The sequence below is a fragment of the Nicotiana tomentosiformis genome, chromosome 5 (assembly GCF_000390325.3).
Source record: "Nicotiana tomentosiformis chromosome 5, ASM39032v3, whole genome shotgun sequence".
NCBI classification, from domain to species: domain Eukaryota; kingdom Viridiplantae; phylum Streptophyta; class Magnoliopsida; order Solanales; family Solanaceae; genus Nicotiana; species Nicotiana tomentosiformis.
This window is the reverse complement of record NC_090816.1, coordinates 3,334,905-3,406,655: the sequence shown is the minus strand read 5'-3', so window position 1 is coordinate 3,406,655 and position 71,751 is coordinate 3,334,905. Positions and strand designations below refer to the sequence as shown.

At 36.7% G+C, this 71,751-nt stretch overlaps 5 protein-coding genes and 1 pseudogene across 12 annotated transcripts; 5 read left to right on the top strand and 1 right to left on the bottom strand.

Moving 5' to 3' along the window:
- Positions 1-142: 142 nt before the first annotated feature.
- On the top strand, positions 143-778 carry LOC104103440 (large ribosomal subunit protein eL27). Its single transcript, XM_009611344.4, has one exon. The coding sequence runs from the start codon at positions 209-211 to the stop codon at positions 614-616; it is 408 nt and encodes a 135-aa protein (XP_009609639.1). The 5' UTR covers positions 143-208; the 3' UTR covers positions 617-778.
- A 10,999-nt stretch (positions 779-11,777) lies between these two features.
- LOC138891734 (uncharacterized) lies at positions 11,778-12,359 on the top strand. Its single transcript, XM_070175487.1, has one exon. The coding sequence runs from the start codon at positions 11,778-11,780 to the stop codon at positions 12,357-12,359; it is 582 nt and encodes a 193-aa protein (XP_070031588.1).
- Positions 12,360-46,041: 33,682 nt separating this feature from the next.
- On the top strand, positions 46,042-52,958 carry LOC104092312 (uncharacterized). 5 transcript variants are annotated; one of them, XM_018769529.3, is made up of 8 exons: positions 46,049-46,173; positions 47,820-47,955; positions 48,519-48,686; positions 48,905-49,603; positions 50,851-50,888; positions 50,982-51,138; positions 51,418-51,504; positions 51,934-52,945. In XM_018769529.3, exons 2-7 carry the CDS (start codon positions 47,953-47,955, stop codon positions 51,418-51,420), a joined length of 1,068 nt encoding a protein of 355 aa, XP_018625045.1. In that variant the 5' UTR covers positions 46,049-46,173; positions 47,820-47,952; the 3' UTR covers positions 51,421-51,504; positions 51,934-52,945. The 5 variants fall into 5 exon arrangements, with proteins under 5 accessions (XP_018625046.1, XP_018625045.1, XP_033511025.1 ...); XM_018769530.3 differs by lacking the exon at positions 47,820-47,955 and having other exon boundaries at positions 46,042-46,173; positions 51,934-52,944; XM_009597879.4 differs by lacking the exons at positions 46,049-46,173; positions 47,820-47,955 and adding an exon at positions 48,177-48,304 and having other exon boundaries at positions 51,934-52,946.
- On the top strand, positions 46,721-58,069 carry LOC117275816 (nicotine N-demethylase CYP82E3-like; annotated as a pseudogene).
- Positions 58,070-58,415: 346 nt separating this feature from the next.
- On the bottom strand, positions 58,416-61,386 carry LOC104092313 (uncharacterized). The gene is made up of 4 exons (XM_009597883.4): positions 60,844-61,386; positions 59,706-59,864; positions 59,496-59,604; positions 58,416-58,930 (listed from the first exon to the last, which is right to left on the bottom strand). Exons 1-4 carry the CDS (start codon positions 61,162-61,164, stop codon positions 58,755-58,757), a joined length of 765 nt encoding a protein of 254 aa, XP_009596178.1. The 5' UTR covers positions 61,165-61,386; the 3' UTR covers positions 58,416-58,754.
- A 3,048-nt stretch (positions 61,387-64,434) lies between these two features.
- Positions 64,435-70,146, top strand: LOC104092314 (dnaJ protein homolog). 4 transcript variants are annotated; one of them, XM_009597887.4, is made up of 9 exons: positions 64,456-64,589; positions 66,028-66,066; positions 66,187-66,360; positions 66,514-66,688; positions 66,837-66,978; positions 68,660-68,793; positions 68,893-69,035; positions 69,332-69,530; positions 69,631-70,146. In XM_009597887.4, exons 3-9 carry the CDS (start codon positions 66,211-66,213, stop codon positions 69,951-69,953), a joined length of 1,266 nt encoding a protein of 421 aa, XP_009596182.1. In that variant the 5' UTR covers positions 64,456-64,589; positions 66,028-66,066; positions 66,187-66,210; the 3' UTR covers positions 69,954-70,146. The 4 variants fall into 4 exon arrangements, with proteins under 4 accessions (XP_009596179.1, XP_009596182.1, XP_009596180.1 ...); XM_009597885.4 differs by having other exon boundaries at positions 66,182-66,360; XM_009597884.4 differs by lacking the exon at positions 66,028-66,066 and having other exon boundaries at positions 64,435-64,589; positions 66,182-66,360.
- The last annotated feature ends 1,605 nt before the right edge of the window (positions 70,147-71,751 follow it).

Sequence of the window (71,751 nt, the reverse complement as noted above, 5' to 3'; positions counted from 1 at the left end):
CGCGTTTGTAGTTTGTCAAATATGGCTAGACGTTAAATAATTGTTTAAATAGTTTGATTAATAAGGCAAAGGTCAAGCCCAACGTTCTGGGCCCAAAGTCCATTTCTAGGACTTTAAACTCTGCATATATACATCATTTCTACAGCAGCACAACAACCAGCGAATTCAGCTCCTCTTCATTTGCATTCATCGGCGGCGGCGAGAGAAGATGGTGAAGTTCCTAAAGCCAAACAAAGCCATAATCATTCTCCAGGGCAAATACGCCGGCCGAAAAGCAGTAATCATTCGCGCATTCGATGAAGGAACAAGAGACAGACCGTACGGCCATTGTTTAGTTGCAGGTATAAGCAAATACCCGAAAAAAGTAATTCGAAAAGATTCAGCCAAAAAACAAGCGAAGAAATCACGAGTTAAAGCTTTTATTAAGCTCGTTAATTACAATCACATTATGCCGACTCGTTATACACTCGATGTAGATCTGAAGGATGTTGTTAATGCTGATGTTCTTCAGTCTCGTGATAAAAAGGTTACTGCTGCTAAGGAAGCTAAAGCTCGGCTTGAGGAAAGGTTTAAGACTGGGAAAAATCGTTGGTTTTTTACTAAGCTTAGGTTCTGATCTCTTAATTTTTGCTTTAAAATTGAGGTTTTGTCTCTGTTGTTGAAGAGATTAACGGGCTGATACTGTTATTATTATCTAATATCTAATAGAAGTAGTTAATGTGAGTCTGTTTTGTCTTTGAACAATTTCCTAAACTGAAGAATATTCAGATTTGCTTTACATTTCTTCATTAATTTTCTGGCAATTTGATTAATGATTGTTAGTTGGATGGTTTAGTGTTCATTTTTTTTTTTCTAATTTTCATATCTATGGACTGTTAGATGTATTTTCTAGCAATTTGATTAGTGATTATATTGTTAATTGGAAGTCTTTTGGACTGTAAACTGTGTTGTGTGCGGTGTTATTTTTAACACCATGACGTCAAACAATGACACACAAAGTAAAAGGAGTTGTATTAATATGCAGAAAATAGTCATTTTAATTGCAGTTTTTCATTTATAGTAATAGCACTAAATTATTAGATGTTTGCTATTTTTTTGTGCGTGTGAATTGTGCGTTTCAAAATAGCTTACAGCAACAACAGCATACAAATGTAATCCTACAACTGAAGTCCGGGAATTATTCCCATTGAATAATGAAAATTGCTCTGTAATTTTAGCTTAGTTTTCCATTTCTGGACGGGTAATGTACTAAGATGAAAACAAAGGAGGCTTCTCTAATTGTAGGATTAGAGCTTGCAATGCATCGTCATTAACCAACTGGCTTTAATGGAATCGACAGTTTTATCTGCAGATAATAACTATGTAAGGAACAATTTGACCACATTCTTATACTCACTCATTATTAAAATCAAAAGCTTTCAGTTTAATTATGAACACAAAACTAGGCATCCTTGGGCAATGCTTAAGGCATAACTTATGTGCAACAACAAATCCTGCCTCGAAAAAAGGGCATAACTTAAGTGTCCTTGGGCCAATTTTGAAAGTGAAATAATATACAGGAAAGGTACTGAAATTACATTATATAGGGTGATAACCCCCCCCCCCCCCCCCCCCAACCTCCACACACACACAAAAAAAAAAAACATAAAATTACTCAAAATTTAGATGAATGATATTAGTCCCGTTATATAAAATTTTGATTCCCTTTTTATCAAAATGCACACAACTATTTTAAGTCAAAACTCGTTGACTGAAGCTACTTTTGCAAAATTTACGGAATAATCTTAAGATATCCTCTTTCTTCTTACAAGCATAGAAATTGAGCAAACCAATACCTTACATTATTCATGATACAATAATCTACGATTGGCGGTACAAGTATTTTATACAGAGATTGGTCAATAATTGGTCAAGTCCCTGTGTTAAGCACCCATCAACAAAGGAACTTCATGGGTGCTTTGGTTTGAGTTTGGAGAAAGTTCGGTTTGAACTAAAATGTTATGAGATCGAATCTTTCAACGTACGTTTATTTTCATTTCAACTCATGCTTTATTTCTCAATTTGCTCTTCCTTTTTTACTTCTTTTCTTCCTCTAGTTGGTTTCAACAATTTGATTTTTTCCTCAAAATAATTCTCCTTTCTCTTTTCGTTTTCTCAATATGACCTTTGTGACTGAAGTCAATTTGATATAGTTTAATTTAACTTTTGAAATTTTTATTTTTGTTCATTTGTATAAAAAAGAGACTTTTCAATTCATATTGACCTAGACCAATGCTGCACTGAATTTGATGTTGGAAATTTAGTGTAACTAATAATGCTATTATTCATCGTTTTCTATGAAAACACCGTAGACAAATGTGAATATACTAATATTTTGATGATATATAGTGTGTGTGTTTACCCTCAAAATCGGATAACAATTGAATTTGTTAGTGATTTAAAGGATATGCGGATTAACTTGATACAAAGCGATAAATTAGATTCCAATTGAAATAAATAACGATAGATTAACCGTAAACCACGTGAGTTGGATGATTTCGGCTTAGGAAAGCAGACCACCCTTGAATTGAATGCATTTTATTTGACACCAAAATATCCAAGAGTAAGAACTTAGAGAATGTATTGCTTATTAGTGTATGTTACAATGTCTCTTGTGATTTGTCAAGTCCCATTTATATATTAAGCGATAAATTAGAATTGAATTTGTTAGTGATTTAAAGGATATGCGGATTAACTTGATACAAAGCGATAAATTAGATTCCAATTGAAATAAATAACGATAGATTAACCGTAAACCACGTGAGTTGGATGATTTCGGCTTAGGAAAGCAGACCACCCTTGAATTGAATGCATTTTATTTGACACCAAAATATCCAAGAGTAAGAACTTAGAGAATGTATTGCTTATTAGTGTATGTTACAATGTCTCTTGTGATTTGTCAAGTCCCATTTATATATTAGGGGAGATCTACCTTTTAAGGTATTATTTTATTGTTCTATAAAAGGCAAAAGTCCTTGATTTTCTTACCGTTGGTTCCCTTTTTGAGTCGTTCCGTGATTTCTGCCATAATGATTGGTTAATGGCGAGAATTACGGGCCCTTGTCGGATGAGTTGGCAAACCTTTTTTCGAGACCGCTAGAAACGGGGCCGGTTATGCCTTTGGTTAACTTGAGGGCAAATTCGATGGTCTCGATGGCTAATTTCGACAATGCTTTGGGTTCGATCTCAATCACCATATTTCGATCTTGGCTGATTGTATCGAACGTTAGATCGATTTTCGAGCTCGACCTTATCCGATCACTTTTGTGATGATGCAGCTGTTGCCCAGATGCCGGATGCGGTTCCTCGACTCAAGGAGTGGGTCGAGGGTATCGTAACACAGAGATCTTATTCCGAGCACTCACGACGTGATCTCTCTAAGAGTAGATGAGAGGACCATTCTCATGGTGAGATGTTACTATATTCAGCCTTATATTTACTTTTCATGTCGTTGATTTCTGAATTGCTTTACTTTCCCTTTGCAGGTTTATCAAAAGATGTCGAAATGAGGCCTTCATCCGCTGATGATGATATTTACACCGAGGATCCTGCTCCGAAGCAGGACAAAGAGAAGAAAAGGAAAAAGGCTCTAAGTTCTCGGTCCCTGAGAAGAAGAGGCCAAAAAAAGATTGGCGCGTAAGCCCAAGGGAAATGCTAGTGGTCAATCATTGTCCCCGAACATATTCTATCGATTGAGAGATGAGTCTGAGGAGGAAGGAGAAGCTTTTGAACTGGTGGCCAGTATGCCTTAACAGCTCGAAGGGCAAGGGGCCTCCGAACCAAGGATAAGCGAGGCCGATTTTCATCATGTCGGAGAGACCGAGGGGGAGGCAGGAGCTGAGGATTCCCGTGATGCGGGAAAAGCACCGCATAAAGCACTTGATCCGATAGAGATTATCGAGTCACCCTCGTTTATAGAGTCGATGTTTAACGAGGCCTAAGTAGCAAAAGAACGCCCTATCGACGAAGCCCATAGATCGAAAGACCCTTTTCGCAGTTTTTTCGATGGTGTGGATTCGACGGACACGGAGGATACTATTGGATTTGGCGATTTAGAGATTTCAAGGAAGAGCTCTCCCTATGAAGAAAGTGGGCCTTCCTCGAGCCCGAAATTGGTCGATCGATTCCCTGCCCCGAGTGCATATCCTGATCGGAAATGCATCGTTGTCTTTTTCCTTCATGAGGATGCCCGGTTTCTTTCTGCCCCGATGGGAATTACCAGTTATCTTCGGTGCTTGGTGACCGAAGAGTGTGAACACCTAATTTTTGACCGCACCCAAATTCGATACTATTTTAGTGTAAATATTTTTTTTAGGTCTAATCTTAATATTTTAAACTTTTATCTTACTCTTAATAGGTTTTATTTGAAAAATAATATATATATATATATATATATATATATATATATATATATATATATATATATATATATATATATATATATATATATATATATATATATATTAAAAACTACAAAAAATATTCACATTCTTAGGGTATAAGTTTATTTCTATTTACAAGAGAAAAGAAAATTTACAAAAAATACTTGGTTTCTTTTAATTTGAATTCAAATAAGTAAGCTATGGTATCTTTTCTTAGTAGTATTTAAATTATATGTAAATATTTATTTTGTTTCAAATATATTTTCTTAGTCTGAAAGAAGTGGGTTCATATTTTTATTATGTATTTTACTTTATTTTTTAGAAGTAAATAAAATAACATAAATAAATAAAAAAATCCTAGCTAAACCTGCATATAAAGAAGATCCTAGCTAAACCTACAGCCCTTACCCCCTAAGAATTCCTTTCCGCATGATCTGCTCATTTCCCTAATTCCCACACTCCCTCACGTCCCCTCTCTCCACTCACAGCACACACCTCACAATCCCCCACGTTTTCACTCTTCTTCTCCATCAACACATACAATGTTACACATTCTCTATATAAGTCGTACATTTTAGATTAGTAGAAGGGGAGATTTTTTAAAAGGCAACGAAACTGAGAGGAAACAGAAGGAAAATAACGTTGAAAAAGAGGAAAGAAAAGACTTTTCAAAAGAAAGAGAAAAGATTATTTTAAAAAGAAAAATTCTAGTGAGATTAAGAAAAGGATTTCTCCGTTTGTGGCTTTTGGTTCGAGGTTGGGGTTACTTTGTATGGTCACATTTAGCGATATTGGATTTGAGCTGTAGCGAATTTTCTTTCTTGTATTACTGGAGCACTTTTACTAAGGTCCCAATTCTATCCTCCTTCATTGTTATTTCTTATATTTCTTCCATAAATTCAGAGCATGATGATTGGTTCCCTTATTAGTTTTTTTTGCCTTAATCTATTGTTTTTATTTCTGAGCATGTGTCTTTGAGTTATCGTTACTATCTTTGAGTTTGTTCAGTGAAAGATTTCTAAGAAAAAAAAATTAATATGGCATTAAAGTTAAAAATGGTAATGAAGATATATATGAAAGTTTTGGGCCTAGTTTCCTTGGCTAGTTAAGTTTGGACAAAATTATGCTATATTATTCCTAAGTCATAAATGGGTTAACTTTTTCTAATCATTCTTGTGAATAGGCCATGAAATATAATAAAGTTTTTCTTTATAAGATTGTAGTAAGTTGTTTTTATATAAAGAAATTTATTTTTCAAACCTGAGTATACGTTTACAATTGTTAACTACGTAGCCATGAAAACTGAAAACTTTCAAGTGTTAATTTAGTAGGAATATGTTTTTTTTTAAAAAGGGGGAAAGAAAGATTATGCGCCGAGGAAAGATTATGTGCTTAAGATATATAGTATGTAAGTTAGTGTCCATTTTTCATGTTATGTAACTTATTTGGGGTTTTATTTTAATACTGAAAGATTTTAAAGTTTCATTCTTTTTATTGTTTTGCTCAGTTTTCTGTGTTAGAAAATTCTGTTGCTTTGTATGGTGAAATATTTTTATTTTCTGTTAACTTTGTTCTTAAGAATGTAAGTACTTAATTCTGATTTTGAATCCTAAAATGCAAGAATGAAGAATGCTCACTGTTTTGCCGTGAAAATCCTTTTTGTTTGGTTTATGTCGTGTTTGTGTAAACCATTGCAAGAAAATAAAAGAGTGGTAAAAGAAATTGTGAGGGAGCGAGATGAGTTAGGAACTAATTCAAGACTCGTTGTAATAAGTAAAATATTAGTATAAATAAATGTTTTGGATCTAAAAATAATAATAATTGAAATACTCCAAATATGCTAGAAAGTTTTAGACGCACTTTAAATATTAGCTCATGTGTTCATACCCTGTCACGACCCAAAACCTAGCCCGTCGTAATGGCGCCTATCTCAATAATAGGCAAGTCAACAATGTCAATAAACCACATATCTTTTAAATACGAAAACATAATGACTAATTTCAGCGGAAGAAAATCTCACAAGTACAAATATAAATACTCCCAAAATCCGGTGTTACTGAGTACATGAGCATCTAATATAAATACAAGTCTGAAAAATACGGTCTATAATAATCTGAGACCAAATACAGTAAACAAGGAGATAGAGAAGGAGAGGCAAGGTCCACGAAACACGACATCTACCTCTGAATCTCCGAAAAAACCAACTGTGTGAAAGAATCAACACCCGCTAAGTTTGGGAATACCCGAATCTTCACACGAAGTGCAGGGTATAGTAAGAGTATAACCAACTCAGCAAGTAATAATAATAAATAAGGCACTGAAGATAGTGACGAGCTACACAGTTATAGTTTATTTTCAGTGATTTAGCAAAGAATAGACATGCTTTCAAATCTGGCAGTTTAAGTCAAATCAATTTTTATACAGTTCAAGTTCATGTAATCCGGATATAAAAATCTTTAAGAGATTTCACAACAATGACAGATAGCAACTAAGTGCAAAAATAAATGAAAAACAAGTACAACCTCTCAGGGCAACAATCACTCAATTTATCACAACAACTCAATCACTCGGCTCTTAGCCCTCAGTACTCACACGCAATAGGTATCTGCGCTTACTGGGGGTGTACAGACTCCGGAGGGGAACCTACAGCCCAAGCGCTATAATCTGCACGGACAACTCACATGCTACACGGATAACTCACATGCTATAGTATCAATATCTGAATCCGCACGGATAACTCACGTGCTATAGTATAATATCTGGATCCGCACGGACAACTCACGTGCTGCACAGACAACTCACGTGCTATAGTATAATATCTAGACCCGCACGGACAACTCACGTGCTGCACGGACAACTCACATGCTATAGTATAATATCTCACAATCAGGCCCTCGGCCTCACTCGGTCATAATTCTCTCCAGTCTCTCGTGCTCTCAATAATCATGGTAATCAGCCAAAACAATAATAATATGATGCATCAATAATGAACAATAGAGACTGAGATAAAATAAACAAGTAAACTGTGACTGAGTACAAAACAATAATTTAGCAGATAACTCAACATGTACACGACCTCTGTGGTCTTCATAACACCAATACATAGCCTAAGCATGATTCACTATCAAATTTCTATAGCACAGAAAGGTCACACAGCTAACAACAAGCTTATTCAAATTTCCAGTTTCACGGAATGGACCAAGTACCAATTCCCACGGTGCACGCCCACACGCCCATCACCTAGCATGTGCGTCACCTCTAAAATACTCACATAATACAATAGTCTGGGGTTTCATACCCTCATGACCAAATTTAAAACTGTTACTTACCTCAAACCGTGAAATTCTTATTCAACTAAGCCTTTGCCTTGTGAATTGACCTACAAATGCCTCGAATCTAGCCACAAATAATTCGATTCAGTCGATAAAATTTATTAGAATTAATTCCATAAGAAATTAAAAATTGTTCATAAAAATCCGAAATTTAACTCAAAAATCGCTCGCAGGGCCCACGTCTCAGAATCTGATGAAACTCACAAAATCCGACAACTCATTCAATTACGAGTCCACCCATACCAATTTTATCAAATTCTGATAATAACTCGACCTCCAAATCTAAAAATTTTGTTCTTGAAAAGTTTTGCAAAAATCTTGATTTCTTTCATTTAAATCCGAAATAAATGATAAATATAACCATGGATTTATGAAAAATAATCACTTTTGGATATAGGACACTTACCCAAGTTGAAGTCTTGAAGAAATCCTCAAAATCGCCCAAGAACCATGCTCCAAAAATCCAAAACGAAATGAAAGAAATGACCGTTTTTGGTCCTTAAGTTTCTGCCCAAAAAATACTATTCTGGTCGCTAAAAGTCCAATCCCGACGCTAAAAGTATCAAATATGGTCGCTAAAGGTGCGCACCAGAACTGTTTACACCAGCAATTTTGTGTTCACTAAAAGTACTCTAACTCCATCATACGAACTCGGAATTCAACAATTATTATTTCTATGAGTCACAAATAATAATATGAACCTACTCGTTCAATCGAAACTCAATTCGGAGCTCATTTGATCAATGCAATACCAATTTTGCTCGTTAAACAATTAACTCATATTTCGCGCTAAAAACTTAATCGCGACTTGATGAAATTAGACCAAACTTTTCAGATCACTCCTATAATTCATTATCAAAATTTTGGAAGTCTCAAAATCGAAGTTTAATCTCTAGAACTAAAAATAGACCTTTGGATCATTACATGCTTATGCTGAAAACATCAAACTTTTCCCCGATAACTTGTAGTGTATCAATCATAACTTCTTGTACTCAACTCCAACTGCCAAACAGTTTACATTTCTGCAAACTAGATACAAAGGGCTACAACTGTCATGTTTTAATAATTTTCAGATTCCTTATAGATTTCGAGATATAAGCTTCCAAAGTCAGCTCTGCGATTGCACCAGTTGCTGTCCAAAAACAGCTTCTGCAGCAGAAAATTTCCAGCAGCTCCTTTTATTCGAAATCCATTCCGTTAACCTTCCGAAATCCACCTGAGGCCCTCGGGACCTTAACCAAATATACCAACATGTCCCAAAATACAATACGAACTTAGTTTAGGCTTCAAACCATGCCAAACAACGCCGAAATTATGAATCGCGCATCGAATCGAATTATGAGTTTTCAAATCTTTCAACTTCTATATTTTGCGCCGGAACGTATCAAATCAATTCCGATTGACCTCAAATTTTGCACACAAGTCATAAATGACATAACAGATCTATGAAAAATTTCAGAACTGAATTCCGACTCCGATATCAAAAAGTCAATTCCCCGGTCAAACTTCCCAAAAATTCAACTTTCGCCATTTCAAGCCTCATTCCTCTACCGACCTCCAAATAATTTTTTGGGCACGCTCCTAAGTCCAAAATCACCATACAGAGCTATTGGAATCATCAAAATTCTATTCTGGGGTTATTTACACATAAATCAAACTCCAGTTAACAGTTCTGAGTTAAGCTTCCAACATAAAATTCGTTCTTCCGAACTAATCTCGAAACACCTGAAAATCAATATCAACAAATTCACACACATCATAATATATCATATGAAGTTATTCAAGACTTTAAATAGTTGAAAGGAGCGTAAATTCTCAAAACGACCGGTCGAGTAGTTACATACCCGAACCTTGGATTGATATGCTTGAGTAATAAAAGGATCATGTACGCATTCCCACGTTTTGATACCTTTAAATTTATAATAATTATGTTTAACCATGTGTACATTTCGTACCTTGGTTTAACATCTAGTTTCAAAGAAGTAACTTGTGTGCGTACCGCATCTAGGTCAAAATAATTAATAAAATACAATAATTAATTAAGCGATAATAGACACATCACAACCAGTAATATACAAGCATAGCCAAGAATTGATTTAAGCCTTACATTAGTCAATAAAAGCGGTCATGCTAGAACCACGGGACTCGAGGGACACCTTACACCTTCCCCTCGGTCAACAAAATTCCTTACTCAGACTTCTGTTTTCGTAGACCATAAATAAAGAGTCAAAGCTTCCGTTTGATAAGGGATTCAAATAAAAGGTGAATTGGAACACCAAAACTTAATTCCAAGTGGCAACTCCAAATAATAAATAATCCTTTTTCAAAACGTCACTTTAATTGGAAAAATTCTTCTAACTCAACCTCGTAACAAGGTTGCGTGGAAAAAAAGAGAGGTGTGACAGCTCTGGCGACTCTGCTGGGGACAATTATTGAGAATTCGAGCTTTATACATTGATTCTTGTTTGGCTTTTATCATGTTTTGGATATTATTGTGTTTCGGAGCCTAATGTACTATTTGTCGCTTATTTACCGCTTTAATATTTATTTGAATTGTGATGTAAATTGTATCCCCTCTCGCACCCCTCTGAGTCTTTTGATAGGTAGTTATGTTGTGTTTGCCTACCAGCATCGCAAAATTTCTGTCTTGAGATAAAGCCAGTTAGCCTACCAGCTTCTGGTGAAGGATTTAGTCACACATGTTTAGGCGGGAGAGTCGTTAGCTAGGCAGTGTTGTTCTACTACTGGTGACGCTTGACGCTCCTCGGCTCGGGTTATCCGCCCGGGTAAGCCAGGTCTAGATACCATCTCCTTTAGGATTTGAAAACTTACAAGAACAAGCCACAAGAAATGAATATCCCTAGTAGGTTATTTTTTATTTGCATCATGTGCATTGGACTTAGTAGGACTCGGCACAGGAGTCGGGCCTATATGTAACATTATTTGGTAGGCTATATGTAATATTATTTGGTAGGCTTTACTAAATTATTTGCCAGCTTTAGGATAGATTAATTGAACAGTATTAAGTGTAGAATTTTAATAATGATCCAATATCTATAAAAGAAGTTTTGACTAATGTTGTAATTTATATATTCAGGTAAAGCAAGCATTATCAAAAAGGAATGAAGATCCACTCCATGTTTATGTATCTTGGACCATTGCCTTATATGTGACTCACTTACAAATACAAAATAACAGATTTTGTATGAAGGAAGATTTAAAATATAAAGGGAACAAAATGTAGTGTGAGACAACTTGAAGTGATGCTCCTCTACCCAATAAGGCACGGAGCATGAAAAGCACTCCATGGACAAAACTAATCCAGCCCATCAACTGCTCCCTGTCTTCTTCGACAAAGCATGGAGAAAGGAAGAAACTCCCTAGATCTCGACTTAGGAACACTTCCTGGATTATTTAATCCATCATATCCTTGTTGAAGAAAATAAAGACATGGGTCATGAATCAGGTATAAAAACAATAGTGCGTGCACCGATCAGAACAATGGACAATTATTCTCAAATCTGTCTATAAGAAGACTAGCATGTATTTAAGGATAGCTGCGCAACTACACAAACTTATTCTAAACCTTTCTAATTTTTAGTACAAACACTGTATTCTTGAGTGTACAAGTGTCATAAAAGATAGGAGGAGATAGAACTCAAAAAGAGAGTTGTGTCAACTTTACAAAAGCAATTATCACTGAATATTGTGGATGGTGAGCAAACCAAAACCATCATCATTGTAACCTATTATCAAAGATCTAAGAAGTCCCTTGTGACCCAAGGGAAACTGGATGTAAGTACCTCATGGGTACTGAACTAGTATAAAATTGGTGTGTCCCTTTATACTTCAGTTTGCTTGGTTTACTTCTCTTTATCTATTCACTGTGCAGAATCTAGTCGATTAAACTCAAATTCAGTCGACTAAGTTTTAATCGACAACAATTCACCCCCCCTCTTTTTATTTCAATTGGTATCAAAGCGAGTCTCACAAACCTTGCTTAACAGCTAGTGAGAAAAATATCATGGGATCAAACACAGTCATCGGTGCACTATTTCAAGAGGGAACCTCTCAGATACGACCTCCATATTTCAACGGGCAATACTTCTCTCACTGGAAAGTTCGGATGGAAACATACACTATGTCATATGACATCAAAGTATGGCGTGTGATCAAAAAGGAAAATTTTCTAGTTCCATCAAAGAATGATGAGGATGGTCGAGGCATAGTATCAACTGACCCACTTGATTTAGATGACTACATTGATGAACAGGTTGTTGTCATAACCGTGAATGCCAAAGCAAAAAATCTTATGTACAATGCTATCAGTGGAGAAGAGTGTGAAAAAATTTCGAGCTGTGAAACTGCCAAGGAAATGTGGGATAAATTGGAAGTAACATATGAAGGAACTAATAAGGTAAAAGAAACAAGGATCAATCTTCTAGTTTGTGACTATGAACTATTCCAAATGAAAGATGGAGAATCAGTGGAGGAAATGTTCTCCAGGTTCAGCCAAATCCTTGGAGATCTAAAGTCTCTTGGTAGACCAATCAAAAGTGGAGAACAAGTCAGAAAAATCCTTAGAAGTCTACCCACAATTTGGTAGCCCAAAGTTATTGCCCTAGAGTCAGGACCTTGACAAAATGTCCTACGATGAACTTAGAGGTGATCTAATTGCCTTTGAGAAAACTCACTTGGACATGCAAATTCAACAAGAAAAGAAGAAAACGGTTGCCTTTAAAGCAACTGTTGCTGAATCAGAAAATGAAGAAGAGGAGGAAGAACATGATGAAAATATAGCCATGCTCTCCCAAGTTGTCACAAGCATGATGAGGAAAAACAGATATAGCCGAAGAGGTAGATCAAACTTCAGAAAAGGAAGGGCGAGCAATGAAAATGATAGAAGATACTGTGAATGTGGAAAATACGGACACATTCAAGCTGATTGTCTAGAACTGAAGAAAAAACTAAGCATGAACTTTCAAAAGAAGAAGTCATTTGGAGCCTGGAGCGATGAAGAAGAATCTGACCATGAAGAAATTGCAAGTATGTGTTTCATGATCATAAAAGAAGATAGCAATAAAGACTTAGATGAGCTTGAGCTCATGGCAGAAAATAAAGCAGACGAGGAAGAAGACTCCGGCGAACTTTGTCTTATGGCAGACGAAGGAACCAATGAGGTACGTCTTCCTCCGTGTCCCAACTATTTTGAACTTCAAGAATTTGTGGATATTGCTCTTACAGATATCGAAAAAGTTTTAGGAGAACTCAGAAAAATCCAAAGAGAAAAGAAAGATTGGGCCCTAAAGTTGGAAGAATGTGAAATTGAGAGTGACATGCTTCAAGATGAAGTTAATGAACTTAAAATTCAACTGAATGGATTACTAAAATCCACAAGTCATAGCTCTGTCAAATCAAATCAAACTGCTCCTCATACATATTTGATTAGAACTAGAAACTCTCAGGGATGCTCTTATTATGGTAAAAATGGTCACAATACTAACCAGTGCAGGAACAAAATCAGTGCAGAAAGGGAGTCTAAAAATTAAAAAAAAATCATTTTGTTTTTACTGTGGAAAACGTGGTCACATTTTTTATCATTTTAGGATCAAAGACAACAAGAGATGGGTTTGGCGACCTAAATCCATCAGTCAAGCTAACTCTCAGAAGTCTAACCATTCAGGACCCAAGCAGGCTTGGGTACCTAAAAACAAGTAAATTTATTTTGCAAGAACACCGCAAGAAGAATCAAAAAGGAAAATAGTATCTTGACAGCACGTGTTCCAGACATATGACTGGTGACAAACAATTATTCAAAATTACCACTAGACTAGATGGAGGAACAGTTATATTTGGAGACAAATCAAAAGGAAATGTAATTGGCGTTGGAAAAGTTCCTCTTAGCTCAACATGCGTTATAGATGAAGTGTATCTGGTTGAAGAACTTGGGTACAATCTTCTCAGCATTAGTCAACTATGTAATAATGACTACGAGGTTCGGTTCAAAAAACATGGTTGGTTCATTAAAGATAAATTAGGTAAAGTTATTCTCTCAGGAAATAGGGATAAAAATATTTATACTATCAGCAACCTGGAAAATTCTAGTAATCAGATTTGTCTATCTTCCATTCTTGATGACCCCTGGGTATGGCATAGAAAACTTGGTCATGCTAGCATGCATACTATTCATAATCTTTCTAAAAATGATCTTGTCATTGTAACGACCCAACCGGTCGTTTCGACTTTTAGAAACCCGTTCTCCTAAATAAAACTCCTCGAATGTGTTTTTAATAATTTATGACTTGCGGGGATGGTTGGTTTGGGATTTGGAAGTGTTTGGATTGAAATCAGAACACTTGGTTCTTTAAGTTAGCCTTAAAAGGGCAAATTTAACTTCGGTCAACACTTTGAGAAAATGACCCCGGAATCGAGATTTTAAGGTTCCAGCAGGTTCGTATGTTAATAAGTGAACAAGTCATATTATAAGTGATGTAGGGTCTAAGGAGAGCCCTAAGTCTTAATCAAGTTGGAAATTACATGATAGACTAAAGTTCCAAATAAGTACACACAAAAATCTAAATTTGGACGAGGATGCCTATATATATATATATATATAAGGATTTATATGGTGGACAACCTATCAAATTAAAGATCTTCGAGTCTAGTTTCTAACGCTTTCGACTGTTCGTCATTTGGATATTTTTACAAGGACTTATGGACGTTTTAGTAAATGGTGTCCATCAGGGATAAACTTGTAATACGAGGTACAACCTGCACAGCGCAAGGTACAACATGCTGAAGCACCTGTGCCTTTATAAGGCAGTCACGGGCAACAGCCATTTTTGGGGATTTAGGGATTGGTTCTTTCATGGTGGATTCGACCTTGGGGACTACTTAAGAATACAAGGTGAGTTTTTTTGGATATTTTAAGTTAATAACATCCTATTAACACTAGTATTAACATCCTTCAATCTTTAAAATCTCTATAAATCTTTCAAGTTGTTCAAGAACACCAAATTTTCCAAACATTGAAATTTCAAGGAAAAGCTTCAAGAAGGTAATACTGATGCTTCAAGCTCATTTCTTATGAGTCGGTGAGAGTAATTCTAATAGTTGTTTCAAGTTGTTATGGTTGGATAATTGATTTCATAAACTCTAGTTCATGGCATGAATAGTGTTCTTGAGAAAATGAGAAAAAGATAAATAGTGTTCTTAGAAATTAAATTAAAGGATGCAATGAACCTATGAAATCATATTCTAGCTTAGTTGAAAGTATTCAACTAAGTAATCACCAAATTGAATGTTTTGGAAATGTTGGTTAAGGAAGACGTTGAATAGTAATTTGGCGGTGTTGGAGAATTAATGTAGTATCATTGATGACTTCAAATGGGTATTGAATGATAAGAGTGGAGTTGAATGTGCTAGTAAGTGAACCTATTAAACGATTTGAGCTGGAGGCTTGTAGCCAACTTGAGAGCCATAAATGGATATTGATAAATATTTTTGAGTCATATTTTGATTGTAATTGGGATTGTAATTATAGATATCAATTTGTTGGTGGCGTATGAGTATTTTACTCAATGTTACGATGTCAGAGGAGGATTAAAAGCTTGTGAATGTTAATAAAGCGAAAGCGAGTTTTGGAGCGTTGAGCATCGGTCGAGTTATTTGAAAGGCTTGGGAGCCGGCTATGGAACTTCATAGCGAGGTAAGTCTCTTGTCTAATCTTGTGAGGGAAAAATTATCCCATAGGTGATAAATTAATAATGGTTGTTAATTGTGGGGGCTACGTACGCACGAGGTGACGAGAGTCCGTGCGTAGCTACTATTAATGCTAAAGTTCGGATAGTTTAGGACATAAAGCATGAATTACTTGTATAAATTGTATTCTTTATTTAATTGAATTATTTGATATATAAATTGTGAATTGTTAGGAAATATAATAAAGATGAAAATTTCATATGCTTAATTTTCTGTTTAAATTAATTAATTATTTAAAGAAATTGTTCATCCTCCTGAATTTATCTTATAATGAATATACTCTCCTTCCGAAGGTACATAAGAAAATGTCCTCCTTTCTTGTGGAGCGGGCCGAACGCCTTGGCAGGATAGATGTATCTCTGGATCGTGCCGCACGTCCCTCGGCAGTGTACACGAAATTCTAGATCGGGCCGTACGACCTCGGCAGAAATCGTGCTTAATAATAATAATAATAATTACACGATACTTGGACAGTTTATTACAGCTTGTAAAGCTATTTGAAAAATTAGAAATTTATTGAAATTGAATTGCAGCTTGTAAAGCTATTTGATAAATTGGAAATTTATTGAAAGTGAATTGCAGCTTGTAAAGCTATTTGATAAATTAGAATTTTTATTAAAATTTAAGGATTTAATTAATAGATTAGTAATTATTTGAATTGAAGGAATTTAATTAATATATTGAGAATTATTGGAATCGAAGGAATTTAATTACCTCTGCTGGTACAATAAAATTATTGTTAACTCTGTGAATCACGTTGATATAAATATTTCTATTTTCATGATTATTTAATATTATTGACCCATAGTGAGTGTCATAGTCGGCCATCTCGTCTCTACCTCTTCGAGATTAGGCTTGATACTTACTGGGTACACGTTGTTTTCGTACTCATACTGCACTTGCTGCATATTTTATTGTGCAGGTACATATATGTATAGCAGCCTTGTGGGCGCAGAGGTATGGTTAATAATTGTGGGGACATAGGTGAGTTGCATTCTATATTATGATTCGCAGCTAATAGAGTCTCCTTCAGAGTTATTATATTTTCCTGTGTAATTTGTATTCTAGACAGATGCTGTATTTTATTTTAATTCCCTAGTAAATGCTCATGCACTTGTGACACCGGGTTTTGGGATGATTATGGGTTGCACTGTATTGAAACTTTTTAAAGATATTAGTACGTATTTGGTAAATGTCATCTTCTGCTATTTAATTGAGGGGAACAACTATGACTTCAAAAATATTAAAATGAGAATTTATTTAGTATTTATTGTTGGCTTGTCTGACAGCGGTGTCCGACGCCATCACGACCTATAAGTGAAATTGAGTCATGACAACATGGTATCAGAGCACTAGGTTCACGTAGGTCTCACAAGTCATGAGCAAGTCTAGTAGAGTCTTGCGGATCGGTACAGAGACGTCTGTACTTATCTTCGAGAGGCTACAAGACTGTTAGGAATACTTCCCTTTTTTGATTCCTCATCGTGCGATTCAATTCCTTTGATGCTTATGCCTTCATTTCCTTCCTACTCAATCTTATGCTATGTGAAGTGCTTGTTATAAATTGGGGATCGAGGAAATTTTTAATGGTACTACAGATGTAGTACAAGATACTTCTCTTTATGTAATTAATACGGCTATTGTCATCGCCTTACGAAAGGCCGCTCTGTCATTTCAAATTAAGTATCAGTACTACTTAAGGTTTTGAGATTTGACATTGATTGTTATGACGATTCGTGCGTTGTTATCGCACAGTGTTTATGAAATGGAAAAAAAAATGTCCTTCTATGTGTCGGGACAGTAAACGACTTGAAAGAAGGTTTTCTCAGTACATGATTCAGAGGTTCCATGTTTTAATTCCAGCGGAGAAAAGGCAATCGGACTATGAATGTTCAGGTTTGGGGTTGATGGAGTAACGAAGCTTGATATTTTCGAGTGTGGTAGAGTTCTCAATTTTGTTGTAAAATGCGTTAAGGTTCGCCAGTGTTATGATTTTCTTCAACTCGCCTTCACGACGGGGTGTTAGGAATTGGTATAGAGGAAGCAGTCATTAGAGATCGCGGTGTGAAGTGATTCAGGATCGAAGCAGCATTTCTAGTATTGATGTCTCGAGAAGGATGATCGTCAGAAAGGTTTAAAGCTGGTAACGATCTATTGGTTCAAGTGCTTCAGAGACAGATTTTGAGTTAAGGCAACAACTTGGCAGTGAAGGATGAGGAAGGACATGTGGAAGGTGCCTTGCGGTGGTTAGGTTCCGAAAATGCCAAGTGTAAGAAAACAAAAGCAGAGTAGTTGCTTAAAGGAGATGGTTGACCAAAGTGGGAGAGTGGCAAGGTAGCACATGGGTTACGTAGTAGGATGATTACATATCTTGAGGAACGTTTAGAGTGATTTGGGATGTAAAATGGACAGTGACTAGGTGTATGGACTTAAGTTGTAATATTAACTACTATATTGAGGAAGATTGGATACGAGGTATAACTTGCACAGCGCAAGGTACAACTCACTGAAGCACCTGTGCCTTTATAAGGCAGTCACGGGCAGCAGCCATTTTTGGGGATTTTTTTGAGCTAGGGATTGGTTCTTTCATGGTGGATTTGACCTTGGTGACTACTTAAGAATACAAGGTGAGTTTTTTTGGATATTTTAAGTTAATAACATCCTATTAACACTAGTATTAACATCCTTCAATCTTTAAAATTCCTAGAAATCTTTCAAGTTGTTCAAGAACACCAAATTTTCCAAATATTGGAATTTCAAGAAAAAGCTTCAAGAAGGTAATACTAATGCTTCAAGCTCATTTCTTATGAGTCGGTGAGAGTAATTCTAATAGTTGTTTCAAGTTGTTATGGTTGGATAATTGATTTTATAAACTCTAGTTCATGGCATGAATAGTGTTCTTGAGAAAATGAGGGAAAGATAAATAGTGTTCTTAGAAATGAAATTAAAGGATGCAATGAACCTATGGAATCATATTCTAGCTTAGTTGAAAGTATTCAACTAAGTAATCACCAAATTGAATGTTTTGAAAATGTTGGTTAAGGAAGACGATGAATAGTAATTTGGCGGTGTTGGAGAATTAATAAAGTATCATTGATGACTTCAAATGGGTATTGAATGATAAGAGTGGAGTTGAATGTGCTAGTAAGTGAACCTATTAGACGATTTGAGCTGGAGGCTTGTAGCCAACTTGAGAACCATAAATGGATATTGATAAATATTTTTGAGTCATATTTTGATTGTAATTGGGATTGTAATTGTAGATATCAATTTGTTGGTGGCGTATGAGTATTTTACTCAATGTTACGATGTCGGAGGAGGAGTAAAAGCTTGTGAATGTTAATAAAGCGAAAGCGAGTTTTGGAGCGTTGGGCATCGGTCGAGTTATTTGAAAGGCTTGGGAGCCGGCTATGGAACTTCGGAGCGAGGTAAGTCTCTTGTCTAATCTTGTGAGGGGGAAATTATCCCATAGGTGATTAAATTAATAATGCTTGTTAATTATGGGGGCTACGTACGCACGAGGTGACGAGAGTCTGTGCTTAGCTACTATTAAAGCTAAAGTCCGGGTAGTTTAGGACACAAAGCATGAATTACTTGTGTAAATTGTATTCTTTATTTAATTAAATTATTTTATATATAAATTGTGAATTATTAGGAAATATAATAAAGATAAAAATTTTATATGCTTAATTTTCTGTTTAAATTAATTAATTATTTAAAGAAATTATTCATCCTCCCGAATTTATCTTATAATGAACATACTCTCCTCCGGAGGTACATAAGAAAATGTCCTCCTTTTTTGTGGAGCGGGCCGAATGCCTCGGCAGGATAGATGCATCTATGGATCGTGCCGCACGTCTCTCGGCAGTGTATACGAAATTCTGGATCGGGCCGTACGACCTCGGCAGAAATCGTGTTTAATAATAATAATAATAGTTACACGATAATTGGACAGTTTATTACAGCTTGTAACTCTATTTGAAAAATTGGAAATTTATTGAAATTGAATTGCAGCTTGTAAAGCTATTTGATAAATTGGAATTTTTATTAAAATTGAAGGATTTAATTAATAGATTAGTAATTATTTGAATTGAAGGAATTTAATTAATATATTGAGAATTATTGGAATCGAAGGAATTTAATTACCTCTGCTAGTACAATAAAATTATTGTTAACTCTGTGAATCACGTTGATATAAATATTTCTATTTTCATGTTTATTTAATATTATTGACCCACAGTGAGTGTCATAGTCGGCCATCTCGTCTCTACCTCTTCAAGATTAGGCTTTATACTTACTGGGTACACGTTATTTTCGTACTCATACTGCACTTGCTGCACATTTTATTGTGTAGGTACATATATGTATAGCAGCCTTATGGGCGCAGATGTGTGGTTAATAATTGTGGGGATATAGTTGAGCTGCATTCTATATTACGATCAGCAGCTAATAGAGTCTCCTTCAGAGTTATTATATTTTTCTGTCTAATTTGTATTCTAGACAGATACTGTATTTTATTTTAATTCCCTAGTAAATGCTCATGCACTTGTGATATCGGATTTTGGGATGATTATGGGTTGCACTGTATTGGAAATTTTTAAATATATTAGTACGTATTTGGTAAGTGTCATTTTCTGCTATTTAATTGAGGGAAACAACTATGATTTCAAAAATATTAAAATGAGAATTTATTTAGTATTTATTGTTGGCTTGTCTGACAGTGGTGTCCGACGCCATCACGACCTATAGGTGAAATTGGGTCGTTACAGTCATCGGTCTTCCAAAACTAGATTTTTCGAAAGATCAAATTTGTGATGCATGCCAATTAGGAAAACAAACCAAATCCTTTTTAAAAGTCAAAAATATTGTCTCCACTTCAAAACCTCTTCAATTATTGCATATGGATCTCTTTGGACCTACTAGAACTTCTAGCATAGGTGGTAAAAAGTATGCCTTTGTTATAGTAGATGATTTTTCCTGATTCACCTGGGTTATTTTTCTGAGCCATAAAGATGAAGCTCTACAAAACTTTGAAGTCTTTTGCAAGAAAATACAACGTGAAAAAGGTTACTGCATTTCCTCCATAACAAGTGACCATGGAGAAGAGTTCAAAAGCAAGGCTTTTGAGAACATATGTAATGATCAAGGGATATCTCATAATTTCTCCTCCCCAAGATCACCACAACAAAATGGAGTGGTAGAACGTAAAAACAGAACTCTACAAGATATGGTGAGAACCATGATTTTGGAAAATTCTCTCCCACGCCGCTTCTGGGCAGAAGCCATTAGTACAACATGTCATATCATAAATAGATGCCTTATTCGACCAATACTCAAGAAGACTCCATATGAACTATGGAGAGGGAAAAAACCCAACATCAGTTATTTCCATCCCTTCGGGTGTAAGTGTTTTATTCACAACAATGGAAAAGATAATCTTGGTAAGTTCGATCCCAAAAGCGATGAAGGTATTTTTCTCGGATACTCTCCTTCCAGTAGAGCATATAAAGCTTTCAATAAGCGTACTTTATCCATTGAAGAATCTATACATGTTGTTTTTGTGGATACTAACCCTCATTTGAAGAATGATCATCTTCCTGAAAATGAATAAATTTTCATAGTGCCAAAGTCTATCGATACAAGTGGAATTGCCTCTGAAGAAGTGACTGATCAGCAAGATCAGTCGACTATGCCCCTGACAGAAAATCAGGAGTCCACTTTGATCGGTCCAACTTACTCTGCTTAAAAGGAATCATAATTAGTCATCCCAAATGAATGGAAAAGCGAACATGGATATCCCCATAAGTATACCATTGGGGACCCTCAGGAAGGGATGAAGACTAGAATATCTCTAAAGCAGACGTCAAATATTGCCCTGATATCCCAACTTGAACCAAAAAGGGTGGACGAACCACTTAGTGACAAAAGTTGGATAATTGCAATGAAGGAAGAACTTGATCAATTTGAGAACAACAAAGTATGGAAACACATTTCTAGGCCACCTAATTCATCCATTATCGGAACAAAATGGGTATTCAGAAATAAATTGAACGAATCCGGACAAATCGTGCGAAATAAAGCGAGACTAGTTGCTCAAGGTTACTCACAACAAGAAGGGATTGATTATGAGGAGACTTTCGTCCCTGTTGCCAGGTTAGAATCCATTTGTATTCTATTAGCTTATGTTGCTCACAAATGTTTCAAACTATTTCAGATGGATGTGAAAAGTACCTTCTTAAATGGATTTATTTCTGAGGAGGTTTTCGTTAAGCAACCTCCAGGATTTGTAAATGAATCCTTTCCCAATCATGTCTACAAATTATCCAAAGCATTATATGGCTTAAAGGCAAGCTCCTAGAGCCTGGTATGAAAGGTTAAGCTTTTTCCTAATTAAACATGGATTCGACAGAGGTAATATTGATACTACTCTTTTCATTAAACGATTATCTCTAGGCAACCTAATTGTACAAATTTATGTAGATGATATTATCTTTGGTAGTACTAACATTGTTTTGTGCAAGAATTTCTCAAATATCATGAAAGGAGAATTTGAAATGAGTATGATGGGAGAATTAACCTTCTTCCTTGGACTTCAAATCAAGCAAACACAGAAAGGAATCTTCATTAGTCAAACAAAGTATACGAAAGAACTCTTCAAAAAGTATGATATGTCCAATGCAAAAGCCATAGGAACACCTATGAGTCCGTCGACTACTTTGGATGAAGATAAAAATGGTAAGAGTGTTGATGAAATAATGTATCGAGGTATGATTGGCTCATTATTCTATCGTACTGCTAGTCGACCAGATATCATGTTTACTGTTTGCAAATGTGCTAGATATCGGTCAGCACCTAAAGAGACTCATTTGACTATTGTTAAACGTATTATCAGATATTTAATAGGAACGGTTGACTATGGATTATGGTATGAAAATCTGGAAAATTTCAATCTCAAAGGTTTTTCAGATGCAAACTTTGCAGGGGATAAATTTGATAGAAAAAGTACAAGTGGAATGTGTCAATTACTTGGAAAATCCCTTGTATCCTGGCACGGCAAGAAACAAAGTTGTGTGGCCTTATCCATCACAAAAGCTGAATATTTGGCAGTAGGCAATTGTTGCACACAAATACTATGGATCATGCATCAACTATTAGATTATGATTTATATCTTAACTCTATTCCGATCATGTGTGACAATACTAGTGCAATCTGTTTGTCAAAAAATTTTGTGCATCATTCTAGAGCTAAGCATATTGAGATCAAGCATCATTTCATACGTGAGGGCAGGAAAATGACTAATCGAATCTATCCTCAAACAATCGTCTCAGAAAAAGGTAAAAACTAAAAATATTGTGTTTGGTCCTGAAGACAAAATGATTTTCTATGGTCCCGAAGAAAAGGCTAGATTTGTTGCTTTCAAAGGAAAGTCAATTGCATTTGGTCGCACTGTGAGCTTAAAATATATGCAAATCTCTCACTGTGATGTTCTGTCTATTTTTGAAACTCAAAAACTTGTCTCCCTATTTGCTACTGTTGGTGATATGGTCTATGAAGAACCTGTGCGCATATTTTATGCAAATATTTTTGTGAATGATAAAGAAGATCTAGAAACCATGGTCTTAGGAACTCACATTATCCTTGATTCTTATAAATTTGAAAAAATCTTTGCCACAAAGTTTGTTGGATATAACCTTTTTGTACAATGTTCCTGGCCAGATAATTTTGAAGTATCATTTGATGAGGCCAAAAGTGTTCTGTCTGGCAACCCCCCTGATATAGGTCCTAAGAACTTGAAGTTTGAATATCGTGTTCTAGCCCACATTATCGCAACCACTTTGCTACCCCGTACCGGTTCACTCAGTACTTTGTCTCTCAGAGATGTATTTGTCATGTATTGTTTGGTAAATGGTAAAATTATAAACTGGTTTGTCTGGATACGCCAATACATGCTTGAAAGTATCAAGGACGTTTCCTCTTCTGCGAGTAGCCTGCCTTATGGTCTACTAGTTTCTGACATTCTGAAAGTCATGAAAGTGGTTCTATCTATCTATGTCCCAAAGATTATCTCCAGCACCTATGACCAAACTGCCTTTGCCATGATGGGGTATACTTTAATTGAGGGAACCTGGCTTAAAAAGGACAAAGTATCAGAAGTCATTCCTACTCAGAGCAGTGGAGGAATAAAATCTGAAGCCATCAAATCCTCTTCTTCAGATCAACTGATGCTGATACAACATAACATTGCAGATATCAAAGACTTACTAACCTCTATGCAGGAACAAGTAAACAAGATCAGAGAAGTAACCAAGGAAACTGCGGCAGATGTGGCCAAACTTAGGATCACTCTTCAAGCCACAAGGAGGCAAGGGATCAGGGTCATGCAGGATGTTTCTGAGAAGCTAACCAAAGTCACCAAAGACATTGACGCCTCTTAAGAAAGCTTCTGCACTAAGGTGATCAGCACCCTGAATATTTCAGAATGCCTAAGTCACTCTTTTTGCTTTTTATGTTCTTTTTGGATGTGTATAGTATGAGCATTAATCGACTATGCTCATTAAAACCGCTTAGTTGTACAAATTTTATGCTTGCTTAACTAGTACTATTAACTTATCTAGTACCATTACTCCAAGTAGTTTTTTTTATTGATGTAAAAGGGGGAGAAAGAAAGAGTTTATGCAGGTGAATGCAGGTGAACATGTAAACTACAACTACAAACAAGTGTGTATAAAGAATTGCAGGTATGTAGGTGAACTACAACTACAAACAAGTGTGTTACAAAAGAGTTGCAGATTCATCAACAACCAGCTTAAAGACAGGGGAAGCACACTTAAAAATAAGTGCAGATGTAGATTCAAATCAAATTAAAATTCGCTTAAAGACAGGGGGAGCAAGCTTGAAAAGAATAGGGAAGTATCCATAAATTAGTCAAACTCTTTTTAGCTTATTGTCATCATCAAAAAGGGGGAGATTGTTAAGTGTAGAATTTTAATAATGATCCAATATCTATAAAAGAAGTCTTGACTAATGTTGTAATTTATATATTCAGGTAAAGCAAGCATTGCCAAAAAGGAATGAAGATCCACTCCATGTTTATGTATCTTGGACCATTGCCTTACATGTGACTCACTTGCAAATACAAAATAACAGATTTTGTATGAAGGAAGATTTAAAATAGAAAGGGAACAAAATGTAGTAGGAGAAAACTTGAAGAGATGCTCCTCTACCCAATATGGCATGGAGCATGAAAAGCACTCCATGGACAAAACTAATCCAGCCATCAACGGCACCCTCTCTTCTTCGACAAAGCATAGAGAAAGGAAGCAACTCCCTAGATCTCGACTTAGGAACACTTCCTGGATTATTAAATCCAGCCCATCCTTGTTGAAGAAAATAAAGACATGGGTCATGAATCACGTATCAAAAAAATAGTGCGTGCACCGATCAGAACAATGGACAACTGCTCTCAAATCTGTCTATAAGAAGACTGGCATGTATTCAAGGATAGCTGCGTAACTATACAAACTGATTCTAAACCTTTCTAGTTTTTAGTACAAACACTGTATTCTTGAGTCTACAAGTGTCATAAAAGATAGGAGGAGATAGAACTCAAAAAGAGAGTTGTGTCAACTTTACAAAAGCAATTATCACTGAATGTTGTTGATGGTGAGCAAACCAAAACCATCATCATTGTAACATATTATCAAAGATCTAAGAAGTCCCTTGTGACTCGAGGGAAACTGGATGTAAGTACCTCATCGGTACTGAACCAGTATAAAATTGATGTGTCCCTTTATCCTTCAATTTGCTCGGTTTACTTCTCTTTATCTATTCACTGTGCAGAATCTAGTCGACTAAACTCAAATTTAGTCGACTAAGTTTTAATCGACAACAATTCACCCTCCCCCCCCCCCTCTCTTGTTATTTCAAAGGGAGAGAGAAAGAGAAAATTTTCTCCGAGTTTTCATAAAGTACCCATTTTTAAAAATAAAAAAAAATTGAAGTGTTGTGTTGTATAAAGGCATAATTTTCAAAAAGGTCATTTTTTTATTATTTTATTTTAACCGAACTACACGGGTCTGATTTTCACCAGATGTGAGATACGCAGGCAAACCTTATCGGTTCCGGCCCCCAATTTTCAAAAACAAAAATCCAAAAAAATTTACCCTTTCCTTAATTCTTTCATAGAATTCTTTCCTTAGAAAATTCAAAAAAAAAAAATCATTAAATCCAAAAATATTTTCCTTTTTCTCGAAATCTTTCATTCGAAAAATAAATAAATTTGCAAATCAAAATCCAAACATATGTTTTTCCTTCTTTAGAAGTCTTTCTTCCAAAAATTCAAAGAAAAATTAATCAAAATCCAAAAAAATATTTTCTTTCGCCTTTAAGAAGTCTTTTTTTTCAAAAATTCCCAAAGAAAAAAAAAGAGTTAGCTTATGTACTTTGTTTTCGGTATTCTCGAACTACGCAAGATCTGATTCATACGGCGTAATGATACGTAGGCAATCCCTATCGGATTCGATCATTGCCATCAAATAAACTGAGTGGAAAAAAAAGAGAAGAAATAAAAAGAAAGAAAGGAGTGACAAAAATAACAAAGAAAAACAAAGAGCGAAAAACAACTAAAAAAAAAAAGCAAGAGTAAAAAATACAAAAGGAGATCTCTTTGTCCAATTTGACAAAGAAAACTGCGAAAAGTTTTTGTGAATGCTATCAAATGGCGCAAGCAAGCCGCCAGGGTAAAGCCTCCAATGGATGAAGCAAAAATGGTTATGGTCTTCTTATAGGCTAAAGAGGCAGACTACTTACAGAACATGATGTCCGTTATAGGTAATCTGTTCGCCGAGGCTATCAAAATTGAAAAAATGGTCGAAAATGGTTTTAAAATGGCCCAAATCTTGAGTCATGCTGCCTTTAAGGCTACATCACAGACCGTTCAGAATGGTTCGGGCGGTTTGATGAACAGAAACGGGAGGGGAGAGGGAGCCATGATGGCTTTGAGCTCGAGGGGGACCCGCAGGTCATTCAACCAATCACATACGCTTCCTAAGGTCCCACGACAATATTATCTCCATCAAGATATTGTTTGTGTCGTGACACTGCCTCTCTATGCGGTGATGAACGCGCAACTTTACATGCGGCCACAACATTATACACAAAATCGAGCTCCACCTCCCAGAAATGCCCGTCCCAACCAAGCTCCATATAATCCCCAACCAAATGTTCCCCAATATAATCCTCGCCCAAGAGAGCTCCTCAAAAGGAACCAGTTCACCCATATTGGTGAATCATATTCAAATTTGTTTCAAAAGCTAATCGGGCTAGGTCTGCTGCAGCCAGTGGCCCCGAATCGGTCAAATCCCGAGTCCCCTCGCACCAAGCTGATGCTAGATGTGAATACCACTCTGTAGCAGTAGGACATGATACAGAGGACTGTTGGACTCTCAAAAGGGCAATTGAAGAATTTGATCCTGCTCTAAAAGCCATTATAGCCATTGTCGCGATAGAAAAGAAACTTAAAATGGACGCCAAACCTGAAACTTTCCCTATCAGACGGGAATTTCGGTAGCCGGTCTTGCTATCTTTTATGTATTTTGGGTTATTTCAGGGTGTAATCCGAATTCCTTTACTTTACTGTCTTACTTTTTTATGTAAACCCTTCTATTTGTTTTACATATAAAATTCAAATAAATGAAATCCATATTTCATCATCTATGAATGTCTCTTTTATTAATCTTGTCACTTTTTTTATTCTTTTTTCAAGTTTTGTTAATACAGATTTTAATAACATGACATGCTTGCGGACTTCATGCCCAGATCCTAAAACGATGTCAGACCTTGAAAGAATGAATCAAGAAGTAGAGTGTGCCGAAGATAAGGCTTGTAAGAAAATAAACAAAGAAGGGACAACAAGCCTAAACTAAGTCCAAATGAAAACCGCCCTTACTTGATAGGGACAACAAGCCATGATATCAGTAGAAGTTAAAATTTCTTCTCTTCGGATCATTGTTGAAACCGAGTTCGAGGATGAAGATTGAGTCACAACCTGATTGAAGAAAATGACTTTGGTTGATGAAAAGTGATTGACTGCAGTTTGCCACAGGCAGTTGTACGAATAAAGAATAGCTCGTGCCTACAACAAGAAAGTGTGGCCCAAGAAATTTGAAGTAGGACAACTCGTTCTAAGGCATATTCTTCCGCATCACGAGGAAGCTAAATGAAAATTTGCCCCAAATTGGAAGGTCCATACATTGTCACAAGAGTGCTGCCAAAAGGGAGTATTGTATTTGGGAGACATCGAAGAAAATGTTCCCGATACAACTGTCATTGCAGACGCGGTCAAAAGGTACTATGTTTGACCCTTTACGCAGCTTTAATGCTCTCTGATTGAGATGGCGAAGGCTTTCATTCTCACTACCCAAATACTATTAACCCTTTGCTAACTTTTTGAGCCAGATACTTTTTCCTTGGCCACCCTATTTGGAACCTTGTATGTAATGAGAAATAAAAAGAAAATAGAGAGAGAGAGAGAGAGAGAAAAGAAAAAAAAAAGAAAAAAAAGAAAACAACACAGAAGAAAAACAAAACAAAAATCAAAACAAGTTCAATTTAATTGAACTACGTCTGACCTGATTCCGAAAGGATACATAGGCAGCCTCACTCTAGGGTTCGGTCACACCAAAATAAAAATCCACATTCCCCCAAAATTGAAAACTGGGGCAGATGTCACAATGGTTCGGCGATGGTTTCGCCCGAAAGGTTCCAAAGTTGTAATTCAATTCGAATTCTTTTTACCCAAATCCTTTCAAGTCCTTCTGATCAATTGGCGGGAATGTTCAAGAGTTGGAGGATACGATTACTAGGATCGGATGCAACCAAATTAGAGAAATAAAATGAGAAAGTCCTATTGGTGAAAACCTTCATGGGCACTGTAGGGCGATGGTGAATAGAGAAAATAAAAATGAGAAAGTATTGTTAGTGAAAACCCGCAAAGGGCACTATAGGGCGATGACAAGAAGAGAAATGAGAGAGATCAGCTAGTGAAAACCCGTAAAGGGCATTGTTGATCGAAAAGAGGAACCACACAGCCATGGCATCAACATAGTCTTGAGCAAGATTTTTCGGTTTCAATTCAAAAGTTGTGATGAGTTTCTAAGAGTCGGACAGTTTACACAGATCAGGCATGTCATGTTCATTGAAGTCCGCATGTACTCCCAGATAAGCCCGTCTTTCTTTTCCTGAAAGGGACACCTTTTGTTTCAAACTCATTCTCTATTCCATTATTTTATATTTCTTTTAATCCCTTTTGGTCTAACTTTATTTAAAAAATAAGGCAAAGAAAAGACGGCAAGACCGATTTACAGGGTTCTCGTTTGAAGCAAGCTGATATATTCAAAAGGCGCCCAGCCTCGACAAGGGCATCAAGTCGACCCCGACTGGCCATGATTGGCCGATGCTTTGAAATGGAAAACTTTGATAAAGCCAAAATAAAAATTCCCACAAAGGCAAAATAAAATTGAAAAAGGTTAAATCCCACACAACCAACCGTCATGGCAAAGTTTGGAAATGCCAAAGGTTCTCCGGGATCAGAAATGGAGTTGATATTCAGGAAATAATTAGTTGCAGTTGAGAAGAAGATGAGCCGAGATCAAGAGATTGAAATAATCAAAGCCACAAACCGACCTCCATTTTAAAACTAACAATTCTTTCTTTGTTTAGAACAGGAACAGAACAGTTGTAGTAAACAGTTCGTGAAAAGACGAACATCACCAAGTGAAGTTCTCAAATCCTTGATTTTCTTCCAATATACATGTAATCATTTTGCTTTTAGTTTCATATTAAGGAACCAATACCCTATCTTCAACACAGGGTACTACATCCCCTGGTTGCGTTACTTTATGCCAAAATAGGGTACGACATTCCCTAGTAGCATCCTAGAGTGCCACAAGCCTCATCTTATTGCCAACACAGGGTACGGAATTCCCTGGCTACATTCCTTTCTGCCAACATAGGGTACGGAATTCCCTAGTAGCATCCTAGAGTGCCATGAGCATCATCTTATTGCCAACACAGGATACTACATCCCTTGGCTGCATTCCTTTCTGCCAACATAGGGTACGACATTTTCTAGTAGCATCCTAGAGTGCCACAAGCCTCATCGTAATACCAACACAGGGTACTACATCCCCTGGTTGCATTTCTTATTGCAAACATAGGGTACGACATTCCCTAGTAGCATCCCAGAGTGCCAAGAGCCTCACCTTATTGCCAACACAGGGTACTACATCCCCTGGTTGCATTTATTGTTGCATACATAGGGTACGACATTCCCTAGTAGCACCCCAAAGTGCCTCTAGCCTCTTCCTATTGCTAACACAGGGTACTACATCCTCTGGCTGTATTACTTTCTGCCAACATATGGTACGACATTACCTAGTAGCATCCCAGAGTTCCAAGAGCCTCACCTTATTGCCAATACATGGTACTACATCCCCTGACTGCATTACTTTATTCTAACATAGGGTACAACATTCCCTAGTAATGTATTAGAGTGTCACGAGCCTCATCTTATTGTCAACACATAGTACTACATCCCCTGGTCACATTATTTTCTACCTACATAGGGTACGACATTCCTTAGTAGGATCTTAAAGAGCCAAGAGCCTCACCTTATTGCCAATACAGGGTACCACATCCCCTGGTTGCATTTCTTATTGCAAACGTAGGGAACGACATTCCCTAGGAGCATCCTAGAGTGCCACGAGCCTTATCTTATCGCCAACATAGGGTACTACATCCCTTGGTTGCATTACTTTCTGCCAACATAGGGTACGACATTTCCTAGTAGCATCTCAGAGCGCCACGAGCCTCATCTTATTGTCAACACAGGGTACTACATCCCATGGTTGCCTTCCTTCTTGTTAACATAGGGTACGATATACCCTATTATTAAAAAAACGTGGCTTTTTCAATTCTTTATTCTGCTATAGCAAAGATAGTTTTATGTATTTTCAATAACTCACAAAATTTTCCTAGTGCAAACTGGGGCAGAAAATTTTGTTCGTTTTGTTTGTTTGTGATGCATCAAGGACGAAGATGGTAGAGTATTGATGGAAGATGCCCAGATTAAGAGGAGATGGCAGACTTACTTTCGTAAACTTCTGAATGAAGAAGGGGATCAGGATATTGTGCTAGGCGAATTGGAGCATTCTGAAAGTCACCGCGACTTTGGGTACTACAGGCGTATCGAGGTTGAGGAGGTCATGGGAGCTATGCATAAGATGAGTAGGGGCAGAGTGACCGGGCCAGATGAGATTCCGGTGGAATTTTGGAAGTGTGTGGGGAGAGCAGGTTTGGAGTGGTTGACTAGGTTGTTTAATATTATTTTTAAGGGGAAAAGGATGCAGGATGAGTGGAGGTGGAGTATGGTGGTTCCATTGTATAAGAACAAAGGTGATATCCAGAGTTGTAACAATTATAGGGGTATCAAATTACTGAGTCATACCATGAAAGTGTAGGAGAGGGTGGTTGAAGCGAGGGTGAGGATGACAGTGTCTGTATCCGACAATCAGTTCGGGTTCATGCCGGGTCGTTCGACTACAGAAGCTATACACCTTATTAGAAGGTTGGTGTAACTATACAGAGAGAGCAAGAAGGATCTACACATGGTGTTTATTAACCTAGAGAAAGCGTATGACAAGGTTCCTAGAGAAATTCTCTGGAGATGCTTGGAGGCAAAAGGTGTGTCGGTTCCCTACATTATGGCGATTAAGGACATGTATGATGGGGCTAAGACTCGGGTTAGGACACTAGGAGGTGACTTTGAGCATTTTCCTGTTGTAATGGGGTTACACCAAGGTTCTGCGCTCAGTCCGTTCTTATTCGCCCTGGTGATGGACGCGTTAACATACCATATTCAAGGGGATGTGCCATGGTTCATGCTATTCGCCGATGACATAGTTCTGATTGATGAGTCGCGAGCCGGTGTTAACGAGAGGCTGGAGATTTGGAGACAGGCTCTTGAGTCTAAGGGTTTCAAGCTGAGCAGGACGAAGACGGAATACCTGGAGTGTAAGTTCAGCGCTGAGCCAGGAGAAGTGGGCGTGGATGTGAGGCTTGATTCGCAGGTCATCCCGAGTAGAGGCAGCTTCAAGTACCTTGGTTCGGTTATCCAGGGGGAGGGGAGATCGACGAGGATGTCACACACCGTATTGGGGTAGGATGGATGAAGTGGAGGTTAGCATCTGGAGTCCTGTGTGACAAGAGAGTGCCACCGATACTCAAAGGTAAGTTTTATAAAGCGGTGGTTAGACTGGCCATGATATATGGGGCTAAGTGTTGGCCCGTTAAGAACTCACATATCCAGAAGATGAAAGTAGTAGAAATGAGGATGTTGCGGTTGATGTGCGGGCACACTAAGATAGATAAGATTAGGAATGATGATATTCGGGAGAAGGTGCATGTGGCTCCCATTGATGACAAGATGCGGGAAGCCAGGCTTAGATGGTTTGGACATGTTCATAGGAGAAGCCCAGATGCTCCGGTACAGAGGTGTGAGCAGCTGGTTACGGAGGGCACGAGAAGAGGTAGAGGGCGGCCTAAGAAGTATTGGGGAGAGGTGATCAGGCAGGATATGGTGAGGCTCCAGATTTCCGAGGACATGACACTTGATAGGAAGATGTGGAGGTCGAGTATTAGGGTTGTAGGTTAGGAGGTAGTTGAGTCGTGCCTTACTTCGTAACATGGTGGGACTAGCCATGTAGGGTTTTTGTCTAAGATAACTAGTGGGAATGTTGTGGCTTACTATTTCACTTTTCAGTGCAAGTCCTATTTACTAGCTATCGCTTTTGCTTTACATCTTTCTTCTAGATTTCATGAGGTTCCTATTTTTCTTATGACTGTTGTGGTGATACTAATATTTACTAATATTGTCTCCCTTTACTTTGCATCTTTCTTCTGGATTTCATGGTGTTCCTATTTATCATATGATTGTTATTGTGATACTAATATTGTCTCCCTTTTTGCCCCTTTTGTCTTTTTATTTTTTTGAGTCGAGGGTCTTTTGGAAACAGACTCTCTACTCCTTCGGGGTAGGGGTAAGGTTTGCGTACACACTACCCTCCCCAGACCCCATTAGTGAGATTTTACTTGGTTGTTGTTGTTATTATTGTTTGTTTGTGATAACTTGTAGGTTTTTCTAAAATGCGTGGATTAGATATGCAAAAATAAGATTCTATCTCTTGCCATAGAAAGTGGAACGTTTGATCTCAATACCAGCCGCAACCAGCTTGGACATAATGCATGCAGAAACATAGGGTCTGAAGATCCATCTTCTCATCATCTTATCAAGAATCAAGCCTGGGAGAATATTTCATAGTTTTTTACATCGAGATCATCAAGTTTCAGTCTAAATTCAATGGGGGAAGCAAGTCAAGAATCAAGACAAGATTCCAGATGGCATTTAGATAGAAATTTTGTAACTTTTAGATTTCAAGAGTATGTAATTTTCTTTTTATTTTGATGTAATAGTAGGAACCGCGGATCGGAACCTCGACGAAACTTCGCTCGACTCTCCATCTAAGCATACTCCACCACTCTTCTTCCACTTGAACTACACGTGACCTGATTCCCTTATAACCTGAGATATGTAGGCTACCCAAAACCAAGGCTCGGTCGCAATGCCTTCTTTTCACTTCTTTTTCCTTTTAAATAATAGGGTGGTCAAAAATCAGTCACCTTTTTCATTTTCTTTGCCTGAAAACTCTTCATGTTTCCAAGCAAAGAGGGGCATGTTGTGAACACCTAATTTTTGACTGCACCCAAATTCGATACTATTTTAGTGTAAATATTTCTTTTAGGTCTAATCTTAATATTTTAAAATTTTATCTTACTCTTAATAGGTTTTATTTGAAAAATAATATATATATATATATATATATATATATATATATATATATATATATATATATATATATATATATATAAAAACTACAAAAAATATTTATATTCTTAGGGTATAAGTTTATTTCTATTTACAAGAGAAAAGAAAATTTACAAAAGATACTTGGTTTCTTTTAATTTGAATTCAAATAAGTAAGCTATGGTATCTAATCTTAGTAGTATTTAAATTATATGTAAATATTTAGTTTTTTTTCAAATATATTTTCTTAGTCTAAAAGAAGTGGGTTCATATTTTTATTATGTATTTTACTTTATTTTTTAGAAGTAAATAAAATAACATAAATAAATAAAAAAATCCTAGCTAAACCTGCAGCCCTTACCCCCTAAGAATTCATTTCCCCATGATCTGCTCCTTTCCCTAATCCCCACACTCCCTCACGTCCCCTCTCCCCACTCACAACACACACCTCACAATCCCCCCACGTTCTCACTCTTCTTCTCCGTCAACACACACACTGTTACACATTCTCTATATAAGTCATACATTTTAGATTAGTAGAAGGGGAGATTTTTTAAACGGCAACGAAATGAGAGAAAATCGAAGGAAAATAACGTTGAAAAAGAGGAAAGAAAAGATTTTTCAAAAGAAAGAGAAAAGATTGTTTTAAAAAAAAAAATTCTGTTGAGATTAAGAAAAGGAGTTCTTCGTTCGTGGCTTTTTGTTCGAGGTTGGGGTTACTTTGTACGGTCACATTTAGCGATATTGGATTTGAGATGCAACGGATTTTCTTTCTTATCTTACTGGAGCTCTTTTACTAAGGTCCTAATTCTATCCTCCTTTATTGTTATTTCTTATATTTCTTTCATAAATTCAGATCATGATGATTGGTTCCCTTTATTAGTTTTTGTTTGCCTTAATCTATTGTTTTTCTTTCTAAGCATGTGTCTTTGAGTTATCGTTACTATCTTTGAGTTTGTTCGGTGAAAGATTTCTAAGAAAAAAAAAACTAATATGGCATTAAGGTTAAAAATGGTAATGAAGATATATATGAAAGTTTTGGGCCTAGTTTCCTTGGCTAGTTAAGTCTGGACAAAATTATGCTATATTATTCCTAAGTCATAAATGGGTTAACTTTTTCTAATCATTCTTGTGAGTATGCCATGAAATATAATAAGTGTTTTCTTTATAAGATTATAGTAAGTTATTTTTATATATAAAAAAAAAATTTCTTACCTAAGTATACATTTACAATTGTTAACTACTTAGCCATGAAAACTGAAAACTTTCAAGTGTTGATTTAGTAGGAATATTATTTTTTTTAAAAAGGGTGAAATAAAGATTATGCGCACAGGAAAGATTATGTGCTTAAGATATATAGCCCATAAGTTGTGTCCATTTTTCATGTTATGTAACTTGCTTGGAGTTTTTTTTTAATATTGAAAGATTTTAAAGTTTCATTCTTTTTACTGTTTTGCTCGGGCTTTCTGTGTTAGAAAATTTTGTTGCTTTGTATGGTGAAATATTTTTATTTTCTGTTAACTTTGTTCTTAGGAATGTAAGTACTTAATTCTGATTTTGAATCCTAAAATGCAAGAATGAAGAATGCTCACTATTTTGCCGTGGAAATCCTTTTTTGTTTGGTTTATGTCGTGTTTGTCAAAACCGTTGCAAGAAAAAAAAGAGTGGTAAAAGAAATTGTGAGGGAGCGAGATGAGTTAGGAATTAATTCAAGACTCGTTGTAATAAGTAAAATATTAGTATAAATTAATGTTTTGGATCTAAAAAAAAATTGAAATACTCTAAATATGCTAGAAAGTTTTAGACGCACTTTAAATATTAGCTCATGTGTTCCTACTCGAATCTTGGATTGATATGCTTGAGTAATAAAAGGATCATGTACGCATTCCCGCATCTTAATACCTTTAAATTTATAATAATTATGTTTAATCATGTGTACATTCCGTACCTTGGTTTAACATCTAATTTCAAAGAAGTAACTTGTGCGCGTACCACATCTAGGTCAAAATAATTAATAAAATATAATAATTAATTAGGCGATAATAGACACATCACAACCAGTAATATACAAGCATAGACAAGAATTGATTTAAGCCTTACGTTAGTCAATAAAAGTGACCGTGCTAGAACCACGGGACTCGAGGGATGCCTTACACCTTTCCTTCGGTCAACAGAATTTCTTACTCAGTCTTCTATTTTCGTAGATCATAAATAAAGAGTCAAAGCTTCCGTTTGATAAGGGATTCAAATAAAAGGTGACTTAGAACACCAAAACTAAAATTTCAAGTGGCGACTCCAAATAATAAATAATCCCTTTTCAAAACATCACTTTAATTGAAAAAACTCTACTAACTCAACCTCGTAATAGAGTTGCGTGAAAAAAAAAGAGGTGTGACAAAGAGGATCAAGCTAAAATGAACGAGGTGGAAGTGTCCTACCTGTTCAATGAAGCTCAACATGCATTGAATCGGGTAACTTTGAATTTCCCTTCATTATGTACTTAGATTTAATCGTGAATAATCGTAACATTTTCCTTTGTGTTTGCAGGCCTCGGTGCTTCATCACGAGGCCTTTCTCCGATACCGGGAAGAGTTCAAACATCTCCAGGCCGAGACTCGGGAGCTTGCTGAGAAGAAGGATTCTTATAAGCTTCTTAGTGAGAAATCCCAGACTGAGCTAGAAGTGTCTCGGAAGGAGCATGTCGACCTGGTCGAGCAGGTAAGAAGAGTTCTTGAAGTTAGTGATGATGAGTCAAACTCAATAGCTAACGATCTGAACCCGTATGTTCAAAAGAAACTTGACCAGATCGAGCAGCTCCGATGGGAGGTGGATACGATCAAAGCCGAGGCCGAAGAATGGAAAAAGAACATGGATCGCCTGGCTTCGGAGAAAGAGACTTCCCGGGCATAGTTGGCTTCGGCTGAGGTTCAGCTACGGGATACAAAGGAGAAAAACTTGGAGCAGGCCCAAAAGATCGAGGGGCTCCAGTCTCAGCTAAACTCGGTTGTTTCTGGTCAAGAGAATTTGGCCAAGGAGCTCGAGGCGGCCAAGTCAAAGGTTGTCGTGGCCAAGACCGATGCTGATGAAAACGTGACTCAGTTCAAGGGTGATGTCGAGGCTATTCAGGAACAAGCGAGGAATATGGTGAATAATGTAAGGTGGAAATCCCGAAGGGAGGCCCTCGAGGGAGTCCATGCTCAGAATTATGACGTATTGGCTGAAATCGAAAATGCCAAGATATACGAAGCCAAGGCCAGGAAGCTGGCTTATCCCGAGTAAGATTCCGAGGGGTCCGAAAAGTCGGGTGGGTCTGATTATGACGAAGACCTCGTAGGCGACGACGTAGCCCCCGATGAAGATTAGGCCATTTAGGATCCTTTTTCTTTTTGTACTATCTTTTTGTTGAGGTCATTCGGTCTTTGTAAAAAAATATGTATCGGGGTTATTCATCCCTTGTAAAGAAATTTTGATATATATATATAAGGCTTTTCCCTTTCACAACTTTTGAATTTCTCCTTTTATTTGTATTCGCAAAAGTTTATCGGTGTTACCAAAAACTTTTCCCCAAAACACTTACTCCCTCCGTTCCAATTTATGTGAACATGTTTGACTGGGCACAGAGTTTAAGAAAAAATAAAAACTTTTGAAATTTGTAGTGCTAAACAAACCAAAAGGGGGCCCAGAGTATTTGTGTGGTTATAAAAGCTTCTCATTAAGGGTAGAATTATAAGTTTAAGCTAAATTATTTTCAAATTTAGAAAGAGGTCATTCTTTTTGGAATGGACCAAAAAGGAAATAGGTTCACATAAATTGGAACAAAGGGGGTATGTTTTTTAGGGTATGATATGCCGAGAGTGTGTTTTCGTAAGCTTTTGTAATCTCGGGTTTTGTTAACCCGAAAATGGCCTTAGCCTTTAGTTCGGGCAATGCCAAGTAAGTTTCATGCCCTCGAGTTTTGTTAACTCGGAATGGTCGTAGCCTTTTAATTTGGGCACTGCCAAATAAGCTTTGTGCCCTCAGGTTTTACTAACCTGGAATGGACTTAGCGTTCAAATTCAGGCACTGCCAAATAAGCTTTATGCCCTCGGGTTTTTTTAACCCGGAATGGCCGTAGCCTTTTAATTCGGGCATTGCCAAATAAGCTTTGTGCCCTCGGGTTTTGCTACCCCAGAATGGCATTAACCTTTTAATTTAGACAATGCCTACAGTCCCCGAGTGAAGTGAATGTTCAAACTCGGATTAAGGTGGCCCTTGGGTTCGACACCTTTAGGGGGTCGGGTGTAGGAAATTCCTTGAGAAATGCAAGAAACGTTTTTAAGGACAAGACGTTTATGTGCAAAGAAGAGTCTTCTTTTTTTATTCCTTTGCATAATAGTTGTACATGTATACATATTTTGTGCCAGGGCTAGAGCGGTTTGAGCGGGCATGGTTCATTTGACCGTTTGGCCCTTACAATAAATCTTATTGATCGATACCCTTCAATTACGAAGTTTCATCCCTTGTTACATTCGATATCTGAGGATATTTCCCCCAGTGTTCGGGGTTGACCGAAAAGAGGCCTCGAATACTGTTGTGATCATTGTCACATGTTCGTAGCCGGCCTTCGATTCTAAGTTAGCACGATTTACTTGTTGCCTCATTAAAAAACCTTGCCGGAAAACCCATTTGAGATAAAGTCGGTTCAAGGAAAAAAGAGTGCAATGCATGCTTTCAGACCTAGGGTCTCGTATCATCCTTTGTTGGTTATCTGCAAGTTTTAGTTTAAAATGTAAATAAAAGAAAGAACGGGACCGCACCTTAACAGTAATATCACTTTAAGTGAGTTATATTCCAGTTCTTTGGTAGTTTCTCACCGTTCATTGTTCCAATCTTGTAGGATCATTTCCCGATAATCTCGATCATTCGGTACGGTCCTTCCCAATTCAGCCCCAATTTCCCTTTGTTCGGGTTTCGGGTGCTTAGTGTGACCTTTCTTAGTAACAAGTCCCTGATATTGAAGTGTCGTAGGTTGGTCCTTCGATTGTAATACCTTTCGATCCGTTGTTTTTGGGCGGCCATCCGGAGAAGGGCGGCTTCGCGCCTTTCATCTAATAGTTCCAGGCTCGTACTCATAGCCTCGTAGTTCGATTCATTTATTGCATATCAGAGTCTGATGCTTGGTTCTCCGACCTCAACTAGTATTAAAGCTTCGGTGCCATAAACCAAAGGAAACGAGGTGCCCCTGTTACTGGACTTCGAGGTTGTACGGTATGCCCATAGGACCTCATGTAGCATTTACTTCCATTTTTCTTTAGCATCGGTTAACCTCTTTTTAAGGCTTTGAAGTATGGGTTTGTTGGTAGATTCAGCTTGTCCATTCCCACTAGGGTGATAGGGAGTGGATAAGATTCTTTTGATCTTATGGTCTTCGAGAAACTTGCTTACTTTGCTGCCAATAAATTATTTCTCGTTGTCACACACTGACATATGATGTGGTCCCAGATAAAATCGATGACTTCTTTTTCCTAACCTTATCATTTACCTGTGCTTTCACCCATTTAGAGAAATAGTCAGTCATAAATAAAATAAATTGAGTCTTACCGGGTGCCCGTGGGAGGGGGCCGACGATGTCCATCCCCCGTTTCATGAAAGGCCATGGTGACAAGACTGAATGTAGCAGTTCTCTTACTCGATGAATCATCGTAGCATGCCTTTGACATTCATCATATTTTCCTACGAACTCCTTTGCGTCTTTTTCCATGTCGATCCAATAGTAACTGACTCTGATTAATTTTCGAACCAGTGATTCGATACCCGAATAATTTCCACAGGTACCTTTGTGGATTTCCCTCAAAACGTACTCAGTATCCCCCAGCCCTAGACATATTGCAAGTGGGCCATCAAATATTTTTCTGAACAGGGTTCCTTCTTCGGTCAGGCTAAATCGGGCTACCTTCATACGCAGGGCTCTCGACTCTTTCGGGTTCAAGGGCAGTTTTCCGATCCTGAGATATTCCACGTACTTATTGTTCTGGTCCCAAGTTAGGCTCGAGTTAATCTCGGCGTGGCCTTCTTCCACTACCGATTTCATAAGTTGTACGCCTTCTCTCGAGTTTATCTCGTTGTCTAACGATCCCAAGTTAGCGAGGGCATCAGCCTCACTGTTTTGATCTCGAGGCATATGTTGCAAAGTCCATTCTTTGAACCGATGCAATGTCACATGTAACTTGTCCAAGTATCTCTGCATTCATTATTCTCTGACCTCGAATGTCCCATTAACTTGGTTTACCACAAGGAGGGGGTCGCTCTTGGCTTCGATCACCTCTGCCCCCAAGCTCTTAGCTAGTTCAAGGCCTGCAATCATGGCGTCATATTCGGCCTCGTTGTTAGTCATTTCACAAGTTTTAATAGATTGTCTAATTATATTACCTGTTGGTGGTTTTCGTATGATGCCAAGTCCGTACCCTTTTGTGTTTGAGGCGCCGTCCATGAATATGGTCCAGATTCCCGAGGAAATTCCGGAGTTAACCAGTAACTTTCTTTCGACCTCGGGTATTAGGGCCGGTGTAAGGTCGGCCACAAAGTCTTCCAAAATTTGAGACTTAATGGCGGTCTGAGGTTGGTACTCGATATCATAACCACTTATTTCTATGCCCCATTTGGACAATCGGCCCGAGAGTTCGGGCTTATGCATAACGTTCCTTAACGGGTAAGTAGTTACGATACATATAGGGTGACATTGGATGTATGGTTTTAGCTTCCTAGAGGCGCTTAGCAAAGCGAGCGCTAGTTTTTCCAAGTGAGGGCACCTAGTTTCGGCCTCACCTAAGGTCCTACTAATATAGTAAATTGGAAATTACGTACCTTGCTCTTCCCGAACTATAACTCCGCTTACCGCTATCTCCGAGACCGCCAGGTACAAGTACCTTCATTCGTTTGTCTTTGGTGTGTGAAGTAGCGAGGGGCTCGATAAGTATATCTTGAGTTCCTCCAAATCTCGATGGCATTACGTGGTCCACGAGAAATTATTCTTTTTCTTTAACAGAGCGAAGAATCAGTGGCCGTTGTCGGACGACCTCGAAATAAATTTCCCCAGGACAGCTCTTCGCCCGGTTAACCTTTGCATGGCCTTTACGTTGTCCATGACCATGATATCTTCGATGGCTTTAATCTTATCGAGATTGATCTCGATTCCCCGATTGGATACTATGAATCCGAGAAACTTACCTCACCTAACTCCAAACGCATATTTTTCCGGGTTCAGCTTTATATTGTACTGTTTTAGTATGCTGAAGGTTTCCTGCAAATGTTTTAAATGGTCCTCTGCTCGTAGGGACTTAACTAACATGCCGTCGATGTAAACTTCCATTGATTTTCCTATTCGTTTTTCGAACATCTGATTTACTAGGCGTTGGTACGTGGCACCGACATTTTTTAATCCAAACAGCATTACATTATAACAGTATGTGCCGTATTTAGTGATGAAGGAGGTTTTTTCCTAGTCACCCAGGTCCATCCGTATTTGGTTGTACCCGGAATAGGCGTCGAGAAAACTGAGGATCTCGTGGCCGGCCGTGGCATCGATCATACAGTCGATGTTGCGCAAAGTAAAAGAGTCTTTAGGGCATGCTTTATTCAAATCTTTGTAATCTACACACATTCTTAGTTTATTCCCATTTTTAGGGACTACCACTACGTTTGCTAACCAATCAGGGTATTTAACCTCCCGAATAGACCCTATTTTAAGGAGTTTAGATACCTCATCCTTGATGAAAGTGTGTTTGACCTCGGACTGAGGCCTCCTCTTCTGCTTGACCGAGTTGATTTTTGGGTCGAGGCTTAGCTTGTGAGTGGTTATCTCCGGTGGGATCCCTGTCATATCAAGATGGGACCAAGCAAAACTATCTATGTTAGCTACAAGAAATTGAATAAGTTTTTCCTGAGCTCTTCCCCGTGCCCAGGTACACCTTCCGATCGGGCAGATGCTCGACCAATATAACCTGTTCCAGCTCTTCGACCGTTGATTTAGTTGCATTGGAGTTATCAGGGATTATAAAAGACTGAGGAACCCTGTAATCATCGTGTTCATAAGTCTCTTGCTTTCCCGGTGTGGCCGGTATCAGTGACTGCTATTTGGCCTCTTGGTTTGCGCCCGAATTCGGTTCCTTTGATGTTGCGAGTATTGATATTGGAATCACTTCTTCGACTGTAAACATCTCTTTTACGACCAGTTATTCCCCGTAGATTGTCTTAATCCCCCCCCCCCCTCCCGGAGTTGGGAATTTTAACACATGGTAAAGAGTTGAGGGCACTGCCCCCATGTTGTGGATCCATGGCCTTTCGAGAAGGGCATTGTACCTCATGTCTCCTTCGATCACATAAAATTTGGCTTCTTGTATAGTTCCGGTGGTATTAACCGGTAACAGTATCTCCCCCTTGGTGGTTTCACATGCCATGTTGAACCCGTTTAGAACTCGGACCGCATGCACGATTTTGCCTTGTAGACCGAGCTGCTCCACGACCCTCGACCGAATGATGTTGGCCGAGCTACCTGGATCAATCAACACACGTTTAATTCGAGTTTTATTTACGAGTACAGATATTACCAGTGCATCATTGTGAGGCTGTACGATCCCTTCCGTATCCTCGTCGCTGAAAGATAAAATTCCTTCTAGTATGTAGTCTCGGGTTCGTTTCTCCCTAGTGATGGATACTTTGGTGCGTTTTAACATCGGCCCCTGTGGGATATCGATTCCACCGATGATCATATTTATGACATGTTGAGGATCGGTATCCTCTTATTCTGTCTATTTGTTAGAATCCCTGTTCCCAAAGTGGTTCTTGGCTCGGTCGCTCAAGAATTCTCGAAGGTGTCCATTGTTAAATAAACGGGCTACTTCTTCTCTCAACTGTCGACAATCTTTCGTTCTATGACCGCGAGTGCCATGATATTTGCACATCTGGTTAGGGTCCCTTTGAGTTGGTTCGGATTGTAGAGGCCGAGGCCATTTAGTATCATTGATGTGCCCGATAACTGATACGATGGCTGCAGCATCGACATTAAAGTTGTATTCCGATAGCCTTGGTGCTTCTTTAGGCCCGATGGACCTTTTAGAAGCTGTTTTTGGTCATGAGCCCCCGATTGCTTCGACCTTGGTCATTTCTCCTTTCATTTCTTATGGTGTTCCGTCCGTACCCACTGCTCCTCCGATCTTCATTATATGGAAGATATCGATCCATGTTTGATCTTAGTTCACGATTAATGTCTCTCTTGACTCTATCGAAGATTCTGACGGGATAAACAGACTCCGAAGGGGTCCCAAGCTGGTCATCTTCGACTCTGATTTTCAATTGGTATCAGTAATGTACATCGGCCCAGGTAACGACAGGGTATTCTATCATATTCTGCTTTAGTTGTTGTGAAGCCACGGATCTTCAAATATTGAGTCCCTAAGTGAAATCTTGAACAGCCCAATCATCGACGATTGGCGGTAGATCTATTTGTTTGATTTGAAAACGGGACGAGAATTCCCTGATCATCTCATTATCCTTCTGTTTAACTTTGAAAAGATCTGATTTCCTGGTTTCGACCTTGATGGCACCAGCATGTGCTTTTATGAAGGAGTCTGCAAGCATAGCAAATGAGTCAATAAAATTAGGAGGTAAGTTGTGATACCATATCATAGCTCCCTTTGACAGGGTCTCCCCAAATTTTTTCAGTATAATAGACTCGATCTCGTCGTCTTCCAAGTCGTTCCCTTTGATGGCGAATGTGTAAAAGGTTACATGCTCATTTAGATCGGTCGTTCCGTTATACTTAGGTATTTCGGGCATACAGACGTTCTTAGGGATTGGCTTCGGAGTCGCGCTTGGAGGAAAAGGTTTCTGCACGAACTTCTTGGAATCCAGTCCTTTCAGTATATGAGGTGCTCCTGGGATTTGATCTACCCTCGAATTGTAGGTTTTCACCTTTTTGTTGTTCGTTTCGATTTTCTTTTCCCCTGATTCTATTCATTTTGTCAGCTCCTCGAGCATCTTTATAATATCGGGGTTAGTACCCGATTCTTGCTCATTTGACCTTACTACGACCAGTTCATTTCTGCGGGTGACTTCACGGGGCGGATCGGGTTCAACCATGCTCGGCGCCTGACTTTGACTCTTCAACGGAGCTATCGCCACTTGTTGATCTTGGAACATTTTGAAGATCACCCGTAGGTTGATTTCGTCTTCTTCATTATTTTGTGTATTTTGAGCTGCCGATCGGGCCCCACCACGGACGCTATTTTCGGGGTCAGTAGGTAGGTTTGCATCGATGGCCACATGTGAATTAACATCAATCGAATCTGTAATCGGGAATCCCAATGGGACCAACGGGTGACCCTACGTTACCGGGCGCCATGTTGTTATTCTCACCCTGATGACTGGACTCGTTATAGATATGTATGGGTGCTAATTGAGAGTTTGACATTTTTAGCCTGATAGACACTTCAAAGAGCAAGCGTAACGTAGTGTGTGTTATGGAGATTTGTATCAAATAACCACTATTATACTTAGCCCCATGGTGGGCGCCAAACTGTTTACCCTCAAAATCGGATAACAATTGAATTTGTTAGTGGTTTAAAAGATATGCGGATTAACTTGATACAAAGCAATAAATTAGATTGCAATTGAAATAAATAACGATAGATTAACCGTAAACCACACGAGTTGGATGATTTCGGCTTAGGAAAGTAGGCCACCCTTGAATTGAATGCACTTTATTTGACACCAAAATATCCAAGAGTAAGAACTTAGAGAATGTATAGCTTATTAGTGTATGTTACAGTGTCTCTTATGATTTGTCAAGTCCCCTTTATATATTAGGGGAGATATACCTTTTAAGGTATTATTTTATTGTTCTATAAAAGGCAAAAGTCCTTGATTTGCTGACCGTTGGTTCCCTTTTTGAGCCGTTCCGTAATTTTTGCCATAATGTTTGGTTAATGGCGAGAATTACGGACATTTGTCGGATGAGTTGGCAAAATTTTTTTCGAGACCGCTAGAAACGAGATCAGTTATGCCTTTGGTTAACTTGAGGGCAAATCCGATGGTCTCGATGGCTAATTTCGACAATGCTTTGGGTTTGATCTCAATCACCATATTTCGATCTTGGCTGATTGTATCGTTAGATCAATTTTCGAGCTCGACCTTATCCGATCACATATATTTTGACCCCGACCTAATTAGGGAGTCTTGGAAGCGAGATCGAATATCGAGCTCGGTTTTACCCGTGTACAATATAATTGTGTAATTATAATTTGCGGTTGTAATAAGTCTCTGTTATCGGTAATTGAGCATCCACGACTTTAAAATCCTGGATCCGTCATTGTTTGTAGTTAGAATGTTAAAATGTTTGTAGTTAGAAGGAAAATACTTAGAAAATATGTGAAAACCCTTTGTCCCTATTAATGTGATAATTTTCTATCATTTTAAATATGTCTAAAAATAATAACATATTTTTATATTAACATAAATTACTTTTAATTTTTTTATCCTTAGTGATAGTATTCGAATTTCAAAAGTCAAACGAATTAATCGTTAACTGTAATTTTTTTATATACTTTTAAAATATTTTAATTTATTAACTGTTGTGACTTTTAATGCTTTTTACATAGTTTTCAAATATATAAATTTTATTTCAACAAACTTAAAGATTCTATGTCCAACTGAACAATCAAAATTAAGCTAGTGTTTGGCCATAGATTCCCAAATTTATTTTTAAAAATCTGATTTGGGTGAAGTTTGGTTTGAAGATAAAAATCTGTTTGGACATAATTTTTCAAAACATATTTCACTTTTCTTTTTGGAAAAAACATGAAATGTGACTTATACCCATAAGTTTTAAAAACTATCAAAAATATCAACAACTCTAAAGCAAATTCATACAAAACAAGCGAAATAAATCTGAAGAAAATTTATACAAACGTTAGTAGATTTTAGCAAATTATCTTCAAATTTTGTCTTTGCTGGTGCATTGCTGCAAACTGACACAACAACTTTGGCGAATGTTTTCTTCTGTTTATAGAGAAGGGCAAAGCCGCGTGAGTTTAATGAGAAAAAATGGGTAGATATGGATTATGTGGATCATAATAATAGAAAGTGAACTTTTTTTTATAAGATACAAAAGTTTGGGGTAATTTTTGAAATTTTTAAAAAATCAAACGGTAATATTTTGGGCCAAAAACAGCTCTTGAGCTGATTTTGGAATTTGAAAAGTTTTCAAAATATGGATTAAATCTATAAACAAACAGGTATTTGCTAAAATAAATTTGGAAAGTTTTCGCAAAATCTATGACCAAACGGGGCTAAGAAATTTGAATCTTGAAAAGTAAAAAAGTATCACATAAATTATTACAGAGTGAGTATTAAACTCCGTGATCAGTCCAACAATGTTACATAAATTGAGAGGTAGGGAGTAGTATTATTTAGAAATTGTTATTTTTCCCAAAAACATTGCTACTTTTTCTAAGTTTGAAATTATGTGGAAGTATCATTTTCAAAACTTTGAAATTAGGGTAAACATCTTAATCCGAAGGGCCCGGGTCTTACCTATATGTTTTTAAAACCCGATGACCCTTAACTCTACTTTCCCACTCTTCAACTCCCCAGCTCCCAACTAGTTCAGCTTCAGCTCTGCTCCATTCCCATTTCTAGAAACTTCCAGCTGACAAATCCGGTTTAATTTCTCAAGGCCTCTCCATTTGTTGATACTACAAGAAGGTAACAGATCCAAAGTCTCTGTATTTCACTCGTTTTTACCTTTTGCAGTAGTAGTAATAAGTTTTGGCGCTTTTTCGTGGATTTGAATTTCGAATAGTACTATTTTTGTCTTTTTCTACTGATTTACTTATTAATGACTTCCTCTGTTTCGAAAAAAATTGTGTTAGAACTTGACACAAACTTTAATAAAGAACGGAATACTTTTGAGATATGTGGCCTACATTTGTGTGACCGTTAACATTTTTAAATCTGTGGTCTGAAACCTACCATACCATTGTGTGACTATAAATGGTTCCTATTAAGGAAATATTGAAAGATGTCAATCTTTTTGGAACAGACTAATAAGGAAATATTGTTAATCTTTTTGAAACAGAGGGATTAGTACTAAAGCATTGTGTCTTATTTTGATTGAAAAGTATACCAAATTTGACTGTTTTGTTTGGCTTCTTTTGATATGTTCAACTGATTATTTGTTATGTTACTTACGGTATTACTTCCTTACAATTGTGAGCTTTTATATTACAATTAAATCTCTTTATAACAACCATCCGTTATAACATTATTTCACTATAACAACCAAGTTTAGCTGGAGCTGATTTTTCATGTTATCTTATATTATATATTTTCTATAACAATAATTCACTACAGTAGCTAAAATTGTTGGGATAATTGATGCTATTAAGAGAGGTTTGACTGTATATGGTGGGTACTTTACCTATTCTCATTTGACTTGGAGGGGGAGCTACCCAGTGGCGAAGCCACATGGTCACAAGGGCGGTCAACTGACCACCCTTTGTTGAAAAATTGCACTATGTATATAGGTAAAATATTACATTTTAGAGGTATATAACACATATTGAACACTCTTTGTCGGGAATGTTTTTTCACTTCTTCCAAATTTGAATACCCTTGGGAAAAATCCTAGTTTCGCCACTGGAGCTACCATATCAGTTAGGGTATGAACCCAATAACTTTTGTTTAAACCCTGTATTTGTATTAAAAATCTATTAAATATGTATTACTTTTTTGTTGTGAACCCAATAACTAAACGAGCTATGAGTTCGATGGCTAGTTCAGAACCCATAAATTTAATATCCTGGCTTTGCCTCTGTTGGAGGAGTTCAATAGAGAAGGTAATGACTAACAAGCACAAAGCTTGTACGTGTCTTGGCGCTTCTTGTTCTTTAGTAGTTTGTAAAATGTTGAGTAGTTACTTTATTTGGTGCCTCTAGTACATAATGGGTGAGTAAATTGTCTAAACTTATATCTAGTTTAAAGAAGCCGCTGGACTTGGTTTTGGATTTTGAGTGCATCTTGTAATCTCACCAATTCGAAGGGATTGAAGGTTGATAAAAAATTAGTAACTTCTATTTCATACTAAATAGAACATGATGTTTTCTAACTTGTAAGATATTTTTAGGAACCACTTTAAAAAAGGAGTTTATAAGAAACTTTTGGTAGAACTATGACAAAAGTTGTGTTGGTTTCTGAAGCAATTTGTTAGCCTGTGTTAGATGTGTTTGATTGCCCTTAGGAAAAGGAAACCATAAACTCAGTGTTAACTATTCCTATATTTTCTTTAGAAGGAAGTATCCACATTGACAACATTTACTCACCCAGAGTCATATGATTTTGCCCTGGTAAAGGTCTCTTAAACGAGCAAGCATAAGAGCTGATGCGGGGAGCAGATAAGCTTATTTAATGAGAAGAAGACAAAGGACAGTGGAAATTTGATTTGCAAGCTACCCAAGAAAGAGCTACAAGATTTGTGCAGGAAACATGGTTTATCTCCTTATAAGACATCCTAATCTTATAAATTCTTTGATCACTTATAAATAATTATTTATTTTTTAACTGTCCGACTATAGTAGTCTGAAATGTTTAAATAAATAAATAATTATTTATTTATTTTTCCGAATACTATAATTGGAATATTCCACCATTATCTGGTCATATCAGATTTTAAACTATCCGACTATTGTAGTCGGAAATTTCCGATTGATGTAGTCAGAAAGCTTTTTCCGATGTTCAATTTTCCGACTACCGCAAAACAGTCGTAAAGTCGTCAAGAAATCATCGATTTTCAATGATTTTCCGGCGGTTTTGGCAGTCGGAAAAGCTCGATTTTTTGGTAGTGGTTGATGTTAAAGATAGTATTATTTTTAGTGAATAAAAGTGAATATTTGGGTGAGATTGAACACCTGATATATGAAGATGACTTAATTTGGAAATTGTATTGTTGATATGATCATCTAGAAAATGCCTGATATAAGTTTCTTGGCTATCACACGACCTTCTTAGATAACCTGGATTGATCACTGAAGGATCAGTTTGTCTCGATGCAGGGTGAGGATAGGTTTTCACTCAGAGAGATGAAGATGAAGACAAAGGACAGTCGAAATTCCATTTACAGTCTACCCAAGAAAAAGCTTCAAGACTTGTGCAAGAAGTACGGTTTGTCTCCTTATAAGACAAAACCCAATCTCGTGAATTCTTTGATCAATTACTTCAAGGTAATTGTTTGCTTTGGGTTGATGACAGACGATCTTTTGTAGTGAATGAATGTGAAAATTTGGGTGAGATTAAACATATGATACATATGATGAGTTCATTATGAAATTGTATTGTGACGCGATATTCTCGAAAACGCTTGATAAGGTTTGTTGGTAATTACATCACGTGCTTATATACCCTGGGTTGATCTTTGAAATACAAGTTTGTCTTGATGCAGATTGCAGATGTAGAAACTTCCGAAGGCAATTGGTACAACCTTCAAGATTCTTCTGGCCTATGTGATGAGAAGGGTTTCAATCAAAGAGTTCACAGTCCACCAATAAGTTTTCCCAAGAATGCATTTACTTCTGACGTAAAGTCAACTCATGTGCCTTCATTTGAGTTTTCTGTCTCATCGGATGATGGAATCAACCTTTCAGTTGACTTAAATTCATGCCCATCAGACCGTTTTAGAAGATTGGAAAAGGAGTGTGTATGTAACAATATGCAGAATCACAAATTTCAAAGTTTCTGTCAGGAGATTCAATGCCTAAGAAATAATAGACAAATGACAAGTTCATTTCTCTGGGAAACAGATTCAGACGATGTTGTACGTCATACAGAAAAAACAGATGATGCGGCTTTAGGATTTTCAGCAACAAAAAAATCACGTGATGTAAGTTGTCTCAATTCTAAAAGGCAGAGAACTTGTTCTCCGGAGAAGCTTACGGTGCTAGCTCATCTCTCTTCGGAAACTGATTTTTCTGAGATAGAGGCATCAGAAATTGGCAGTCATCATCGACATGTATCATATTCTTCTTCTGAAAAAGATTACCTTAAAAATTTGGTTGATGCAGCAGAAAGCCTAAGAAGTCAACTACCCAATTCTTGTGAGGATAGCTGTAGAATGGACAAGCCTTCATCTGCTGATGGAGGGGTAATATCATCTTAGCATAATCTGGTGTATTTTGCTATGTAGCCTTTCATTCCTTGTTTTGGATTTTCTAGGTAGTGGGATGTCCAACCAGTCTGAAAAATAGTTTCTGCTCTTTGAATGGTTAAGTTGAGGACTATGTAAATTACATTCGTATGTTTTATGTAGTTTCCTCATTACTCATATTTGTCAACATGTTGGCAATCTGAGCATACCAGCTTTATTCGAGGCTAGTTTATTCTGTTTATATTTGTTTTTGTGGACATGTTTCTTACTTGTGAGTTGCGACATGACACACATTAGTAGGGTTTCTATCCACTTTGATAAGCTTATTACTGGTCTGATAGTTCGATAAAATGATATTGAATTTTGGAATAGTTTATGCCTACTAAGCAGCTCTCCTTGCTCTATTTGGATTTCTCCTCCCTTTATGCCCTCTCTCTCTCTCACACACACACACTCTCGCTCTCTCTCTCTCTCAAAAACAAAAAGTTGTTTTCTGTCAATGTGAATACAGGTGCTTTGTCTGTGGGCTCGCATGGGCTACCACCAATCGAACCATGCGGAGCCTTCTGCTCAGATTAGTGAAATACTCAAATCAAAGATCATGAAAGAGCGAGACTGGTTAATCTAGTGGTTTTGGCTGCATTACCTTCAACGATGAGCAAGCTATGAGGGACGTGATAGGGAGGACAACTGGCCCGAGCCTTGACCGTAAGTTAATTGTGTGGAACAAGTGGTGGTGGTGGTGGTCCGAGTGAGGGATACCATAAGGGTGGTTGAGGCTCCAGATGTGAGAGACGCAAAGGTGATACGCTGGTGGCTACAGAGGTGGCTGTGACCCCGGAATCCGGATATAACAGCAGCGGTTATGGTGATGGCAGATCACACTACTAGCAGTGGTGCTGTGGTGGTGCCTTAAGAGGGAAAGGAATTAGATAATTGGCATTGAATGTGGGTTTATTGGTTTTGATCAAATTTCTATTAGTTCTACCTTGATATTTCTGCGGCTGTCCTTTTCGCCTACTATTGGCTCGACTAAGTTGAAATTGCATATTATACAGCTCCTCCATTTCTCAGCTTGCCTATTTTCTGTTATTTATCCACTTTTTTCTTTGCACGTAATAAGAAAATGACCACTAAGCATGTAGAAATTTGTCTCCGTAATTCTCTTATTATAGTTGATATGTTTTTATTTTTTCCATGAAAACCTGAAACAAGTTAACATCATGATCTCTTTCTTTTCACAGGCAAGGGACAGCTCTGCCAACGGAATAGAAGCTTCAAAGTAATCACTCTTCCTAAATTAAGATGCTTTGAATTATAAATCTGATGACACAACAATGATTTTTTTTTGTTTTTGGACTTGTACACGTGGCAGAGAGCTTCCGGAGACGCATTTATTGCATGGAGGAAAGAAGAGAAAGAGGGATGATTTTAAATTTGATAATGTTCATCATTATAATGATGGGAGAATTTTGAGAAGTGCAAAGCGTCTACAAAGTCATCCCAGAAGATCTTTGCGGCTTGTCCATAAGGTTTGCATTTGCTGTTGTTGCTTTAGTGTGCTCGTTAAATTGACAAAAGCTAATTAGCAAATGGATTGAACCTGGTTCTCGAAATTTAATAATAAGTAGAAATCTTATATTATCTAACATTCTTTACTGGAACTTGGACTAGGAAAAGGGTCAGGAAATTGAGCAGTACTGTACTGTTACTTTCTGGGCCATTACCAGAAGATATTGGCTTATCCTCATGTGTGTGTGCGCGTGTGTGTATAATAGATAAAATATTTTTTAATTTGACATTTTGTGCAGTGACAGGTGGTGTGGACTTCCTAAGAGTTAGAGATCTGCTTATGTAATATTATACTCTCAGTGCTGATTTACAACATACATGTCTTTGTAAGTACCAAATCCTAGAATTCAGCTTTGAATAGTTGACGCGGTCAAAAAAATATGTTTCTTGTTTCATTTAACAGATGTTGTCTTCCATTTCCTATTTCTGCAACATGTTAATTCAGTTCTGAATTTCTCGAAACCTTTTCTTGGATGATTACCTAAGAATGGACTTATGTCATACGCTTCCTTTTCAACAATTTTAGACATGTAGATTCAAGAGTTAATTTGATGAAATCAAGAAATGAACTGAATTTTTTCCCCTTCTTGCTGTATACTCAGCCAAATTTCGTGAAATCAATTAATGTGGTACTCAAAATCTTTTTTGCTTTGTGACTGTGGTATATCAGGCATCGTGCGTTGTTCGAACTTTTAAGATCACGCACTTGCACAGTCCATCGTTTCACTTCCTAACTGCTTTGTGACATGCTGCAGGTGGTTCTTCTACTCTGTATTCAAGAGAAGATTAATTACTTGAGGTTAGGCCAAGCTGTTTAACACGCTATCTGCTTCTCAGTCAACTAGAAAAAAACATTTGAACTTCTCTCTGTTGTTATGGTTTCTGAGAGGGTCTACCGGAAACAGTCTCTCTACCCTCATAAGGTAGGGGTAAGGTCTCCGTACTCACTACCCTTCCCAAGCCCCACTCGTAGGATTTCACTGGGTTTTTTTTTGTTGTTGTTGTGTTGTTATGCCTCATTTTTTAAAACTTTGCACCTCTTTGCTGTTTGTTCTACCAGTTTGTGTCACTTGATCTGAACTCTGCGGCTTCAGGGGAATATACACCTCTAATCTCCCAAAATCAAGAGGGGAATGTACACCTCTAATCTCCCCCCAATTTATTTATATTTAATACAAAGAGTTCATTTGATGCTTTATCACAGCCTTTTTCCAACTGTCCACCCTATGTTTGTTTTCATCTTTTCTTGATTTTATTTTTCTTGAGCCGAGGGTGTATCGAAAACAACCTCTCTACCTTCTTAAGGTAGGGGTAAGGTGTCCTACGCACTATCCTCCTCAAACCCCACTTGTGGATTACATTAGGCTTGTTGTTGTTGTTACCACTAAATTCACTTCTTGCTAAAATCATGAGGTGAGGATAACACTTGCTTATGACTCTTGTAGAAGGGTTAGTCTTATTGTTCTTCTTTGTCTTCCCTCCATTTGGGGTTAACTGATAGAGAGGGATAACATAGCTATCTTTACGTCACCTATCATATTTTTGAGAAATATACATGTGGTTTGTCTCTTGTCCTCTGATGTATGCCCCAAATTTTGATGCATTTTTTTACGATTTTGATTGTTCTAACAACATTCTGAATGTTTAACATTTGATGAGAATCCTCGGTTTACTAACGCTCTAATTTTGTGAAAATAGCACGGGCTAGCCAGTTTTCGAACTGGTAATTGAAAGATAGTCAACATTTGCAAAGTCATGAAAAAATAGCCACTATTTTGTTGAAACATGGAAAGTTCCAGTATAATATGCTGGAATAGAGCTCCTGCGTATAAACTTCCAGCATATTATGTTGGAACTCCATTACACAAAAAGTTCTAGCATAATATGCTAGATTATGGAGCTCGTACATATAAACTTCAAGCATATTATATTGGAACCCCAGCACATTATGCTTGAATCTCCTAATTTTTGCTAGTGATTCATATCCTTGCCAGTTTTTTGCAACTTTCTTTTATCGAGTCGTCTTATGAGCATGTGGTTGTTGGATTGCCTCTAGTTTAAGCTCTAAATCAAGCATTCAGGCACCAAAGATCTCTGACTACGCTCCTCAGCCTAGGAAAGAAAAATCCCATTTGCCTAATACGTACTACTGTGCAACATATGATTTAGCTGCTGTTATTCCTCCACCAGCTTCTTCCCTTTATTGGGTAAAGTGAATCAGAATAGGCGGGTTGACATTCAATTAGAATAACCGTTATCTCTTTCATGCTCTTTTCTGTTACAGAATCCGGTCTTAGTTGAATAACCCTTGCTGTTAGAATAACCGTTGTTGTCTCTTTCATGCTCTTTTCTGTTACAGAATCCGGTCTTAGTTGAATAACCCTTGCTATTGAATCCGATGCTCTAGAGGAACCCAAAGTATCATATCTGAAGTGAGTTTTCTAGAAACTGCTGAGTTTTAACAAAAGCGGTTCTGGGGGTCGTATTCACAACTCAAGCCCCCCCTAATATTTACTAGTATGGATTCTCATACGTAATGAATTATCAAATTCTTTTAGCCTTGCTATTCTTGCCTATAATGTTTTTGGGGATGAAGATTATAGTCATTGGCTACAAAAAGAAAAAGTTACCCCCAGAAGTCCCAGGTGCATGGCCTATTATTGGGCATCTCCACATACTGGACAGGGCCAAGAATGTCCCTTTTGCTCGGACTTTGGCAGCAATGGCCCATGAAAACGGCCCAATTTTCTCAATCAGGTGGGGATGTTCCTGTGATCAGCAATTGGGAAGGAGCTAAAGATTGCTTCACAATTCATGATAAGGACTTTGCAGCTAGGCCAACTTCATTGGCACGTAATGTTGAATTTGTGTGATCATCTCGTCTAAAAGTATAAATTGTCAGAAATAGCATGTTCCTTGTTTCTTAATTGTGTCTTAGTACGTCCACCTATGTGGGAGCCTGACTCTTTTTTTCCTTATATCAAGCACGTGAATTTTATTTTTTTTTATTTATAGGAGAAGCTACATATTTGGTCGTTCTGCCAAAAAAATTTACAGCCGCTAACCAATATACATAGAATATACACTAATTATATATAATATATGTATAATTTACATAACTATACATATATATTATACATCTATCTGCTATGTTTTTTGGATGAGCAGTTATATAGTGTAAAAGTCCCCTAGTTCTTTAGTGTGGTGTGACGTGAACCTAGGACTTGTGCTTGTTCCGTTACCATATTAAATTGTTTGATCATCTTTTCAAATTGTTAAAGAGAGCACGCTTCTGATTACTTAATTATATCTTCAACGGGTTGATACACTGCGTATGGGTATGCAAGGTTTTCTCACGCTGATTACGATCCATATTATTGCCATGTACGCAAATTAGTAATGCAACAAGCGCTCTCTAGCACTAGACTTGAGAAAATGAAGCATCTTCGAATTTGTGAGGTGGAATCAAGTATAAAAGACTTACTTTCTACAACGCAACTTGGAAAAAATAACAATAATGCAAGTGAAATTATGAAAAGTACCAAACTTAACATGACTCAATGGTTTGAGGTACTGTCTTTAAACATAATTGTGAAGATGGTTTGTGGGAAAATATACAATAATGTGGAGGAAGATGAAGAAGCTTTTAATGTTTAAAAAGGGTATTCAAGGATATTATGTTGCAGGGCAAAATTATACTATATGATGCATTTCCATTTCCATTATTTAAATATTTGGATTTTCAAGGGCATATTAAGTTAATGAAGAGAATTCATAAAGATATAGATGGTGTTCTTCAAAATTGGGTGGATGACCATATTAAAAAGGTAGAAATTGGCAATAATCATGAGAATCAAGATGTTATTGATACCTTGCTTAATGATACAAATTAGTAAAAATAGCACGGGCTAGCCAGTTTTCGGACTGGTAATTCAAAAATATCCACTATTTTGCTGCAACACGGACCGGTCCAGCATAATATACTAGAGATTGGTGCACGTGTGTATAAATTTCCAGCATATTATGATGAAACTCCAATACGCGGAAAGTTCCAGCATAATATACTGGAGATTGGAGCACCTGTGTATGTATATTATGCTGGAACTCCAGTATATTATGCTGGAATATTTTCCGGATTTTGAACAGTGTTTTCGTTCAGATTTATCTTTACATGAAAAGTGGCTAAATTCCGATTACTTTTGAAACTGTGGTTATTTTTCAATTACCACTTATAAATCTGGCTATTTTTGAATTTCACCCTACAAATTATGATGAGTTTTAAGGCTTACGGTTATTCTCAAGAAACCGTCATCAAGGCAACGATAATGGTATGTTCTTAAGCTTTTAAGCTATATACACTGAAAGCGTAATTTTTTAAAAATATTATCAGTGAATTCTAATATGTGATAGCATGTTAGTTACCATCTTTACTAGATTATCAATTATTGTTTATCAAGAGATTTATTCGTATTTCCTTAATAAATAACCCGATTGTTTATACCGGCTTATATGATAGAAGACTTAGACATGTACCTAGTAACAAGTAAAAATTGCATGGGGTGCCCTATTTGGTCGCCCTCTTTTAACTTATACCCGTTTTGTTTTTCCGTTTGCATCCGTACCCATTTTTTTGTTAAAAGCATTTTAAAAAGATGATTTTGCCCTTCAGGACTATTGACAAAACTGTAGATTGCAGGACAACACTTCATCATGTTTTGGCATGAAGTTTTAGCAAATGAACTAAATAACTTAAGCATATTTAGTCTGAAATTTTAGCAAATGAACTAAATAACTTAAGCATGATAAGTCTGAAATTTTAGCAAATGAACTAAATAATTTAAGCATGTTTAGTCTGAAGTTTTAGCAAATGAACCAAATAACTTCAGCATGCATTAGCAAAAACTCATTAGAAAATTACATATTATAAGACAAAAACTTAAGCATGTTTAGTCTGAAATTTTCGCAAATGAACTAAATAATTTCAGCATGTTTAGTCTGAAGTTTTAGCAAATGAACTAAATAACTTCAGCATGTTTAGTCTAAAGTTTTAGCAAATGAACTAAATAATGTTTAGTCTGAAGTTTTAGCAAATGAACTAAATAACTTAAACATGTTTAGTCTGAAATTTTAGTAAATGAACTAAATAACTTCAGCATGCATTAAAAAAAAACTCATTAGAAAATTACATATTGCAAGACAAAAACTTAAGCATGTTTAGTATGATGTTTTCAAAAATAAACTAAATAACTTCAGCATGTTTAAACTGAAGTTTTAGCAAATGAACTAAATAACTTCAGCATGTTTAGTCTGAAGTTTTAGCAAATGAACTAAATAACTTCAGCATGTTTAGACTGAAGTTTTGGATAAAACTCATGACAAAACTGTTGACTGCAGGATAAATAACTTCAGCATGCATTAGCATGAAGTTTTAGCTTTAATGTAAAACAACTCCAGCTGCTACTGTAATTGGCTGAAGTTTTACACCATCTCGCATGCTAATGAATAACCCCTGGTACTGTAAAATAACGTCATCTCCAAACGTTAGCATGCTGCCACGTTTATCAGGGCTTGTTTTACAGCATGCTAATGCGAATGAGGTCATCCAAAGTAGCATGCTAATGCTAATACTATCAGGGGTGTAATTGTCATATTATTACGGATTTTTTGTCAACTGGCTACCAAATCAATAATTTTTAAAAATAGGGTACAGGTTAAAAGGTGGCACAAATATAGGGTACGACTGCAAATCCCCCTAGTAACAATAACAATAACAATAAACAAACTCAGTGTAATCCCACATGTGGGGTTTGGGGAGGGTAGTGTGTACGCAAACCTACCCCTACATGGTGAAGGTAGAGGCTATTTTCGATAGACCCTCGAGTCAAGAAAAGGGGGAAAAAAAAGAAAGTAATAGCAACAAACAGTAACAACAACAGAATAATAAGATAACTTAAGCGAATCAAACTAACATATATAAAACGTACCTAGTAAACATAAAGTAGCGCAACAACTTTGTGTATCACGCTACTAATTAGTTGGATTATCTTTCAACATTATGATCACATTAAACATGCATGTATATGTTGATAATTGTTTAGATTAAACATCCTCCTAGTTCTAGGATTTAATTACTGTGGAATTCATTTCTCTAATTATTAAACAGTGTCGGGCAATAATTTTGGATGGAGCTGATACTACTGCTGTTCAATGGACATGGTTAATGTCCTTATTGCTGAACAATCCAAATGTTATGAGACGTGCCCAAGAGGAAATAGATATAAAAGATGGTAAAGATAAGTGGATAGAAGAGTCTGATGTTCAAGATTTAGCCTATTTACAAGCTATAATTTAAGAAGCATTGCGTTTATATCCACCTGCACCTTTGTTAGTACCTCATGAAGCAACAAAAGATTGTAAAATACTTGGTTATGATGTTCCAAAAAGTACTCGTTTATTCGTAAATACATGGAAGATACATAGAGATCCTCGGATTTGGTCCGACCCTGAAAAATTCGTGCCAGAGATTTTTGATTGATGATAGGCTGCGTATAATAGACACTTGTGGTCCGGTTCTTCCCCAGACCCCGTGCATAGCGGGAGCTTAGTACACCGGGCTGCCCTTTTTATTTTTATCAAGAAAAGATCTATGTATGTAGTCAGAGTCAGAATTTTGAGTTTATTCCCTTTGGTTCAGGAAGAAGATCGTGCCCGGGGATGAATTATGCAACAATTGTTACACTCCTCACTTTTGCTCGTTTGCTTCAAGGTTTTGATTTTAGCACACCATCTAACATGGCAATTGATATGAGAGAAGGCTTAGGCATTAATATGCCTAAGGCAACTACTTTGGAGGTATTTATTGCCCCTCGTTTGCCTACTTTGGAGGGGTGAGTCTTTGTTTTTCTTTTTGGATAACAATAGTGTTCGGACCAACTTGCATGCTCCTCGATTACTCCATTGAGTATCTGCTACCTCCTACCAGTATAAATACCGAGTAACTCTAACAAGGCTTAGGTAGATGGGAAGAAATCATCTAACGTTTTTTTGTCTCTGCTAGGATTTAAACCCTGATTTTCAAGATTTTCATCCACTTCATTGACCAGTAGATCACACCCTTGAGTGAAAGTCTCATGTGGCTTCTTATGGTACAACACCACACTAAGAATTTAAATTTTCTTTTCATCGTTTATGAACATATTGGTTTGGAACAATCCAACAAAGAAAAGGTGATACTAAATTTGACATGGAAACAGTAGTTACCAATACTATCACTGTGAAAATAACAACTGCAATTGGGATGCAAGTATTCCAAAGCAATGCATCTTGGGATTTCACAATTACAAGGTTGGAACAGAGGCCATTATTTCAACAGAGTGTATAGTGCAATTCCATGATCTTCTCTTTCAATCAGAAGTTTAAAAAGAAGGAGAAAAGGAAAGAGTGATAACTAGTTCATCAATGGAAACCTTAACACATATAAATGGACAAGCAAGCTTCGACAAATGGACGATAAGTAACAGCCATGGCAGAGAGGGGAAAATCCTGAACAATCACTTACAGTCTGGTAGGCTTGTTTTTATTTAGCAGCAGATAATAAACCGGTTTGTTTCTCGTATACAAACTCTCCAGCAGTAAATGATTGGTTCTCTCCGAATTGGATAGTTCTCTTGGCGAGCACATGTCCACAATATTCTACCTCTAGTACAGTTGCATCCTTGTTAAGTTCAGTAAAGATGGAACCTACTCCTTCACCTGGATTAATGAAAGAAGAGTTGATAATAAATCAGAATTGGGGCGAAAAAACACAACTACTAGACCTGCCAATTTACAGTTTAGCAGATGGTTTTATTATAAATGAAAATTCTTGGGCAAGAGCATTGACACAATACAGATGTAGAGGTTGCTTTCATTAGCAAAGGTTGTCTCCAGCATTCTCTAATTGCCAAAACACAAAAGTTTTGCAGTTTCAGAAAAGTTCAAGGCATCCAACTGAAATCATTGCTAAAAATATTCTCTTCAATGGCACTACAAAAATTCATATAGCTTTAATATAACGGCAAAAGGAGAACAAGAAGCAATGAGAAATCCAGACATGCGATAGGTGAGAAATAAACTACTACAGATACATACGAGCAATATGAAACAACATTTGCTACCGACAAAGGTACAACATATAAATTGAAATACATCTCTAAACTGATTTTGACATGAAAACAAGTAGTCTCTTACGAGTGCTCTATGGAGAACAGAAGCCTTCACTCACCACATCACAACCGACATTGCACTAGAGATCGCAAAACCAAGCAAGAAGACTTACCATGTGTGACTAACAACAAGTTCTCAGAAGGATACTTATCAGCAAGGGCTTTAACTACCTCCACATATCTAGCTCTTGCACTTTCCAATGTCTCTTGCCACTCTGGCAGCTGTAAATTCAGAATCATATGATCAATGATTAAAGAAACAGCGGATCATGCATATAAACCATGTCATAGATTGAAGCAAGAACTCATATCCTACAGAATACCTTCTTATAAACAGGTTCAACAGTGTGATCTACAGTTCCGGCTGGCAACTCAGCTTCATATTGTGAGATATTGAACTTAAAGTCCCCATCCTTGGGAGCTGCATTACTTCTTATGGCTACTAAATTCAGCATTTCACACAAACCATATTCGATGGATACCTGAAATTTGAAAGACTCAAGTGAGTCATATCAAGTATGCAACAAGCAGCATATTCAGATCTAAGTCCCGGTATAGCTTACACGACTATACTGATCACAGGCGCACAACCATATTGAAAATTGGTGGTTACTTATATCAGACACAGGCAATCAATCCCTAATGACAATGTGTTGAACAAGCTAGGATTCAGGTTGACTTGGACGTATTGGTAATGCTACATACAAAATGTGGACATCTGAGCTAAGAGGACAGCCGTGATCAGAGCTACTCAAATCACCAAACATCATCCTCGACGAACGAGGATCTGAAAAGACTATGGCAATATGAGTAGTGAACTAAAAGGGCAGCCCGATACACTAAGCTCTCTATGCGCGGGGCCTGGGGAAAGGCCGGACGACAAGTGCATTTCTGCAAGAGGTTGTTTACACGGCTTGAACCTGTGACCTCCTGGTCACATGACAACAACTTTACCAGTTACGCCAAGGCTCCCCTTCAATATGACTGGTGAACTAACTCCTTAAATTATTGTTCACCCTCCACGGAGCCCAACTTCGTTTCTACCCATCGACACCAAAGTTCAAACCATTATCCAGCAACCAAGCTTGCAATACAGTGAATATACCAACCTTCAGCTATTGTCTTTTGATAAACAGTCATATGTCCATAATCAACAGCTTAAGACACCTTAATTACTACTAACACGATGATTCCCTCCACCTTAAACTTAAAACCATAAATAAGTAAAGGATTTACGTGTTATACATGGCGGATTGTACACTATTAGTGACTTTTAACCTGCGATAGCAAGTCGATTATCATTTTTACATGATTATCTATTAATGCTTATAAGAGATTATCCATAATTATCTAATATAGTTTAAATGCTTTTTACATCCTCAATGCATATAACTTAAACTTATAAATAAATATAATCCTTCCAAAATTAAGCAAAAATAAAGAAAAAGTAAGAAGATTTACTTTGATTTTGGAAGGATCGATGACAACGGATTCAGAATTAGAGGACAAGACATTAGCCTCGCAGTTATGATCCGCAACGTCGCAAAGGGCACGTACAACTTCAGCAGCAGTCTGTACACATCGGAGGAACGGGGAAACGAAAACCCGATGGATCGGGAAATCCATATTGGATCGGATCTTTTGACCCGTACAAAAAGCTCGGATCTTACCATCCTGATGCAATGGTGGATCCCACGGCCTATCCGCTTTCATTACCCATAACTCCTCGAAGTTATCTAGCCGATCACCGTGTCTCATTACGAGAACGTTTTGAGTCGCCATTGTTAATATTAATATGAAAAACAAGCTAAAATCCTTTACTGTTTTGATTTTTGTTCAGTGAAAATGAAAATGAATTTATATAGAGATGTATATTGCGGGTCAGTGTCAGTGAAATGAGAGGGAAAGTGAGAAATGGACTTTGGGACGTGGAATTGGTTGAAGTTTCCGAGAAAGTCGATGGAAAATGAAAGTTAGATGAGAAAAAATAAACTGCTTTAATGGCGGACAAATTGGATTTTGGTCAAAATTCCTCTATTTTTTTAAATAAAAAATAGTAATAATCTAGTAGCATATTGGATATTCATTGGTCTAATATAAGATATTCTATTGGAATATTGTATTGATTGGTCTTAATTATATTTTGTATCTATTGGTTGACTAACTCAGATTCGAGATCCCCTCTATTATTCATCATTTCCAATTTATGTGACTGCATTTTTTTTTACTCCGTTCAAAAAAGATTACATATTTTTATATACGGATACAATTAAACTCACGTATCTTATTTTATCCGTAATGAAATATTTTTATAGTCATACAAATGTTATGTCTAGGGGTGTTCATGATCCGATTTTGATCGATTTTTCCTTAAAAAGAAACCAAACAAAGTAAATTGGTTTTTCAAATATTAGAACCAAACCAAACAAATTAAGTCGGGTTTTTATCGATTCGGTTTATGTCGGATTTTGTCAGTTTTTCTGTTTTTTCGGTTATTTATCGGTTTTTTCTTAAATATGAGACATACCAAACACATATTCCGGCGACTACATTTTCAACGTAACACTATCAAATCAATTGCCCTTTGAGAAATCTATCATTTACCAAGATATATTGATTATAATTGAATCAAATAGTGATGAATAATTTAAGAAATCAACTAAAAATATATTATTTTTAACAAAAGAAAACTACCCATCAAATTAGAATATGAAGGCAAAGAACCGAACTATAAAACTTTAGAAACTTTAGAAATTGGTTGATTAAAAGTACCCATCTAGCATTTGGACAGAAATTTGATTAAAACTTTAAAAAAATATCGAAGTTGTGTTGAAATTAATTTTTAAAAGATGAAGTTGTGTTTGAACATGCATTTTATTTGAAGAAAAGATGAAGTTTTGTGAATGGAAGAAAAAATTTTACCCAAAAAATTGTCATAAATTAATTTTTGGGAACTTGAAATTTTTAAAATTTTATTTTCCTTAAATATGATCATATTTCATAAACAATCAATGATTTCAAATTTTATTTTTTGAAAAAATAAAACCAAAATTTATGTCAAATCCTCTTGATTGATTAACACGAGTGAACTGTGCTTAGACGCTTTCTAAAACCGCACCGAGAAGGAGCAAAGTGTAGTGCTCTGAATGAGTCAACTGCTACAAATTCTTTCATTTTTTCCACAACTGAGTGGACCCTACTCCTCGTCAATGAGTTACTAGCATTTTTTTCCACAAAAGGTCCTAACAAGAAAAGCAACGACTTCTGTTCAAAAGCAAATGAAGAGGGTGTTTGGGTTAAGCATTTTTTTGGCTTAATTTGGTGTTTGCTTAACACCAAATTATTCTTATGTTACGGCGTCTTGAAGATTGAATTTAGCTGTGCAATTTTAAGAATATGTTAATTTTTTTTTATAATTGTTATAAAAAATGAAAGTCGTTTTGTTTAGTGCGAAATTGCTTACACTTCATTGTGCTTACACTTCTCGTCTGTCAAAGTCTTAAAAGTAATGAATATATTTTCTAACTCGGTTAAAAACTGTAACTCTTCTTGCATCTAATTGTCAGTCTTTAAGTCGAGAGACGTATTCATGTGTTAGAGTACGGAGCACGTGAACCCATGCTCTTTTCTATATATCATGTATAATAATATTATATTTTTTAAAATTTGCTTAAATATATATTTGTATGCATCCAAGATCAAAGTGCCTTATGATTCAGTGATTATTGGGTGCATCTTTATAAGTGAATATAGAGGTTTAATTATCACATCCCCAAATCTAACACATTGAAATCCTTAGATCTCCCTTTGTCATCACAAAATTTTATAAAATTAAAACTAATAGTAGTGGATGATGTAGCATAGTTCAATGGTCTCTATAGTTTTGTATGGAGTACAAGTATATAAGTTAAAAGTTATTAAAATTATTTTTTTTAATTTTAACCTATAATTTTTAAATACTAATGGATTTATGGTAAGAACCTAAAGGTTGAACTCGCAAATATAAATTTTAAATTTACCTCTTTATAATAATACACCCATCTTCATGGAATTCTGAATCCGCCTATGTTTAAGACATGCATAGCAAATTTCATTTAAAACCTCGTAAAATTAAAAGTATTTACAAGACTTCTCAACCAACCATATTGTGCACATGAGACAGAAACAATACTCTTTAGGGTCGTTTGGTATGAGGTATAAGAAAATATAGTGCTGATATAAAAATTTAATATCACCTTAATAATTTGCTTGGTTAGCAAATCTGGTATAAGTTATCTCGAGATTAAAATTAATACCAGGATAATTTATACCTTATAGATGGTGGGGTAATTAGTGTCGGGATAATTTATACCTTCTTCCTAGAAATTATGCAATTGTCATTTTTAATACAACATATCAAACAATGGATAAAAAATAATATAAGGATAACTAATTCCAGCATAACTAATCCTAGCATAATTTATCTCGACATAAGCCGTATTCAAACCAAACGATCTATTTGCCTAAGATAACTATTATCGCAACTCCAAACAAAAATACTGACGTTGACCAGCTGTCATAATAGCAGTGCGTAAAACTAAAACAATATTTGTAATAGGCATAAAATCACATATATTATAGGAATGGTGTGAATCAACAATAAAATGATCTCTTATGTTCACTTACAATTAAAAAAAAAAAATAACTGTAATTTTTTAAATTTTATTTACTAACCTTTTAAGTTAAATATGTTATCAATCTCATATGAAAATGTTCATATAACTAGAAAAACATTTGTAATTGACCATAAAATTGATCTATCCTTAAAATACCAAAATACACTGTGTTGTCAAAAATATTCATCATGCTTCCATTTTTAGCTAGCTCAAACAGCAATTTTATACCCCTAATAAAACAAAAATTTTAACTTGTTTTACATAAAAAAAATTAAAAATATTATATTCTTTCTTAAACATCGTGCTAGATCAAACAATATCACATAAAATAAATAGTTAAAATATTAACCAATACTAGTAGTCAAAGTTTTCAATAATTATTTTCACAAAATCTTACTATTATACCACCGCTTGAAATCCGAAATCAAAACTTCTTCAGAAGGGAAAACACATGTCATCTTCTCCTTGTTGTTGAATAAGAAAGGGAAAACTGCTCTTCATTTTTCTCTCTGTAACAAACTCTTCTTCTCTCTTTAGAAACCCTTTTTCGAGGTATTCTTCTTTTGGCTACAATTCTTCAATCTTCTTTCCATTGCTTCTTTGGCTGTCATTTGAATTGTATCTTAGCTTATTTACGTTTTCCTATATTTTTTTTCTATATTATTTGGGGGATCTTTTTACTATTTCAGCTGTAAAATTGCTTCTTTTCTGTATAACTCCGTCGTTTATTTGTTCTTGTGATTTTAAGTTTGTGATTTATCTACTCCCTCCGTCCCATTTACCTGGCATAGTTTGACTTTTGACTCTGCATACAGTTTAAGAAAGAAATAAAGACTTATAAAATTTGTAGTCTAAAATAAGCTATGCATAATTACGTGCCTATAAAATATTTCATTAAGGGTAAAATGGAAGTGTAAAGATAAATTGTTTCTAATATAGAAAAGTGTCTTTTTTGAGGACAGATTAAAAGGAAAGTAAAAAAAAAAGCAGTCCGGAGCATAAGGCATCCTGCATTCACGTAAGGTCCGGGGAAGGGCCGCACCTGAGGGTGTGATGTAGATAGCCTACCCTAATGCAAGCGTGACTGCTTCTACGGCTCGAACTCGTGACCTATAGGTCACACAGAGACAACTTTACCGTTGATCCAAAGCTCCCCTTCCTAAAAAGGAAAGCGTGCCACATGAATTGGCAGTGATAGGGAGTATTAATTTTCCTTTCCAAATTTCATTTTTCTCTTTATTTATATGTGAAACTTTGGACAGATATTTCTCTGTACAGTTACAGCATTATTATTTGATTCTTTGCATCTTGTGTATCATATCAGTGGAAAGATAAGTGGCATTAGAATTTTGAGCTTCAATAAGCTTGTATTGGTTTGCTGAAGATAGTAATATATAAAAAGGTCAGTTGGGTTATATTTAGAAACTAATTCCTAAAAACTGCAGGCTTAAAAAGAATTAATTTGTAGTATTCTGGTTTCATATAATTGGTTTAATAGATATACTAAGATAGTAGAAGAGGGAAGGAAAAAAGGAGTTAAGAATCACAAGTAATAGAAGAAGCAGACCCGCATACTAGAAGAACCTTACCACCTTAGTACTCAAATGACAAAAGCCCGTAAACTTTTTTTTTCTCTTCATGAAAAAAGACCCTTTTTCTTCTATATTTCAATGTTAGATTCAAAGAATAGCTTCACCTTGTGCCTCACCGTTTAAAGTGCACATTTTTCCGAACCACATTGCTGCGCCTATGAAGCGATAGCCCCTGTTTTGCATCGTTCCCCCCTTTAAAGCGACGATGCTATGGCTTTTAATAAAATTGCCTTTCAAAGCATGGTTTCCCCCCTCTTTTTTATATAATTGCTTTATGATTACAAAAGAAAAATGGTCCATATTCTGTTGTTTTCGTGCTTGAATCGCTAGAATGTTCATATAGATTGATATGAATGAACTAGTATAGCACTTTCCTTATCTTAATATACTTCTTCCAGATTGCTAGTCTTGATACTCGCGTGCACCAATAGTTACTGGTAATCAATACATCTCAGCTCCCTATTTACTGCACATATTGTATGTGTAATATGCAACTTTCTTTATTTAATAAGTTTATCCTAAAATGATTAAATTAAAATGAAATTGTATCAGTTCAGTTGCAGTTACTAAGGTAATCCGTTATGTTTGGACGGGGTGCAAGGAGGAGTGATAACTCCAAGTACTATGAGGTTCTTGGTGTTTCAAAGAATTCCAGTCAAGATGAACTTAAAAAGGCATATAGAAAAGCTGCTATAAAGAATCATCCTGACAAGGGTGGTGACCCTGAAAAAGTGAGTTGCGCCTCTCGCACGTGCAATTAAAATTCTCTGCATGTTGCCGTTCCATATGTGTTGTCTCTGTACCAAGGAATCTTTGTTATTCTGATGCTCGTTTTGTCATTTTTTGTCCTATGTTTTCTTGGTCATATTTTTTTCTCTACTCAGTTCAAGGAATTGGCTCATGCATATGAAGTTTTAAGTGATCCAGAGAAGAGAGAAATTTATGATCAGTATGGTGAAGATGCGCTTAAAGAAGGAATGGGTGGTGGTGGTGGCGGTCACAACCCATTTGACATATTTGAGTCATTCTTTGGTGGAGGTTTTGGTGGAGCTTTTGGCGGTAATGTTGACTCATCTCCCTCTTAGGTATAGGGTGGATAGGAAGAGGTCATGCAAATTGGGAGGGCGGGGTTGCTAAATTCCTCTTGTCAGTATTATCTTTTTTTAATTTTTTGGTTGAAAAATCCATCGGCCTTTGGTTATCCTAGGTGGTGGTAGCTTCAGAGGCAGCAGAAAGAAACAAGGTGAAAATGCGGTGCACACTCTACGGGTTTCTCTGGAAGACTTGTACAGTGGCACAACCAAAAAGCTCTCTCTTTCACGGAATATATTGTGCCCGAAGTGTAAAGGGTATTTCTCCTTTCTAATTATCTGGCTTTTCCATTTCCTACTTTCTTTCCGGCACTGTGTGACAGTGATTTTCAAGATAATCCGCTGAATGATGACATGGTTTTTTAAATTTCTCTTGTTCTCGATAAGGCTGAGAATCGATGCCGAGTTGTCAGTGAACGTATCTGAAAGATTTTGAACAAATTGTGAGTCCAATAGAGAAAGAATGTGTGCACTCTATGTATGTATACACATGTACAAAATGGTGACTGTGGTTCATCAGGACCTTTTATGTTTCTTTGTGTTATTCCTTTTTTTTTCATTGGTTTCTCTCTCCAGTTATTCTGCCTGAAGTAGTTAAGGAACTTGGAGTTGGCGCCCACATAATGGATTGCTCACTTACCGAGCCATCCAAGCAAGTTATTGATTAGTTTTCGTTTTAAACAGGCATTGGATCTACTGTGTAAAGGATCGATTCATTCAAGCAAGAAAGTGCAACAATCCTTTACTTTCCACTGGTTCCGTAAACGAGTGAAAACATGTATAACAACAACAACAAACCCAGTATATTCCCACGGGTGGGGTCTGAGAAGGGTAGTGTGTACACAGACCTTACCCTAGAGGCTGTTTCTAATAGACCATCGGCTCAGAAAAAACAAGTGAAAACGTGTAACTTGTACAAATCTTTCTATTTTCCAAATTGATCCAATCCGTTAGTTCGTTGAGCTATTTACTCGAAGATTGAAACATGATAGTCAGAGGCATTAGTTTATGGTTTTTTTCTAAGGAAACCTGAATTTCATGGATATGTTCTTCCTAGTGTAATTGATGCAACCTCTATAGAGCGCATTCATAAAATTTGCAGTGCAGATTGTTAGCATGTGTTCCTGAATAATGCAAACACTGAATTTTAGGCAGGTTGTGCATTTCAATCATATTTGAGTCCAAATCGACCACCATCTGAAGAAATTTCTGTGTTGATCGGACTCTCCAAAAATGTCGTTGGATGCGTGTTGGATCCTACAAAAGTAGTGTAATTTTGGAGGATCCGACACGGGTGCGGCAGCATTTTGGAGAGTCCACGCAACATGGAGAAATATTTGACTCAGTTGTAATTTTGGAGGCAGAATTTCTGTTTTCTTTGGTACTTTGAACTCCTTTAAATGCTCTGTTAAAGTTTTGTTGGACGTTGAAAGGCTTGGATCTAGTTTTTGTGGTGTTCATCTATATGGATATGTACCAAGGTGATTATGAGTTGCTACTTTATAGTGTTCCTCCTTTGTTGGGTGGGTACGTGTGAGGTTGCTGCATCTCAGTGGGAAATCTAATTTAACCTTTTTGTCTGTTGCAAATTAACAGATTTGTAAAAAACATAACATCATTTTTGGTGCAAGAATTATAATAAGGAGAGAATGTTCAGAAAAAATGAATTATCTGATAGATATTTGCTCTACATTTCGTTCTCGTTTAGAAATTCACCTCTTTCGTACTGTAGGTTTATGTTCTCATACCAGAATATCTGCAATCTGAATGAAGAGATTAGAGGGCTTTATACCACTCCTTAGTTTTTAGTTTAAGCTCGTCTTAATTGGCTTTTATTTATTGGATTGCTTATGGATTGAACTTGCTCTCAGCATGTATGTTTTGTTGAACTTCACCGGTGCAAGTATATGAGTTCTCTATGATTTTCTTGGATTATCAGGAAAGGTTCAAAGAGTGGAGCCTCTGGAACATGTTTTGGTTGCCAAGGTACTGGAATGCGTGTCACGACAAGACAGATAGCCCCAGGAATGATTCAACAGATGCAACATGTTTGTCCTGAATGCCGAGGCTCAGGTACGTAGTTAATGAGATTATTCCTGTAATACTAATTCTCAGTCTTATATGTAGAGAAAAAATATTGGTAAAACTATGCGTCTTTTTTTGTTAATACAGGAGAGGTTATAAGTGAGAGAGACAGGTGCACTCAGTGCAAGGGAAACAAAATTATACAAGAAAAGAAAGTATTGGAAGTGAATGTTGAGAAAGGGATGCAACACGGTCAGAAGATTGTTTTCGACGGGGAAGCTGATGAAGCTGTAAGAGTTTTTTATGCAATGCCAATATATTGCTCAGCTTTTGCAATTCCCCAAAAATGTTAAATTGGGCCTCCAAAGTTTCTAGTCAATATTTGCAAACAAAAATGGGTCCTTACTTAATCTGATATATTTGAACTATAAACATTGAAGTTAAGTTCAAGACTTTGAATTGAATATATATCCTTCTCACTGAGAAAATCGTCAAGGCTATCTGCTTCCTTTGGCAGTAAGTGCACTGCCTTTCTCATTTTGGAAAGTGATATTTCTGTTCTAATGGTTGTATTGTGGTTATGCAGCCAGATACCATCACCGGCGATATTATTTTTGTATTACAACAGAAGGATCACTCCAAGTTCAGGCGAAAGTCTGATGATCTTTACGTGGAACACAATCTTAGCTTGACAGAAGCTCTCTGTGGCTTTCAATTTGTTCTGACTCATCTTGACGGCAGGCAGCTTCTGATTAAATCTAGCCCCGGAGAAGTTATAAAGCCTGGTAAGGAAAATTCTTTAGTTTTTTTCTTTTAATTTACTTATTTTCTTTTGTAAAGGGAGACGCGATTAATATTGGATGATCATTTGGTTGTCTCTTGCAGATCAATATAAGGCAATAAATGATGAAGGAATGCCCCATTATGGGAGGCCATTCATTAAGGGTCGGCTTTATATCCATTTTAATGTGGAATTTCCAGAATCTGGATTTCTTTCCCCTGAGAAATGCCGCATTCTTGAGACTATTCTGCCACCAGGGAAGCGCGCGTCTGATATGGAGATAAATGATTGTGAGGAAACCACTTTGCATGATGTCAACATGGAGGAAGAAATGAGGCGCAAGGAGCAGCGACGCAGGAAAGAGGCTTATGATATGGATGACGATGATGAGCCAAATGTGCATCGTATGGCTTGTAACCAACAATAAAATCTTTCAGATAAGTGGTTTTTCATATAAGTCCCAATTTTTGTCTATGCTCCGTTGGCAGTTTGGGTTGGGAAAAACAGGCTTTCTTTTAGTTCTTCAGTTTAATATGTTGGTCTCACTTTTGTAGTCCCTTCTATTTTTGGTCCTAAAATTCATTCGTCAATAGGGCTCTTTGAGCTATTATTATTGAGCATTCTAGCATTCCTTAGCTAGTAGTAGATGATATAGTAACAATAGTTTCCATGTCACCACCAAAAGATGTGGTGCAGTGGATGAGACTGTTCTTCCCTTAACCAGAGGTCTCGAGTTTGAGTCCTGGGTATGGAAAAATCCTTGGTAGGGAGCGCTCCCTCCTGAATGGGGCCTTACGCGGCGCGAATCCGGATATAGTCGGACTCCAATGCGGGTACCGGACACCAGGTGGGAAACCAAAAATATAGTTGCCATGTCCATTGATCTTGTGGGGATTGTGTGCTATGTTAGCAACGACAGGATGATAGATACAGTTTGAATTATTGGGGTGTCTGTCGCAATTTCAATGCGTAGCCGTTGAAGACATAATTAAATAAATAAGAGTGTGTTCACTTAAAAAATTTAAGCTTTTTGATGACATGACCATATATAATTTAATATGTTATAAGTGCAGGTAGAAGTGTAACCATATAGGATCTCTGACTTATTTGGATTCGCTGTCCTATAAAACTCATTAAAAAGAAAGTGCAATATATTATGATTTTTCATATTCTTAAAAAGCTCGAACCTGAAACTCTTAATGTGTAGAGTAGCAAAAGGTATAGGGCTCTAGTATGTTGAATTTGAACTTTCTTTTTAGGGTTTCTTTTTCTCTTTAGGTCTTACATTAAGTACCATCCACTGAAGTTGCCAAAGTTTTAGTGCATTGACGATAAGTTTTGGAGCCAAAAGGTATGTGGCTATTTTCTCCTATTCTAGTTCTAGCTAAAAAGGAGGGGGGAATATGAATTACCTTTATTAAGTTGGTGGCGGAGCCAGAATTTTCGTTAAGGGGTGTTAAAATATATAAAAGTAACATACCGGAAAATTAAGGAGAGTCAATACATAGTATATATACATATAATTTATTTTTTTATCTAGCTACACAGTGTATTTTTTCCGTTAAGAGGTGTCAAATATTTTTCCTATAAGGTGGCACCGCGACTGTATTAAGTGCGTTTCTCCTATGCTAAAAGACCACACCAGGATCATCATATTTGGAGATCATAATTACGGTTTTGAAAAATTCTCAAAGTCTAGATAATCATCATCACTATATAGAATTTAATAATAGAATGTTTGTTTGACTGAAAATTTTGCTCGTGTAAATTACCCTATTAAAACATGTTATTTATCAATTATTCTAGGTTATTGTTACTTTCATTATTGTTTAAGTGACCTGATTGGTAGATTTGCCAACAATTAAATAAAATGCCCATAAAGATCTCTATTATTTTCGGCAAAAGACAGGAATTTTAATGACGTTTATTTACTGAAATTTAAAGTAGTGAAATTATGTTAGTTGGCTAGTCGCTTGAATAAAAAAGGATGTTGGAGTAGGACCAACTATACAATCAAATAACCAAGTATTATATCCTTTTAGGAGATACTACTATAAGATACAACTTACTATATTACCTACGTAAAATTTGACAAATTGCTAAAGAAATAGATGTTATGTTTCGCGAATGGACGTGAATGGGAAATGGAAGCGATACCTTTTGAATTGCACCTGTTCAACTCACTCTTTCATTGTTTATAAATTTAGAGGATTAGCCTCCATTCT

Bases quoted from the DNA above. Each gene is read 5' to 3' on its own strand.
- LOC104103440 (XM_009611344.4), top strand. From the start codon at position 209: ATGGTGAAGTTCCTAAAGCCAAACAAAGCCATAATCATTCTCCAGGGC.
- LOC138891734 (XM_070175487.1), top strand. From the start codon at position 11,778: ATGGGATCAAACACAGTCATCGGTGCACTATTTCAAGAGGGAACCTCT.
- LOC104092312 (XM_009597879.4), top strand. From the start codon at position 48,260: ATGATTTTCCGGCGGTTTTGGCAGTCGGAAAAGCTCGATTTTTTG. The intron at 48,687-48,904 runs GTAATTGTTTGC...GTCTTGATGCAG, and splicing joins CTTTGATCAATTACTTCAAG to ATTGCAGATGTAGAAACTTC. The intron at 50,889-50,981 runs GTAATCACTCTT...TACACGTGGCAG, and splicing joins AACGGAATAGAAGCTTCAAA to AGAGCTTCCGGAGACGCATT.
- LOC104092313 (XM_009597883.4), bottom strand. From the start codon at position 61,164: ATGGCGACTCAAAACGTTCTCGTAATGAGACACGGTGATCGGCTAGAT. The intron at 59,605-59,705 runs GTATTCTGTAGG...CTGAATTTACAG, and splicing joins TTGAACCTGTTTATAAGAAG to CTGCCAGAGTGGCAAGAGAC. The intron at 58,931-59,495 runs GTAAGTCTTCTT...TCATTAATCCAG, and splicing joins CTTGTTGTTAGTCACACATG to GTGAAGGAGTAGGTTCCATC.
- LOC104092314 (XM_009597884.4), top strand. From the start codon at position 66,211: ATGTTTGGACGGGGTGCAAGGAGGAGTGATAACTCCAAGTACTATGAG. The intron at 66,361-66,513 runs GTGAGTTGCGCC...TTCTCTACTCAG, and splicing joins AGGGTGGTGACCCTGAAAAA to TTCAAGGAATTGGCTCATGC. The intron at 68,794-68,892 runs GTACGTAGTTAA...TTGTTAATACAG, and splicing joins TCCTGAATGCCGAGGCTCAG to GAGAGGTTATAAGTGAGAGA.